At 40.6% G+C, this 72089-nt stretch overlaps 2 protein-coding genes across 7 annotated transcripts in view; one reads left to right on the plus strand and one right to left on the minus strand.

Annotated features, from left to right (window-relative positions):
* Positions 1 to 6632: 6632 nt before the first annotated feature.
* Positions 6633 to 55984, minus strand: eif4enif1 (eukaryotic translation initiation factor 4E nuclear import factor 1). 3 transcript variants are annotated; one of them, XM_063031810.1, is made up of 18 exons: positions 55924 to 55984; positions 55158 to 55246; positions 44500 to 44573; positions 42384 to 42517; positions 33827 to 34116; positions 32977 to 33178; positions 29847 to 30010; positions 26528 to 26666; positions 23748 to 23936; positions 22921 to 23156; positions 18195 to 18366; positions 16657 to 16736; positions 15494 to 15639; positions 14951 to 15038; positions 14376 to 14502; positions 12491 to 12835; positions 10131 to 10313; positions 6634 to 8978 (listed from the first exon to the last, which is right to left on the minus strand). In XM_063031810.1, exons 2-18 carry the CDS (start codon positions 55242 to 55244, stop codon positions 8773 to 8775), a joined length of 2862 nt encoding a protein of 953 aa, XP_062887880.1. In that variant the 5' UTR covers positions 55245 to 55246; positions 55924 to 55984; the 3' UTR covers positions 6634 to 8772. The 3 variants fall into 3 exon arrangements, with proteins under 3 accessions (XP_062887882.1, XP_062887880.1, XP_062887881.1); XM_063031811.1 differs by lacking the exon at positions 55924 to 55984 and adding an exon at positions 55594 to 55647; XM_063031812.1 differs by lacking the exons at positions 22921 to 23156; positions 23748 to 23936; positions 26528 to 26666; positions 55924 to 55984 and adding an exon at positions 55594 to 55730 and having other exon boundaries at positions 6633 to 8978.
* Positions 55985 to 68464: 12480 nt separating this feature from the next.
* sfi1 (SFI1 centrin binding protein) overlaps positions 68465 to 72089 on the plus strand; it is a 269555-nt gene continuing 265930 nt past the window's right edge. For all 4 annotated transcript variants that reach the window (XR_010015925.1, XM_063031824.1, XM_063031825.1 and 1 more), the window contains exon 1: positions 68465 to 68590. The gene's annotated coding sequence lies outside the window, so the exon portion shown is untranslated. The remainder of the gene's footprint in view (positions 68591 to 72089) is intronic.

Genomic DNA, 72089 nt, shown 5'->3' on the forward strand with positions numbered 1-72089 from the left:
ACCCAAACACCGCTGCTACAGGGAAACCATTACATCAGCAGTTAACACTACAGAGAAGCCATTACATTAGCCTTAGGAGTTAACATTACTGAGAACCCTACACCTGCACAGGAACACCAGTGAATTATTCATTCTTCAGGAGATAGCAGTGAGTATGCTGTACAGTTTTGGGCTCACAAGGAAAGATTTGTCTTACAACAGTGGTGTGCTGCAATGGATTACCAAGAATTACTTCTTGGCTGGTAGGAGTGATAGATAGAAAGACTGGAACAATTAGGATCATTATCATTTTGGAAAGAGTACTGGAGTCAGTCCAAAAGAAATTGGGGGTGTTGTGGATAGTGTGGAGGGCTATCGGGGTTACAGTGGGACACTGATAGGATGCAAAACTGGGCTGAGAAGTGACAGATGTAGTTCATTTTGGTAGGTCAAATATGATGGCACACCATTGTTGCAGAGTATAGTATCACTGGTAAGACTCTTAGTAGTATGTAGGATCAGAGGGATCTTGGGGTCTGAGTCCATAAGACAGTCAAAGCTGCTGCGCAGGTTGACTCTGTGATTAAAGCGGCATATGGTGCATTGGCTCTCATCAACTGTGGGATTGAGTTTAAGAGCTGAGAAGTAAGAGGTAATGTTACAGCTTTATATGACCGTGGTCAGACCCCACTTGCAGTACTGCACTCAATTCTGGTCACCTCACTACAAGAAGAATGTGGAAACCATAGAAAGGCTGCAGAAGAGATTTACAAAGATGTTGACTGGATTGTGGAGCATGCCTTATGAGAATGGGTTGAGTGAACTCTGCCTTTTCTCCTTGGAGTGATGGAGGATGAAAGGTGACCTGCTAGAAGTGTAGAAGATGATGAGAGGCATTGATCGTGTGGATACTCAGGCCTTTTCACAGGGCCGAAATGGCTAACACGAGAGGGCAGAGTTTTAAGGTGCTTGGAAGTAGGTACAGAGAAGATGGCAGGGTTAAGTTTTTCTTCCCCCCGCAGTGGGGTGAGTGCATGGAACGAGCTGCTAGCAACGATAGTGGAGGGAGATACGATACAGTCTTTTAAGAGACTCCTGGATAGGTACATGGAGCTATGGGTAACCAGAGGTAATTTCTAAAGTACATGTTGGGCACAGCATTGTGGGCTGAAGGGCCTGTATTGTGCTGTAGGTTTTCTATGTTTTATGAAATTTACTATCGTGGGATGAGAGGGCTAACCCATCACAGGCAGCTACAAAAATCAGATCTATATTTGGAATTAATAACAAAGGCGATCATACTGAAACAAACAATATCCTAAGGTGTACGACAGGGTAGGTTTCTCCATTAGTGGGATAATTTCAAATGAGGGTAATCATTTAGAATTGGCATGTACAACAACATATTACAGAGGGTTCTGGAAGTTAGATCATTGAGAAATGTAAAGAGGAGATGTATGTATTATTAAATTGCTTTGGAGAAGTGGCACAGAACAGCCATGATCAAATTGAATAGTATGGCAGACAGAGGGCCAAGTAGCCAACTCCTACCTCCATTTTCTTACATTCATTGAAGAATGAGCACATTATTACAAAGCTCTAGATGGAAGATATTCCCACTGCCAGGGGTCACAGAGGCAAGGCATTTTGTATTCTGAAGCATGTGAGAAGGTGCCAGATAAGAGACTGGTGCATAAATTGAGATCCTAAAGAAGTACAAGTGTAAGCAACACTTCATATATAAAAACAAATTGGACACATTGTTTCTAAGTTTTTGGTGTCTTTCAAGCTGGAGGAATAAAGGAGTGGAATGCTCCAGGGAATCAGTACTTGGTCCTCCATTCTTTACCACTGCTATCAAGCTTGGGAGTGGGAAGGATGCTACAAGGTGGCCAAGTTTGCTGTTGCTATGAAAATAGGTAGAGTGGCATGCTGTGAAGAAGAATATTTTACTAAGAATAGCGAGGGTGTGGAATGAAGTGCCAGATATAGGTTCAATTGTAACATTTAGGTTTGGAAGAGAGGGGTTTGGAGAGCTTGTGGTCTGGGTGCAAGTAGATGGGACTTAGTAGAAAATCAGCCTGGGCCAGACTGGGTGGTGTCAAGGGCCTGTTTCTGCACTGTAATGCTCTATGACTATATTGAGATTATACAACAGGATACAGATCAACAGATGGAAAATTCTGGCAAATGGAGTTTAATGTGGGGGAAATAAGATAATGTACTTATATGACCAAAAGACAAAGGCAAGAAATAGGCCATTTAGCCCATCAAGTCTGCTCTGCCATCCCAGCATGGCTGATTATTCTTCTCAACCCTATTTTCCAGCCTTCTTCCAATAACCTTTGACACCCTATTCAAGAGCCTATCAACCTCAGCTTTAAATATGCCCAATGACTTGGCCTCCACAACTGTCTAAATTCCAGATTCATCATCCCCTGGCCAAGGAAATTCTTCCTCATCTCTGCTGTAAAGGGATGTCCTTCTATACGGAAGCTGTGCCCTACGCTCCTAGACTCACCCACTATAGCAAACATCTTCTCCACATCCACTCAATCTAGGCTTTTCAATAGGTTTCAACACTATCTCCCCTCATTCTTCTAAACTTCCACACGTAGTCCCAGAAGCATCAAATGCTCCTCATACATTAACCTTTTCATTCCCAGGATCATTCTCATGAACCTCCTTTGAATCCTCTCCAATGTCAGCACATCCTTTCCTAGTTAAGGGGGACCCAAAATTGCTCACAATTCTCCAAGTGTGGTCCAACTAATGCCTCATACAGCCTCAACATTACATCCTTGCTTTTATATTCTAGCCCCTTCAAAATGAATGGCAACATTGCATTTGCCTTCCTTACCACCAAACATGAAAGTCAACCTTTTAGAGAATCCGACACGATGTTTCCAATCCCTTTGCACCTTGAATATGTTCCCCATTTAGGAAATAGTCTACACTATTCCTTCCACAGAAGTGCATGATCATAACTTCCCTACATTGTATTCCATCTGCCACCTGTCCAAGTCCTTTTGTGGACTTCCTGCTTCCGGAACACTATCTTCCCCTTCTCTGAAATACAAATTTAGCCACAAAGCCATCAGTTCTGTCACCCAAATGACTGGCTAACATGAAGTCCCAACAGTTCAGGTTGTAACTTGTGTACAATCTGATATTAAAATAGAACTATTAAATACCAACCAGGGGAAGACCACTAGTCACCAGCAGCCAACCAGAAGAGGCCCTCTTTATTCCCACACTTTAGAACATAGAACAGTACAGGCCCTTCAGCCCACAATGTTGTGGCGACCCTTAAACCCTGCCTCCCATATAACCCCCCACCTTAAATTCCTCCATATACTTGTCTAGTAGTCTCTTACATTTCATTAGTGTATCTGCCTCCACCACTGACTCAGGCAGTGTATTCCATGCACCAACCACTCAGTGGAAAAACCTTCCTCTAATACCCCCCTTGAACTTCCCACCCCTTACCTTAAAACCATGTCCTCCTGTATTGAGCAGTGGTGCCCTGGGGAAGAGGCACTGGCTATCCACCATCTACTCCTCTTATTATCTCTCATCCTCCTTCTCTCCAAAGAGTAAAGCCCTAGCTCCCTTAATCTCTGATCATAATGCATACTCTCTAAACCAGGCAGCATCCTGGTAAATCTCCTCTGTACCCTTTCCAATGCTTCCACATCCTTCCTAGAGTGAGGCAACCAGAACTGGACACAGTACTCCAAGTGTGGCCTAACCAGAGTTTTATAGAGCTGCATCATTACATTGCACCTCTTAAACTCTATCCCTCGACTTATGAAAGCTAACATCCCATAGCTTTCTTAACTACCCTACCTGTGAGGCAACTTTCAGGAATCTGTGGACATGTACCCCCAGATCCCTCTGCTCCTCCACACTACCAAGTATCCTGCCATTTACTTTGTACTCTGCCTTGGAGTTTGTCCTTCCAAAGTGTACTACCTCACATTTCTCTGGGTTGAACTCCATTTGCCACTTCTCAGCCCACGTCTGCATCCTATCAATGTCTCTCTGCAATCTTCGACAATCCTCTACACTATCCTCTAAACTTGCCAACCCACCCTTCTACGCCCACATCCAGGTCACTAATAAAAAAAATCAATCACAAAAAGTAGTGGTCCCAGAACCAATCCTTGTAGGATACCACTAGTCACAACCCTCCAATCCAAATGTATTCCCTCCTCCACGACCCTCTGCTTTCTGCAGGCAAGCCAATTCTGAATCCACCTGGCCAAACTTTCCTGGAACCCATGCCTTCTGACTTTCTGAATAAGCCTCCTGTGTGGAACCTTGTCAAATGTCTTACTAAAATCATGTAGATCACATCCCCTGCACTACCCTCATCTATATGCCTGGTCACCTCCTCAAAGAACTCTATCAGGCTTGTTAGACACGATCTGCCCTTCACAAAGCCCTGATCAGCTCTGACTGTCCCTGATCAAACCATGATTCGCTAAATGTCCATAGGTCCTATCTCTAAGAATCTTTTCCAACAGCTTTCCCACCACAGACGCAAGGCTCACTGGTCTATAATTACCCGAACTATCCCTACTACCTTTTTTTGAACAAGGGGACAACATTCACCTCCCTCCAATCCTCTGGTACCATTCCCGTGGACGAAGACATAAAGATCCTAGCCAGAGGCTCAGCAATCTCTTCCCTCGCCTCATGGAGCAGCCTGGGGAATATTATGTCAGGCCCCAGGGACTTATCCATCCTAATGTATTTTAACAACTCCAACACCTCCTCTCCATTAATATCAACATGGTCCAGAACATCAACCTCACTCATTGTCCTCATCGTCATCAAGTTCCCTCTCATTGGTGAATACCGAAGAGAAGCATTCATTGAGGACCTTGCTCACTTCCACAGCCTCCAGGCACATCTTCCCACCTTTATCTCTAATCAGTCCTACCTTCACTCCTGTCATCCTTCTGTTCACATAACTGAAGAATGCCTTGGGGTTTTCCTTTACCCTATCCACCAAGGCCTTCTCATGCCCCTTTAAGCTCCTTTCTTTCTACCCTATATTCAATAGACCCATCTGATCCTTGCTTCTTAAATGTCATGTATGCTGCCTTCTTTCACCTGACTAGATTTTCCACCTCACTTGTGACCCATGATTCCTTCACCCTACCATTCTTTATCTTCCTCACCCAGCCAAATTTATCCCTAACATCCTGCAAGAGATCCCTAAACATCGACATGTCCATAGTACATTTCCCTGCAAAAACACAATTTTTTTTTTGCCTTCTTCCAGTCAGTTAACTTTCAACCCATGCTAGTGTCTTTCCCATAATACTAGAGTGTAAAGAATCAAAAAGGCAGAAACTCAAAATGGATAGAGTCCCCCAAATGAGTAATGTTCAGAAGAACTGAAGAGCTGTAGTGCACAGATTAGCAAGCACGTTCATAGTTAAGGTAACAGTATGTTGGTCATGATTACAAAGGAGTTGAATAAGAATAGGAAGTTCAGTTACCGTTGTATAGGGTGTGGACAACACCTCATCTGAAATACCACGCAGCTTTGTTCCCTTTGTTTTAAAAAAAAGTAATTAAAAGGAGTATTACCAGGCTAACCCCTAGGATGGGAGAGTTGTCCTATTAAGAGTATCAATAGAATGAAATGATCTTCAAACATACAAGCAGCTCAGGGGGTTTTGACAGGATCAAACCAGATGTTTCTCATACAAGGTGGCATGGCTATAATGACAAGACAGCAATTTAAAAGAGTAAAATTTCTTCTGAGAGCAGTCAACCATTGAAAATCTGTCTTGAGGCTAGTGGAGTTGGATACAAATAGCTGAAAGATTAAAGAAATGAGGCATAGGGAATTACTACGAGGATGAACTGAGGCCAGTATTGATCATGCAACACACAAAAATGCTGGTGAACACAGCAGGCCAGGTAGCATCTGTAGGAAGAGGTACAGTCAACGTTTTCAGCTGAGACCCTTCGTCAGGACTAACTGAAAGAAGAGACTGTAAGAGATTTGAAAGTGGAGAGGGAGGGATGGAGCCAAGAGCTGGGAAGTTGATTGGCAAAAGTTATACGAGGCTGGAGAAGGGAGAGGGTCATGGGACAGGAGGCCTAGGGAGAAGGAAGGGGGGGGGGGGAGGGGAGCCCAGAGGATGGGCAAGGAGTGATAGTGAGAGGGACAGAGGGAGAAAAGAAATAATAAAAAAATATGGGATGGGGTACAAAGGGGAGGTGGGGCATTCCTCTGTTAATACCCCACCCCTTATTTATTATTCTATTTTTTTCCTCTTTTTTCTCCCTCTGTCCCCCTCTATCACTCCTTGCCCATCCTCTGGGCTCCCCTCCCCCTTTCTTTCTCCCTAGGCCTCCCATCCCATGACCCTCTCCCTTCTCCAGCCTTGTATCCCTTTTGCCAATCAACTTTCCAGCTCTTGGCTCCATCCCTCCCCCTCCTGTCTTCTCCTATCATTTCAGATCTCCCCTTCCCCCTCTCAAATCTCTTACTGTCTCTTCTTTCAGTTAGTCCTGACGAAGGGTCTCGGCCCAAAACGTCGACTGTACCTCTTCCTAGAGATGCTGCCTGGCCTGCTGTGTTCACCAGCCCTTTTTTTTTATTATATAAAACTGTGTTGCTTGAATTTCCAGCATCTGCAGATTTGATATTAGTATTGATCATATTGAACAACTGACTCAGGGGGCAAAATGGCCTCCTACTGTAAGAGGCAAAATGATGCAGCACTCATTTCAAGGCAGTGCCCTTAGCAGAATAAAAAGTTACTATGAACTGTAATTATCCACCATACCTTTGATTCCACTGGCTTGAGCTGTTTAGCACTTTAGATGTAAACATGAAATCTTGAACTCACCACAACTATAGAAAGGCAAATGATGTTAAATACAATTCAATGTTGGAACAAGTTAGTTTTCAGTCATGGATAAATGTGTTAGACCTTGGCAGCTCATATCAAATGAACTGATCACTGAATTTGGCAACTCCTAGTTCAGATTTATTACCCAGTAATCTGCAATGAGAGAATTGGGCAAGTACAGAAAATGACACCTGTAGTTGACCAATCTGTAAAGAATCTTGTGTAGTACTATTGGTAACATGTCTAATGAGTTTACTGCATTGTGCAAACACCACTGGGATTGGTTAGACAAAGCTGAGTTAGAGAAACAAGTCCATTCTGCAGATCTTTAGCCTGTATGTGGAGCTTACAATATCAGGCTATTGTACTACAAGTCTATGTTTGCATCCACCTAGGGTGGTTGGTGGCTCTGTTGAAGAGAATCAGTATCCTTTCCACAGTTGTAAGCAATTTTTGAATCATGAGCATCTTGTCACTACTGCAAGACTGCTGTATACTTGGTTGCTATTTGATATTAATAAATACTAATTTTAAAATACTAGAATAGAGGCAAGGTACATAATCAAAATGAAAATTTGTCATTTATCACAATTCATGTCCTATATCATATTCTTGTGCAGGGGATGTTCAAACAACTGTGTAAACACAGAAGTATTCATAGATCTGTAGTTCAGATGGATAGACAAACTTAAATGCTGATTTGTAATAGAACCAATATTTAACACTGCCTGCAATTCTACATACAAGATTGACATTTTGGGAGAAATTTTTTCATTAATTGGAAGCTTAACATTGAATTCATATTTTATTATCCTTTTGAAAATCTTTGTGCTTTCCCTTCCCTAAAACAATGAATTCCAGCAGTTATGGGTCACATTACTGAACAATGCAAAGCAGAGCTTTACTGTGTAGAGAAGGGTCAGTACATTAAATTGGTTTGGGAGAGGGAGGAGAAAATAGCCTTTTTAGCCACAGAGCAAAAAAAAAAGGCACAAGAAACCACACTACTTTCTGAACGCTAGAGGCAACATTGTATGGGTGCTGAGGGGCTTGTGCCCAACTGGTAAGCAAATTTACAACTCACTCAGCCATCTTTTTGCAAAATGAAAGTTAACAAATTCAAGCCTACATCCCCCCCCTGCCCCAATTCAACCCAAACAGTCTTTGTGGACATCAGAATCAACTAGATGACCAAGGATGACTTGATGCTGAAGACTTGGGTCCTAGCCCCATAACAATAAACTGGATCCAATCTCACCTAGATTTTTCAACAAAAAAAGTTTACAGTGTTTTCTGCCACTTGCTACTCCCAGCATTAAATCAAATCTAGTATATACACAATATTCCCAGTACAGGGTTGTCTGCTCAGTTACTACCTACTGGTCAATGTTCACAGGCCTGCTCAGGAACCATGTAGTGCATTGGAAATTAAAAATATTCATGCTGCAAAATTGCACAAAAAAGATACAAAATTTCAGCAAAACTGGTTTACAAGTCATTGCATTCATCCTTCCAGCAGTTTTATGTACAGTCTCCCACTGCATATGTACAGATGTTATTTTACACAAGTTTCTGTACACAAGGTCTATACAATTCCCATGGTGGCCTACATTTGTAAAGCCCCTTCAAAAAAAAACACACTTTTTTCTTCTACAAGAGTTTACTGGATTCTTAAAAGTATCCAGTGTTCCAGACAGGCATTTGTCACAGAGATCAACTGATCAAGCTTTCCTCCACTTATCTTACTGTTGGGTTTAGTTACTCCCAAGTAGCATTTTTTCCAGTCAAGAGGCTCAGGAAACACTGGGTAACAAACAAATCCACTTTCCGGACCACTCCCCTAGTACTTTGATGCCTGCAGCTCCCTTCTAAAAAACTCCCATCTTTTCATATATTTTACTTTGCCACATTTCTACTGATGGAGTTCAAGTTCATCCACACTGATCACTTTACTAGGCATAGATGGCAATGGTTGTTGAAGGACATCACTGCCAAACCACTTGGAGAGATTGACAGGGGATCCACTTCTCTGATGGAGAGGTTGCAGTGCAGAATTCGGCTGGTTCAAGTGTAGATGCGCTCCAGGTCCTTGGCCACTTGTACTTGGTGACTGCAACACTGTTAGAAGAAAAATAATTAGGTGTCAAATGTCTCAAACTGGTGTTAGAATGACACATCCAGGCCAATGGGGAGCATTTACTCCATGAATTTGTATCTTCCAGCTGGGGTAAAGTCCGTGGCATAGAAGACCCAACCTCTGGCCGACTATTGCAGCCATACATTAACTGATTCATTCTTTGCTACAAGGAACTAGAGAGTCTTCCCCTAGAAACCCACCCAGATTAGTAGTAGGGATCCAAAGGTAATTGATTGAATGTTAATGACAACAGGTGATGAGAATCTTGGAGACACTGTGGGAATTTGGGCCCTTCTGCATGCATCCACCAATAGCATTTAACAAGTTGCAAATGGAATTGAGTCACACAAGCAAACACTCATTTAAAACCATGATGTGGAGCAGCACTAAAGATTCCATTGGTCTGTGAGGAACTCTTGCATTGATGGCCTGGGTCTGCATAAACTACCTATAACAATCTAACCACCATTAGTGCATTTCCACTAGATGTCTATTGATCTCAGTGTTACCAATGCTCTAATCCAAACTCAAATACTGCCTTGATGCCAAGAACAGCACTCTCATCTAATTCAGTTTGAGCCCAGTTCAGACCAAGGCTGAAGAGACTGGGAACAGCAGCCCTGACAGAAAGCCTCTAACTGAATAGCACTCAGGTGCAAGTGCTTCATAATAATAGCAGTTATGTTCCATCAATTGGCCAATAAAGCAGAGTACAGACTGTCTTCAATGCAATTCAGTACTATCAAGTGTCTCACTTCAAAGGCAATTTGGTGAAGCCAGTTAGGTTTGGATTCAAATGCTAAACATGTTGAGCATGTGCACCAGATGGGCTGTAACAAGATGCTTCATTGTTACCATATCTTCAGTTCAAAAATCCGAATAGTCATAACACTCAAGTGCCCAGCTTCTCCAGATCAAGGATCCAAGAGCTAGGATCAGTGGCCAAGAGCAACCACCACATTCCCTGCCTTCCTTCTGAGGGTCAAAGGTCAAATGGATAACTTCATAACCAAATTCAAACAATCTAGCAGCCTTCCTCACCATTTCCATCCAGATAAAATTTACTACCAATGTGACTGATCTTTCAACAATGACAAAGATTTGAAGCTTCAAATACAAATTGAATTTATTACCTTGTCTTATCATGGCCAGATGCTGCAGGGATGTCCCAGATGCCTGAATCTGTGCTGCAGATATTGCAGCTCGAGGATTCAGGAGTGGGAGGCCACTTGCTGGAAGAGGGTAGAAAGTCTGTCCAAGGAGAGTTGGAGGAAGGCTTTGCAAATGTGATAGATCCACACCCGACTGAAACATACCTGACAAAAGATTTGGGAGACAAGTTGTAGGTTTCTGAGCTGCTTGCAATTCTTGTATATGCCATTATTTACTGGAGAATTCAGGCTCTTTTCAATGTTCAACAATAGCAGAATATTAAGCAGCATTCTGACATGGAGATTAGCTATCATTTGCTAATACTATTAAAACAGTTTAAAATGCAATTTCAGTTTAGTGCTCTAGCTGCCTCAACCCAGGAAGCTGACAATCCAATCCCTAACTAGCACAAACTTTCAATACCTAGGGTTACCATTGGAGCGACTCCCCTCCACCTGAGATGAACATTTCATGTGCTATAGCCTTCTGCTCACAAAGCTTCATTTCTCAATTCGGGTATGGTTCCCTACCCCGCCCCCCCACCCCACATGAATGAGATACTGAAAAGCTCATCTTGCATTACTGTTCATTCAGATCAAGTTATACAGTACATTGAGGGAGAACAAGGCAAAACAACAGCAGAATAAACAGCTACAGTATAGTACAAGCAACTAAGGGGCAAAGCTATAAACAAGGCAAATTGTGAAGTCAAATCTAATCTTATCACACTAGGGAACCATTTAATATTCTTGAGCCTGGTGACATTGTGCTTTAAGGTTTTTATATCTTCTGCCTGATAGATACAAAAAAAATCTGCATCGGGCAGGATTCTTTGATTATGCTGGCTGCTTTGCTGAGGTAGTGAGAAGTACAGCAGTCCAAGGAGGGAAGGCCGGTGTTTGTGATATGCTGAGCTGTGCCCATAACTTAAGTTTTGGTTATGTGCAGAGCCACGATGCATTGAGATAGAATGCCGTCTATAGTACATTGATTTAAAAGATGAAAGACATACGAAGCTTTAGTCTCTTGAAGAAACAGACACACAGGTGAATTTTCTTGGCCATGATGTCTGTGAGGTCAGACCAGGACAGGATATGGTTGTTCACTCCTAGGACTGTTCAGCTCCTAGCCTTAGCACCATTGATGTAAATAGAAGCTCATGCACTGCCCCCTTCCCTGAAGGGAATGAGCAGCTCTTATTTTGCTGACATCGAGGGAAGATTTGATATCATAACATCATGTCTCTATCTCCTTCCTGTACTGTGCTTTATTATTTGAGATACAGCCCATTGGATGAAAAAGAAAATGGGGAGAGGGAGAAATTACCAGAAGTCAGAGAAATTGATTTTAATGCCATTCGGCTGGAGGCTACCTATGAGGTCTTGCTCCTGCAACCCGAGTGTGGCAGACTAACTTACTTTTAGAGCAGTTTTCATATAGATGTGTAGTTCAAAGTGGTTTACAACTTTTCCTCAGTTGTAATGTGAAATTAGTGTGAAGTCAATTCCAATTGTATTCTATAGCAAATCATTTATGTACTACTGAAGAATCAGATAGAAAGAGATGCAAGCAAACCACTGACCAGTTTACAATTTTAAGGAACACCTAATCTATAGGCCATTTGACCCACTGAGTCTGCTCAGCTATGAGATATAAAGCTACAGTCTGACTGCAGCATTTTCCTGTGAGTTTCTTTCACCATCTCCAAAAGTGCTGGCAGCTTAACTGGCCACTGTAAACTGCCTTGTGCAGAAAGTTAGGGTGCAGTTGGGAAAATGAAAATGAGAATGGTTAGTTATACACTCAATGGGCTGAATAATCTGGAGTTATGAAAAATTTGAAGTTATGAATTCACCCAAATTACACTTGGGTCAATTTGATGGCTTACTTTCATAGGAAACATTCACACCATTTTAAACAGGTATAGTGTTTCCAGTAGACAATCAATATTTGTTATTTATTGACATACAACACGTAGGCCCTTCGAGCAATCCCCAATTTAATCCTAGCCTAATCACAGGATAATTTACAATGACCAACCAGCCTGCTAAACAGTAGGTCTTTGGATTTGGGAGGAAATCTGAGCACAGAGAGGAAGCCTACGTGGTGACAGGGAGAACATACAAACTCCTTACAGGCAGCAGTGGGAATTGAATGCAGGCCGCCTGCACTGTAAATGGTTGTACCAACCACTAGACTACCGTGCTGCCCTTCTCTCAAATTTCTCCAACTTAGACCAGGATAAACAGAAAAGCACCTCCATGTTCTCCTACCAAAAAATTACTTAATGAAATTCTATAGCCATGATTTAAGATTAAATAATGAATTGCTCTGCATTCACCTGCATGAAGTAATGCTGGTTGCAGCTGTTGTGGTGAATTGCTTTGTGCCAGCATCCTCTGAACTACCCCTGGAGGCAAGTGAGGAGTCTGACGCACAAGTGGTACATGTGACATGAGGGACAGAGGACAAATGAGTCGAGGAAATGAAGACCCAGGAACTGGAGAAGCCCCAGTTGGAGTTTTCCTTCCTGTAGATCTAGGTCTATAGTCTTGGTCTTTTGTGAAACGCATTTGGTTTAACTGAGGAGTTGTACATGCAGATCTGTGGTACGTTGTCCTTGCCCCTCCTATAGGAGATGCTCCTCGATTTGTGTTTTCCTGTTGAGAACCAGGTGACAAGTGGCCTGCAAAACGTGAAGCAACAAAAAGTTGAATTCAAACTTGTGCTTTAGGTTTTTTTATATACCATATATTACTTAATCAGAGCAGTTATAGTATAGAAGGTCCATCACGCATTATATAATCCTTTCTAGATGGCAGTCAATTGTACCTTCCACTATACATGCGAATAATTAAGATTGGCAATGCAAATATACAGAAAGTTCAATATCCCTTCTTGTTCTTTTGTCTTCAATGTCCTCTCATTCAATGGAAATAATTTGTAACTATGCTTTCCTGATTATTACCAACTTCAACCCCTTTCCACAAGCCACCCTACAAGTGTGAAATGGTGCAATGATTTAGGAGGGAATTTGCTGCTTTCAGGGAGCTATGGACTGATTTACACACCAATGTGTACCTATGTGTTACCTTTGACTAAGCTGCATTAAGTACTGTGTGCAGCTCTGCTCACCATTACTACAGAAAGTCTGTGCAGGCTTTAGAGGGGAAGCAGAAGAGGTTGACCAGTATGTTACCTGGATTGTATTGTATTAGAAGTGAGGTTGACAACCTTTGATTGTCCCTGGATCCAGAGACAAGGGACAACTCAAGTACATAAAAATGAGGCATACTGTAGATAGTCTTTTTCCTCCACGATAAAAATGTAAATACTGTAGGTTATGGAGTGTTAAGAGCCTCGATTACACCACCAGGGAAGGTGGCAGAAGCAGATACAGTAACACCTAAGAGGCATTTGGTCAGAAAGACGGGGAATAGATGGATATGGATTACATGCAGGCAGATGGGATTAGACTAGCATCATGAATGAGGAAGATATGGTGGGCCAAAAGGGCTGTTCTCCAGTACAAACAAATAACCATGTCCCTTATGTTTAGAATAAAAATGCTCAGGTCAAATTACTGAAAGATGGATTCAAATTGTTAATGCTTCCCCTCCCCGCATCTGCAGTCTATCTACCCTCCATTTTGGACATTTACTTCTGCAATCTAAAGCACTTTACACCATAGTATGATGATCGCAGTTATAGCTAAACCAAGCATTAATAGATTTGTGACTTCCTTGCTGGTGAACCCTGCCCTTGGGCATCCGATTTTGTTGTTGTGTTTTTTTTTAAATTAAAGTTTTAACCTCCAGTGACTTATTATGTGCCTCTCCCTCTCCACCCATTAACTCCATAAATCCTGCCCATCACACAAATTCTTGCACCTTTTGGAATTGTAACTCTGGGTCTACACTACTTAGAATATAGCAATTCTCAGCATTAAATTTCATCTGTGTCTTCCCCCCACCCCCAATTCAACCAGCATGTTTTTCCAAATGTGGTATTACTGCTTCACTTCTGTTGGCTTATTAGTTGGTATTTATTTGCCCTGTTAAGGTCAACAGGTTTAAAGAAAGCAGAGCTTACAAACTAACTGATGAGCTACAAGTACAGTAACTGAAGCTCCCACCACTCAATTTGCTTTCCATGTGCATTGTGGGTACAAGGATAAACATACAGTAAATGGCAATGACAAATAGTGCACTTCGAGCTTCCATTACCTTCCATCAGGCCGTGTCTATCCTCCACAAGGTCCTTCACTGGATGGGTTTCCTTCCCATCCTTGAATTTGTCTTTACTTTCAAACATCTTTCGGATTACTGAGGTAGGAGTGAATGATGGAGAAAGCTCCATGTGGGGGAAAAAGATAAAACAAGGAAGAATTACAACCTGGAAACATTTGGCTTGATCTACCTTCAATGTGTGGTTCCAATATCAAACCTTCCTTTCACCTCTATTCTCAACCCAAAACATTCATGCAGTCTCTGCTTGAAACAAGTTGAACTTTTGATCCAAGCTTCTCTAACTTGGAGCAAACTTTGCCCTAACGTTGCATCTACAGCTTTTCATTTGACAATACATGCTGTATGGAAAAAAAAATGTCAAGTGTGATTTGGTTTATAAAAGTCAGAAATAAACATTCTATATGCTAAGGTTTAGAATCTGTCAAGAGCAGCTGTGACAGTGTCACATGTCATACAAGATATCTGTTTCCTCAAACAAAAGTTCTAATTTTTCTGAGCTGTTTTATCTATCAATACAATCACATCCCCTCAAGTCCACTGATGATTCTTACCATGTTTGTGAATGAGGAGGCCTGTGATGGTGATGCTGCATTTAATCTATGCTGACTAGGTGGCCCAGGTGAACGAATTCGCTGCTGCCTAAAATCAGGAGAGGTTGTTAGAATAGAGAACACATTGTTGCTTGGTGCAGCAGTCTGCAGACTCAAGTCAGCAATACCTCAGACCACATGGATCACTCAGTTATACAACTTGAATATTAAAGGAAACACTCATGTTCAAATCACAATTACCCAGTTAGTCCCTCTAATTACTCCTTTCAAAGCTCTGCAAGTTTTCGCCTTCAATTTAGAGTCGGTGAAAATTTGCTATGCACTACTTCCTGATGTACAGTTTCTATAAAGAAAACAACCTCTTCAGCAAATTGAAAGTTAGAAAAGAATCCTAGCTTAAAGATATACTCAAAGTCTTTATATGAAACTAATTGACATATTCCAGTTCAATTACAAATTCTAACTTAGATTAGCAGATCAGTTATAAATTAGATCAGTAAATACATTTTATCTACAGCAAAGCTTCAATTTAAAGATCCATACCTGACACTGTAGCTATCCCTGTGTTCGTGGCGGATTTTCCCATATCCAGGTTGGTAAACTTCCCCACCAGGCACATGCAGATCTTGTGCAAAAGGAAGACGTTCCATGGCTCCCTGTCTCATATCCAGCTGGGATGGACTATCAGCCTATTAGATCAAGGACTGAATCAGGAGCTAGCTACTGGCTCACAATTTGGATGGCATCAGTTCCAATACATTGCATTCTGCTGTGTCTTTATCCATTCACTTGAACTGTTTCCCCTCAAATTCTCCTTGCATCTTTCTCAACCCATATTTCCTCCTAGCTTTCCATCAGCAAATTTAAATATTACTTTATCTAAATCGAACTAAACAGATGTGACCCTGGAAGCAATTCCTGTGCCAGCCCTGCAGTAGCCAGTGATACAGCCCCCAGAGCAGACAGAATCTAAACACAAACTCTGTTTAATCTTGTACCATTTCCACTTTATTCACCCCACATGTCTGGCAACTTCCTCCAGGCTCCATCACTCAATTTTGAACAGATAATTAACCTACCAATTTCAAGTGGATCCAGGAAAAAACTTACAAGTACAGGATTGAACCCAGATCACTGGAGCTGTGAGGAAGCATCTCCAGGTTTGCACCAACATGCCCCTCCAGCAGCAATTCCAGAAGTTAGGACTGAAATTCAAGTGCATTACTTTTGAAAATTGGTATGGAGAGAGTCTGATGCCTTTGACACAAAGGAGCACTACACAGGGAAACAAGTCCTTTAGCCCATTTAATGCACGCTAACTGTCAGAGGTAGATTTTGTCTTCTAAAAGAGTGATAGGTGCATAGAACATATTGCCAGGAGTGGTGCTAGAGGCAGATGCATTAAGGGCATTTAAGAAACACATATAGGCACACTGATGAAAGAGGAAAGAAACTTGAAGGGCTATGTGGGAGGGAAGGATTATATTGATCTTAAAGTAGACTAAAGGGCCAACCCAACGTCATGGGACAAAAGGCCTTACTGTGCTGCACTGTCCTATGTTCTAAATCCCCCCAAATTTTGTTCCAGGATTAACACAATGAAAAACTCAAATTTTACCATATCGTAAAAATATTTTAAGCCATTGAAAATAAGCAGACTGAATGCCACATTTGGTCAAAAATATAAAGTGACTGACACCACCTACCTGTGGAATAGGAGATACATTTTTTGACAATGGCAGTCCTTGGTAGTGATCTTGAATGTGGGTTGAATTTTGGGGATAACCTACAAAATAAAAATGGGGCAGGTTAACCTGGCCATTTTGATGGTAGTTGTAGTGGAAACAGTTTGACCATAACCGAACTGAATCCCAAAAGTTTTCTTTCCCCCAACACCTCAAAGTGTCTTCAGACAACCAAACCAAATTGCTGTAATCCTCCAATTTAAATCTGACTGGCAACCCAACTGATTTCATGAATGGCTCCAGTCACTCCACATTTATAGTTAGAGTATATGCTACTTAAATCGTGCAAGGGCAATTCCTACTTCTACAGTTACCTAGCCAATAATACTAGGCATGGTTATTACAGCAGCTGGAAAACAATTGTGGCAGCCCTAAGTTAGTGATCTTTTTATGCAGCAAATGGGAACTCAGGCTACGTCCACACTACACCGGATAATTTTGAAAACGCCGGTTTCGAGTAAAAAGGATAGGCGTCCACACTAAGCGTTTTTTAAAAATATTTCTGTCCACATTAGACGGATATTTGGGCAAATCTCCCCCTACTGGGCATGCGCAGGACACACAGAAAACAAGTGAAGAGGAAACGATATACTTGGTGCGTGTTTCTCCAGTTACAGAGTAGAAAAACTTCAAAGGAATTGCTCTTGGCTCTCGTGCAGGAGGACGTAAAACTAAAAAAAAACACAAATACTGAAGTGTATGAAGGCAACCAACAGGGAGTTCACGGACAGTAGTACCCGGCTGATGACAAACATTGAAAAACTGACCAACTCTGTTGCATTAATAAAGCACCTTGTTAAATGTATAAAACATGTCTGCAGTGTTATCTTGTAGTTCCATACAATGTTACATTAGGCTGTTACACATCTATTGCCAGAGAAGTACTTGCATAAATAGGTAAAGCACCTTCATACAAGCAAGGACAGAAAACAGGGCAAAGTGAGTATACTTATTTATTCAGAAAGCTATGGGTCAAAGTATCTGGTGAGTACATTTCTAACTCTTCTGGCTTCAGTCTCGTTGCCATCTGTTCTGAAATTGTTAGGTTCTGTGAAGCGCAGAATCAAATATGGTGAGGGGGGAGGGGGAGGGGGGAGGGGGGAGAATGAAATGCTGCACTGTCGCCATCTGTTCCGGCACGTCATGCCAGCAGTTTTAAAAAGCTCCGGTTACTCCGTACACACTGTAACAGATATTAGGTGTTTTCAGATTTATTCACCCTGGAGACAGTTTCTGAAAATCTCCGTTTTTGGGGGCTGAAAATGCCGTTTCAGTGTGGACGGAAGGTCAAAACGAAAAGGCTTTGTTTTCAAAATTATCCGGCATAGTGTGGACTGTCTCTGAGTGATAACTAATTTGAAGAATTTGCATACCTCAAGTGGATAACTGAAATTTAGAATAGTTTAAGCACAAATTGTCTATCAGATAGTCATTATGAAGCACAAGTGTGTACTGAGATTCATTACTATTATGTTACTAGATGCAGATATTATGCTCACCAATTGGAGACTTGACTCTGAAGAACTCCGAAGGGGATGGCTGCTGGAATGCTGGTATGGGGGACGAATGGCCTTGCTGATTAAGGACTGGTGTGTGATGATTCTGACTGCCAAGCAAGTCACCTAGAATATCTGGGGATGGAGGCCCCATTACAGGGGGGGGTAGAATTTCCTGTACAAAAATTCACAATTTGATCCAAACAGTTATATCACACAAAATATTTAAAATTAAAGCTTCCATCAGTGAAGAACTAACTCCACAAGTAAATTTTGAAATTAAACTTGGGTTTCTTTGTAGCCACCTTGCCACTTCAGAATTGTAATAACATTAGCAAAACATACATGCACAGGCTTACTAGATGTATAGCAAAGAGGGAAAAAAAAAGCACATTCTGGACAAAGCTAAAAACTTTCCAAAACTTGGTTTACAAGCTATGCAACAAATGTCAAAATGAAATGTCAGTTGCTTCATTTTAGAAGTTCCCACATCAGGAAAAACTTTGCAAGTTAATCAATGATGCCATGCATTACACTGGAGGTTGTGTGTAATACTGAGGTCTGCAAAAACAAGTGAGCAAATAATCAACATGTCACTCACATATCTTAGAAACAGAGAACACCTACAGCACAATACAGGACCTTCGGTCCACAAAGTTGTGCCGTACATGCCCCTACCTTAGAAATTACTAGACTTCCCCATAGCCCTCTATTTTTCTAAGCTCCACGTACCTATCCAGGAGTCTCTTAAAAGACCCTATCATATTCACCTCCACCACCATTGTGGGCAACCCATGCCACACACTCACCACTAAGTAAAAAAAAAACTTATCCCTGCCATCTCCTCTGTACCTACTCCCCAGCACCTTAAACCTGTCTTCCTGTGGCAAACATTTCAGCACTCGGAAAAAGCCTCTGACTATCCACACGATCAATGCCTCTCATCATCTTATATACCTCTATCAGGTCACCTCTCATCCTCCGTCGCTCCAAGGAGAAAAAGCCGAGTTCACTCTACCTATTCTCATAAGGCATGCTCCCCAATCCAGGCAACATCCTTCTAAATCTCCTCTGCACCCTTTCTATGGCTTCCAGATCCTTCCTGTAATGAGGCAACCAGAACTGAGCACAGTACTCCAAGTGGGGTCTGACCAGGGTCCTATATAGCTGCAACATTACCTCTCGGCTCCCAAATTCAATTCCATGATTCTAATATTCTTGTTATTCCAATTTCGTTTTCAGTTGCCATAAACAAGGAAGAAATGCAAGGACAGTCAGATCTCAATATACCACCCTTCCACTTTTACAAAACTACATTTAAGTTAAAGCAAGAAAGCTGGCCAACTACAAAGGGTCACGTGGGGGGAATCCAGGATGAAGCTTCCTGGATTTTCAGCCACTGCTTCTGAGGAGTTTGTACTTTCTCCCCATGGCTGTGTGGATTTCCTCCAGATGCTCTGGTTTCTCTCCACCCACCTCCCCCCCCCCACCCCCCACTGGTCAACTGGTTGTGGTAAATTGTCCCATGATTAGGATAGGATTAAATTAGGGATGGCTAGGTGCATGGCTCAAAGGGCCAGAAGGTCCTTTTCTGTGTTGTATGTCAATAAATTATTTATTTTTAAAAAATGGTTTTGTAAAAGACATGATGGAGCAAGGTGAAAAGATGGATAGGTTGCTGACGAGAATTAAGAGAAAGAGCCAAGGCTGAGATGATCTTCAGAGAAGGTGGTTGCATTAGCATTTGTTCATGAATAGGGGGGACAAAAACAGGGGGAAAAAAAACACCAGGAAAACACAACTGAGCTAATTTGGGGGGGCTTCAGTCACCAAAAGTTGGTTGTAACAAATTATACTGTGAAGACAAAATATTCTAAAGCAATGGAACACTGAATTCATCCTATTCAAGGACAGTACCAAAAAAAGGAAAGAGTTCAGTAATAACAGTGATCATAAAGTGATAATGATTCCTTTAGGTTGTCCAATCACAAACAAGAGAAAATCTGCAGATGTTGTCACACAGAACTGCAGAAATTAGATTCTGGAGCCATGAACTTCAGTTGCAGCCACTAAGGCCTTGCACAATAAATGCATTTATAGAAGAGTGGCAAGGAAGAAGCCCTAGCTTAAAAGAAAGATTTTGCAAAGCATCACTTAGATACTGTAAAGATGTGGAAAAGGTCTTTTGGCTGGAAGAGAATTTTCTGGCCTAAGTAGTGTGTCATACATCTTAAAATTGTGCATCAGCAGGTAATGCCATCCGTACTGCAGGGATGCTTTTCAGCACTAGGTGCTAGAAGTCTAGCCAGTATTGAAAGACAAGTACTGCTAAATACAAGAGATCCTAGATAAGAACGTGCCAGATTCTGCTAGAAACTTGAGGAAGTTAGTCTTTCAGCAGGACAACATCCTGAAGCACAAAGCCAGAGTAACCATGGAGTACCTTCAAATGAACAAAATTCAAGTCCTTTAGCAGCCCAGTCAGAGTTCTAACCCTAACTGCCGAATGTCTCTGGGAAGACCTCAAGACTGCTGTCCACCACTGCTCTTCAAATAATCTAGCACAGCTTGAGCAATTTAGCAAGGGGAATGGGCAGATCTTGCTCTATTATGTTGTGCAAAGCTAATAGAAACTTATAGCTCAAGTACTGAGCAAAGGGGGATGAATACTTTTCAACTGCTGACATTTCAGTTTTAGTTCTACAACTTTACTTTTTGGGCCATACTGTTTTTTTTTAAAAAAAAAGAGGGGGGCTAAAAGGGCAAGATGACAGAACACAAACCAGTCCTCATAGGGATCAGAAGAGGAGAGTGAGCAATTTGAAGTTTCTGGGTGTCAATATCAGAGGATCTAACCTGGTTCCAATAGATCAGTGCAGTTATAAAGGCAGCAAGGCAGTGGCTGCATTTCATGAGTTTGAGGAGGTTTTGTTTGTCACCAAAAACACTCAAAACTTCTACAGGTGCATCGCAGAGAGCATTCCGACTGGCTACATCACCGTCCAGTATGGGGTGGCTACTGTACAGAACTGAAGCTGCAGAGCGGTATAAAATTAGTTAGCTCCAACATGGGTACTAGCCTCCATAGTATCCAAGGCATCTTCAAGGATTAGTGCATCAGAAAAGCGGCTTCCATCATCAAGCACCCCTACCATCCAGGACATACCCTCTTCTCATTATTACTGTCAGGAAGGAGGTACAGAGCCTGAAGGCACACGCTCAGCGATTCAAGAACAGCTTCTTCCCCTCTGCCAGATTTCTAAATGGACATCAAGTCCATGAATACTACCTCACTACTTTCTTTTAAAACTGTTTTTGTATGACTTAACTATTGAGTATGCATATACCTCACTTACTGTAATTGTTTTCTATATCATGTATTGCATTGTACTGCTGCTGCAAAGTTAACAAATTTCACAACATATGCTGGTGATATTATTCTGATTCTGATGTGATTCATGAATAAAAATTCTCAGCTAAATTTATCGATATCCCTGATTGTAATACTCACTTCGGTGAACAAAGGGTTAGGGGCTGAATACTTTTACAAAGTCACTACATATTAAGCCATACGTGAAAGACTAGAATCTGGAGAGTAAATTGCACAGTGGCAAACAGCAAATAATGTAATAAGGGTCTTTAAGTCAGACAAAAGATATAGGCTAGAATCCAGAGAACAACCCAACCCACAAATTTGGGAATAAGTGTTATGGCCCAGTAGGTAACAGGGGAAGGATGGCTACTGTAGGCTGAACAAAGTTACTTACAACTGTCTTGCAAGGACTAATGGCTGAAGTCCTAGGTAATCCAAACAGTGCTTTGTGAAAATACCCCTACTTTGTCTGCTACACTGAAAGTGCGCCATGATGTCAAGATAATCTCAGGGTGAACAAATTCATTAAGCATTCTTCAAAAAAAAGTCTTTCTACAGATACATTGCTTATAGCAAGACAAGGACTATTAGTTAGACACACAAACATACTTCAGCCCACACAGTCCATGCCAACCATCAAACCTTTTTACATCAAACGTAGAATCCCATTTTATTCTTCCCACAATTATATCCACCTCAACAACACATGGAGCCAATTAATCTATCACTACATCTTTTTTGATACAAGCAAATCAATATCGGAAATATCAAAATTTCAAGGCCACCTATCCAAATTAGGTCAAATGCACTTTGTTTCAAATGCCCAGAGAACAAGCTTACATAGGCTTGAGATTCAGGAGAAATTCACATCTTCAATGGATACTTTTACATTAAGTCATCCATTTGAGAACAAATTACTTGGAAACCAGAGACTGCAGATGTTGGAATCTGGAGTCTAAATTTCTTGGAAGCAGTTTGTGTTATTTTCCCCAAATGAAATGAGATGAAATTTCCTGTTGTAATATTTGAACATTTTACCTCAGTACAAAGGACGTACTTAGTTAACCCAATTACACAATGTTGCTCAACTTACTTAACTCAATGAACTGTACAAAGCCAATGTTAATCAAACCCCATTAGAATGCCATGGTTATGAGACACGCAGGAACTTGGTTTAAAAGTGATAACCTCGTCCAATGTCAAAGGCTTCCACTTTTTTGGACAGTGAACTTCTGCTCCAAATTTGCAAGTGCTTTACTCATTATGCCCATCACCAAGCATGAACTATAAAATAATCAAATGATTACAAAAATATTCATGTTTATGACTTGAATCTGCAGTCAACTTTGTACTTACAGGGGGCTTTGATTGCAAAGGCAAAGTTCCACTTGCCTTCATACTATTAACTAGCTTATTGAAAGCAGTCATATCTGTGTCTTTTTTTTGTATTTGTTTGGGACCAGATGATGCAGTTAGAGTCTGTTCTAGATGTTCCACCATGAATGGTGTGGCAAGCTTCCTCTCGGATTCCACTTTGAGACCCTTCAGTTCTGCTTCCACCTCTTCAACAGACAAAACCACTCCAGTCTGTGCTGCAAAACAGAAGAGATCATACACTATATCGAAACAATCCATTAAACAGTCCAGTTACAAACTGAGCACTTCAGACACACATAGCACCTTCATGATCACTTGTGCATACTTGTCTACATTTCAAATCAACTACATAATTTTTTTAGTGACAAAAGTTTCTTGAAGCTTAGCACCAAGTTCACAGCGAAAACGGAGAAACAAATACACCTTTGCAGGGCTGTTAAATCCCTGTGGCAGTAATAAATGGTTCCACAATAACCAAAACTGCAGACAGACAAGTAATAATTAAGCTATGTTTTGTATTTTCACAAGTACAAAGGATATTCATATAATCAAAGCAGTGGTGAAGTGGCCAAGAGCAGTTACTTAGCACTACGGTTAGAATCAGCTGGCATGGAAACACTGCCTTTCAGTTCCATGAAAAAACAATTTACTCCAATTCTAATTTTATCTTGCACCCATCTTCACAACTCCACCACTTCCCTGCCTATATATACACACACACACACAGGGTAATTAACCTGGCAATCTTTTAAACCAATACAATTTAAACTTCAACTGTTAAATAATATGCAGAAATAGACACATACAACTCTCCTTTAGTTTCTCCTTGTTGGCAGTAAGACTGGACAGCAGTGGTTTCACATCCACATTTGCTTTTCGCAGTATTTCTAGAATATCAACCTTTTTATTAATCTCCTTGTTATCTTCTCGTGATGGAATGGGAGCAAAGTAGTTTCCAAGCTGTGAAACAGGAGTTGGGATCCTTTGCTCCAGACCTGTACCCACCAAAACAAAAACACTTGTTAGACTTCGTTAACACCAAAGTTCTAAATACTACAAGTTGTAGCTTCCCCAATACAACTTGGGACTGCTTTGTCAGATGGAGCCAGACAGCAGATGAGAGGATATGAGTATTGACAATTGCAAGGAAACACTGTCTATGAAGTTACTCATAAGCAATCTGAACTTTATAATTATATTTTCTAGATGAACCAGAGGCTGGCACTTGTGATAACTGCCTGACTTGCTGAGTGCACTGGCATTTTTTTTTTGGTTTTATTTCATGTCCAGCATCTGCGGATTTTGATTTTTACACACTAATTTATGTGATGTCTTGCATTAACCAATCCCAAAACTGGTGTTTTGAGTTGCTATTTTTCTATTACCTCATTAGAACTACAGAATTCAAGTACATTGTAGTACAGTATCTGTGCACCAGTCAGCAAACTGCATGACCAAAGGCGCATTAGAGGAGTTTCCTTATGGTGAGATGCAGCTCAGAAGAGCCCACTTCAAAAACAGTTGTCTTTCAGAAACAATAGATAAAATAGGTAGAGTTGATCACTTATGAGAAAGTGTCAAATAATGACCAAAATGGGATTGTTTTCCAAGCCCGTTCAAATGTCAGCAGAATTATTTCCACAAATCTAAAAGCAGATGTCAATATAACATTTACTATCATGTAACCTCAGATGATTAGTGTTACAAGTCCTAGGCAGCATTTGAAAACATCAACTTTGAACACTACAGAAATTTCCACAGAAAGTTGACTTCATGCACCTTGTTCACAGAACCATTATCAGCTACCTCAGATTCAACCAACCTTAGGTGTGGTGTCAATTATCTATTTTTTGCTTTAAGGTTCGCAATTCACAAGGAAAATTCAATAGGAAAAATGTGGACATCCTGCTTTTCAAAATTTGCAAAACTGTACATTCCCCATTTGTTACAATTATGGTTGCTTATTAGACAGCCAAGTCCCTGAACATTACAGAAACAAAATATTCAACCTGCTATTCTCTTAAAAACTTTGGGGGGAAAAATTCTTTATCCAGCCACAAACTAGTAAGGATTTCTCTGTGCACTGAACTCAAGTGAGGTTGCTTATGGTAGTTTGTGTGCGCTACTTTAGTTATTAGGCCACATCAGGGCCTGATGTAGCCCAAATGATTTAGATTGATTTTTACCTCTAATATTTCGAGAATACAGGTTTGGTCTCTGAAGCAAAAATTTCAAATAAAGTTTGAAAGTTCCCAAAGCAGCTTAGGAGAATAAAGTTGAATGAAACTAAAAGAAACTGGAAATTACTGATATGAATTGAAGAGATAAATGAGTAAACGCTGCTATCATGTCTAGCAATGTCTGGTGTGTTGTTTCAAACATGCCATACACAAAATGTCACAAATTCTTCCCATGAGCATAAAGCAACAATTCTTCAATTCAAATGCTAACATGCATCACACATAAAAGTTGCTGGTGAATTCAGCAGGCCAGGCAGCATCTCTAGGAAGAGGTACAGTTGACGTTTCAGGCCGAGACCCTTTATCAGGAGTCCTGGCCTAAAGATGCTGCCTGGCCTGCTGCGTTCACCAGCAACATTAATGTGTGTTGCTTGAAATTCTAGCATCTGCAGATTTCCTTGTGTTTGCTAACATGCATTTAATTTTTGTGCTTCACTTAAATTTTCCTTTTGAATTAATTGCCTTAAACTAGGGCACACTAGAAGGAATGCCAAATATGTTCAAGCTAGCTCATTTCTCTACCCCACCTCCAGCCCCAAGAGAAACAATAATGCAACCCATTACAAGGCATACTGAAAGTTCAGTGGAAAACCCATTTCGTATTCTTGAATTCAACCACTGTTATTACATTTCCACACGTAATTTGAGCACTAGGATTTGTTTTCTCATTGCAAATCTGCTCTGGCAAGATCTTTACACATTTTACTAAGCAGTGCTAAGAAATCAAGTTGCCTCAAAGCCATATCTTAATATACCACCATGTTCTGCTACTAGACAAATTTCAATTAATCCTGGAGTGTTTAATCAGAGGTGAAAGATTGGGCAGAGATTGCAATCTGACTACGATATTCAAACAAAACAAGCCACGAGATCATTTTATACAAATGGAGTTTTCATACTTGATCTGAACTTTTATTTCCTCCAAAACTTCAGCTACTGCCCAGTTGTTTTAATTGCCAATTCACTAGAGGTGTTTGTCATCTGAATTTGCCGGTAGATTGGTAACTTTCCAATGTCTTTAAACCATTGCATTAAATATACTTCAAGTAATGAGACAAGTTACTTTCACTACTCAGTGTAGGCTACCCAAAAGCTTTACTTAATTTCATTTTGCAATACTAAACATCACAGGCATCTCACCCCAACCCATGCTGAAAGTTGTACTACTTATTCCAACTTTAGATTTATCTTTACAAATCTAAATTACTCAAGAAGTGAGATTTTACCACACCTTATGACCCCCAAAGGGGGTGTTATTGGATAATCTGTTATTCAAGAACCAACAACTACATTTGTATTTGAAGATAATGGGAGAAGACTTCAACCATTAGACAAAAGCCATTTACCAGCAAGCTTCTCAAGTTCTTCATGTGGAGTAGACCGTAGGCTACTGGAGCGACTACCTGGTCTACTTAAGTTACTTGAGAACCACTGACTGAACCGGCTGGATGACACTGATCCTTCTCCAAGCACCTCTTCAATCATCTAGTTTAAAGAAAATCAGAATTATTGTCATAATCAAACCAAATGCAATGAGGAAGTGACATAGAAGAATGTTTGAACTTACATCATACAGCCCTTTGGTGCTAAATTTGGAACTTGATTTCCCAACGATAAATAGGACTGCTGAATGTATCGCCACCTTGCAGCTTTACAGTATTAATGCAAGAACAATCACCTCTCCCAATAATTGTATTACCATTTAAGTTTAATTACATTCATTAGTGATGGGCATAACAAATGCATTCAATCTTCATTGACATTCCTAATTGTTACTTTTTCAAGAATTCAAAGTAAAATATTTGGAGCTTATATATGCAAAAAGATTGGACTGTTCCTGCTTGTCCTATAACACTGGCATAACCATATTCATGACTTTAATTCTATAGTCCTATGGGTTTAGTCAGCCCAAAGAAACAAATTAGGATTGAGACCAAGCAACTATCCCAAATCAACAACCATAGATCAATTCAAACTTGGAACATTTACACACTTGTAATTTTAATATGCCAAAGAGCCAAAACCAAAGTTAACCCTTCTTAAAACCAAGCTTTGATTAATTCATTCAAGATTTTCACATTTGAACAGCAACAAAAAAATTTCAACTATTGCATGCAAGTTGAGAAATTGTTCAACTTGCACTTGCAAAATTTGCAGAAGTTTGAAGAAACTTAACATTAAGTGCATCACACATCGAATGTTATCGTCAAGCTCCACAAAGCGATTGTAAAAAAAAAAAAATCCCAGCTCAAAATATGAAAACGCTGACCAGTATACAATCTAGATTAGTAATGGTTTTACATTGAGTGAATGCAGTCCTCAGCTACACCAATTCAATTCAAGATTCTCCTAAATGAGACCAACCACCAAAGACCAATCGAAGATTCTGTTCAGAGAGTTCTTTGCAGACGTTCCAGAAGTTAAAAATTCACTGAAAAAGTTGAGTCTCATGAAGAAATTACTTTAATGTACATGCATTTTCCGGAAGGTTATTTATGGCTGCTAATCAATTTCTCTTCTTTAGAACACCATGTCCCAAACATTTACTATTCAAGGCTAACCACTCACTCTGGTTCTGTCATAATTTGAATTCTGACTATTATTTGTGCAACCTTAAGTCTTCCATCTGCCCACACTATCAAGTTTATACAGCCATTTATCCTTTTCACTACTACCACCCCTACGCAAGTTCTACATTATTTATCAACCCTAAATCAACCTGCTAAGTCCCTTCAAGACCTTAATTCATTATGCATGAGAAAGCTTAAGTGTACCTTCCCCACACCCCCAAAAAAAGTTAACACTGGGGGCCCATTCGCCACCCCTCCCCCCCAATATAATGAATGCACTTGATCCTTGGTCCCAATATTTTCACTACCTAATGCCTGGATGACTACCAATGTCATGCAAAATATCTTGGAACCGAGCAGGTTTTATTCCCATCTCCATTTACACGCTCTGCTTATTAATTGTGAACCTTTCCCAATCCAAGAATGTTGTGCTGTCAATTGACAATTACTTACTGTAGATGAGATAGAAATAAATTACAGATACTAAGCAACTAGATTAATTCAGGAAAAATATGGAACTGAAATTATTAGACAAGCAGGTTTCAGGACAGAATATACATTTTAAATGGTGGAAAGTTAAAGATGAGAAATCCAAACAGAATCTGCAGATGCTAGAAATCCAAGGGGAGACTTGCAGCATGGGCAACTGCCAGTCTTCTATACAACCTTGCCCAGGCCTGCGCCCTGGAGAGCGAAGACTTTCCAGGTGCAGATCCATGGTCTCGCAAGATGCCTTTATTAACTGTTATGTGCAAATACTGAAACAAGATGATGTGAGAATGGTTAATCCAAAATCTAGGACCTCGCTTTGACATGTGGCCATTTCTTTGCTAGTGTTAGTTTAAGTAGGCAATGAGTTTCTGATTTCATCTGTGCTGCAGACTGCCGATTGATTTCAATAGTTCCAAGATCCATTGGGTGACTCATGAAACCTATGGGGCAGTAGTAGAGGCTTCATTAGTTGGAAAACCAGCCTCTAAGCTGAGAACTCCCAGAAAACTAATGCTAATTATAAATTATGATTTTAGTATAAAGTATAAAATATGATTAATGCTACACTTTAAGCTCCAAATATTAGAAAGTAAATATCCCTTCCATGTCCTGAGTGCTAATGCCAGCAAAAATCCAAAATTTCCACACAAACATGAAAGGCTACAATCATATTTTTAAACAGTATGTGTAGAAGTCCAGCTTCATTAGGTAGCTAGAGGTTCTGAAGGTGCAGCTAGCTGCCCCATGCTGAGGCAGCAATGTAGTCGTCTTTCAAGTGTTAGAAACTTGGCCTCCCAAGTAAAAACCTCATTCAATTAAATGGCAGGCAGCATAGCAGCAAGTTCAGCCCATATATTCCTTCATAAGTGGTTTAAATTGATGTCTGTCTCAGCAACAGGATTAAGAACATTTTACAGACTGCAGTTTTAGATTTTAAGTGTAGGACTTGTTAGTCGCAGGTATTAAAATACATAGATCGTGGTTATACAGCATTAAGTCACTGTCTCAGCCATTTTATCAAGAGCAGAGTAGGAACCACAGGCAAATATCCTCCTGCATCTTTTATGCAAGGGCGTCAAGACAACCCTTTGAAATAATTTCAGTAATCAGAGGACTTTACATTTCCCTTAATACCTCAGTTCTTAAACAAAGAGTCTACTTTTAATGCTGCAAACAATTTTTGTAAGGGCTGGAGCACGGCAACAAAAAACAGCCCATGAAAAAGAAAGTGCACTCAAACACCAGTTTGAGATCAATTCAAGAATGCCCAAAAGCAAACCAAATACCAGAAATACTTCAGTCAAACAGTATTTGGAAAGAAAAAATTTAAGTTTAGTACTTTTATCAGAACTGCTCCATTCCCACAGAAGCTGTCTGACCCAAAGCTTCTGGCATTTGCTGTATGCTTACATGCAGGTGTTTTGTTTAAAGTTTTTTGCTATGAATGCCTGAAGGATTTAGATTAGTGAAAGATTTTTATGATGTGCACCACCACAAACCGATGGATCGTTATCTTCCCTTTGGTTCTATAATAATCCAACTAGAGCAATTAGCTATTGGTGGATCATTACATCTTTTCCCAACACCAAATGTGCCAACTAACCGATGCTAGTCCAGGTACACTTTTCTCCATGTTGAAGAACTCATTGAAATCAAAGTCCCCCAGTGAGGGTTCAGGCAGGACTGCTTCCTGGGGAACTTCTTGGTCAGCTTCTGATGCAGAAACAATAGGTATCTCTGCTTGGGCAGCACCATTGCATTCTACACCTAGAAAACAATCAACAAGCTTTCAAAAATATTAAGCAATCCATATATTGGCAGAAACCAAATTAAATTCAGCTATTGCAGTGCTCATATTCAACAATGTGGAATAAAGTTATAGATTTCTTATACCTTCATATTTTTGCCATAACGTGTTTAACCTTGAATATTATAGCTGCTGCCTCAATAAATTGCAACATGTAGCAAATCAGTGGAATGGTAGAGAATGGGCCTAAATATTACTGCAGCAAGTCAAATGTTCAAATAAGCTAAATAAATTTAGGTTTAATGATCCATGTCTAGTCTTAGTCACCATCTTATTTACAAATTTAATCTTTTATCCCCAACCCATAATGGAGCCCAAAATAATCTGCTTTCTTAAAGTGGAAATAGCTTCTAATATGGATGCAGAGTGCAGCCATTTGTCCCATTATTCCTGCTTTTGTAAAGCCACCTAAAATTTGTCCTACTCATTACCAAGGTGCTTTGAGCCTTTTCATCATGTACATAGATATCAATTTGCTTTTTGAGTCACAGAAAACTATAGAACAGAAACAGGTCCTTCAAGCCCATCTAGTCCTTGCCAAGCCACTTAAACTGCCTGGTCCCATCAACCCGCACCAGGACCATAGACCTTCATACCCCTCCCATCCACATACCGACCCAAGTGCTGAAATCAAAATTGCCGTCCACCACTAGCGCTGGCAGCTTGTTCCACACTCACCACTGAATGAAGATACCCCTCATGTTCCCCTTAAACATTTCACTTTTCACCTTATTTTAAATGATACCCCTCAATTTTGTATACCTCTCAAATCTCCCCTCAATCTTCTACATTAAGGAATACAGTCCCAACCTACTCAATCTGCCCTTATAACTCCAGTCCCAGCAACATCTTTGAAAAAGTACAGAGAAAATTTGCAATCTCATTTATATCTTTCTGTCGGCAAGTGATCAAAACTGCACACAGTACTCCAAATTAGGCCTCACCAATGTCTTAAACTTCAACATGACATCCCAACTCCTGTACTCAATACTTAGGGTCATAAAACTTCATAGCCCAATCTACATGTGACACTACTTTCAATGAATTCTGGACCTGTATTCACAGATCCCTTTGTTCTACTGCACTCCTCAGTGCCCTGTCATTCACTGTGCAAGACCTACCCTGGTTTGTCCTCTCAAAGTCCAACCTCTCACTTTTCTGCAATAAACTCAATGTCATTTTCCAGTCAGAGAGGTAACCCATCTGCTACCTCTCTCTTCTCTCACAAAGCCAATGTCTGATCCAATTTACTACCACGTCTGGAATGCCAAGTAACTGCATGTTCTTGAACAACTCCCCTTGTGGGACCTTATCAAATGCCTTGCTGAAGTTCATGTAAACAACATCCACTGCCTTGCCTTCAGTTTTCCCACTAACATCCTCAGAAAACTAAGATTGGTCAGACACGACCTACCATGCACAAAGCCATGCTAACCATCTCTAATCAATCCTTGTCTATCTAGCATCTTAGGAGCACTCACAACACGCTGGAGGAACTCAGCAGGTCGGGCAGCATCCGTAGAAACGGACAGTCAACGTTTCAGGCCGGAACCCTTCGCCAGAACTGAAGAGGGAAGGGGCAGAGGCCCTATAAAGAAGGTGGGGGGAGGGTGGGAAGGAGAAGGCTGGTAGGTTCCAGGTGAAAAACCAGTAAGGGGAAAGATAAAGGGGTGGGGGAGGGGAAGCAGGAAGGTGATAAGCAGGAAAGGTGAAGAAGGAATAGGGGAAAGCACAATGGGTAGTAGAAGGAGGTGGAACCAGGAGGGAGGTAGTAGGCAGCTGGGGGAGGGGGTAGAGTGAAATATGTATGGGGAAGGGAGGGGGAGGGAATTAATGGAAGTAGGAGAATTCAATGTTCATACCAAGGGGCTAGAGACTACCCAGACAGTATATGAGGTGTTGCTCCTCCAATCTGAGTTTGACCTCATCATGGCAGTAGAGGAGGGCCATGTATGGACATATCCGAATGGGAATGTGAAGCAGAGTTGAAGTGGGTGGCTACTGGGAGATCCTGTCTGTTGTGGTGGACAGAGCGGAGGTGCTCGACGAAGCGGTCCCCCAATCTGCACCAGGTTTCACCAATGTAGAGGAGGCCGCACCGGGAGCACCGGATGCAATAGATGATGGGGTCATCTACTGCATCTGGTGCTACCTCTGCCCCGTCCACCACAACAGACAGGATCTCCCGGTTGCCACCCACAAAACTACAGTATTCCATATGTAGTCTTAACAATGGCACACAAACTGAAATCTAACTTTCATGCATCACCCTTCCACTAATTCCCTCTCCAAAAATAAAAGCTCAGAAATAAACAGTCTTTAATAACTTGAAGCTGGTATATTGTGCCCTAGGACACCCAGCACTTCATTTCCACACACTTAAATGACCAATTTCACATTTTCATCACATTCTACAACTTTGATCACTCAGTTCCATTAGAATCTTAACACAACCCCATGTTCTTGAAGTGTTCCTAGCTCCGTGGTGTGAACAAATTTAAACAATTAGTCCTTCAGTTCCTTTACTCCAGCTTCTCTCTCACTGTTGGAAGATTATTGAATAGTTCCCTGGCACAATAACATGGCTTCTACTACTGTATCAGCACTGCACTCCAACACTATTCTGCATTTATAATTTTACCTTTTATTACCTCAATGCAATGCTATAATGAATTGATCTACATGAACAGTATGCAAGTTTTTCACTTTACCTCAGTGAATGAAGCAATGTCAATTTACCAAGAACTGTAAATTGAGAAAAAAGCCAATGAAATCTCTTAAACTTTAGGCCATCAAATCAGTCTACATACTTGAAAAATTTGAGCAGGGACATTTCTAACGCTACAAAAATCAAAATAGGGAATTAAGTGTTTAACATGTGCTGTTTGTTATACAACTATTTTCACTGGAAGGATGAAAATATTACCTTCTTTAAGGGTTTCTGATCGCTTTCTCCACCTCTTTGCCCGTCTTGGATCCTCCAATAGCACTTTATCATCAAAGCCCGTCAGCTCTATTGTTTCTGACTGACTAGTAGGGCCAGCAGAAAACCATTCAGGCTCCTCTTCCGTATAGGAATCACATCGTCTCCGCTCACCAAAAACACGTTTGCCATCACCAAACTCTCTCTGCAAAAATGAAAAGCACTACGTCTAAGATTCAGCCAGTTTGCCAGCCATATCATGCACTTGGCAGATGAAGCCTCACATGTTTAGATCACATTTCAAGATTTAAGACTTCATACATTGGAAAAGTTGCTTCCAATTTAGGGCACAATTAATTCTCTTCCTTATTAAGGGGGGTATTAAGATCTTAATTGCTTGACAAGTCATTATTAGTCATAAAATGCTATCATATGGTCACTAATAGAATACCATGCAATGTCATCAAGCCTATTAGTTTCACAAGTACCCCAAAACACTGATGTTGTCAAGTACTGTTATCAACTACCGATAAGGGCAAAGACCAATGCAAGTACCTTTCCAGATAATAAACACTAATCAAGTTAACTCCTAGTGACTTCATAAGTTAGTTCCTCCATAGTTTTTACAACTCTAAACAAGAACTGCCACTGCCCCCCGCCCCCCCACACACACACTAACTAGTGGATCACACCCTCAATTCTAAACCAGTGGCCACCTGTCCCTCCAAACTACACTGTGGGACTGGATTTTGGGATAATGGGTCCCAATGGCCAAGTCATACATCTCTGGTGGTTAATTTTCCCTCAATCATGTAGTCACAATTACAAATAAAGAGTCTGGAGCAAATCTGACCCTAAAGCGCTTTTCCTTGTAGTCTCGCTCCCTTCCTTCTCTAGCATCTCTGTCACGCAAGTCTTTGTCTCTGCCATCCCGATCAAAGGTTCTTGATGTTATTATACGTCCACTTCCAATTCTCCGCTGGCAACTCAACCCGCGGATATTTTCATTCTCTTTATTTTCCAATGGGCTTCCAGATCGTCGACTATTGGAGGTATTGGTCACATGACAGCCACCACCAAAGCTTCGGCGCTGAGGACTGAGTACAACATCAAGATCTTCTTCCTTTATTCTCTCTCGTGGATCTAGAGCAAGTATAGACATTTGATCAATGTACTTTCACGGTCAAAAATAGATATTAAAGTGCACCTTCTGACTCAAATTCAATACCAGATTCTGCTTTCCCAGATCACCCACATTGCATGTCATAAAGAACAGATATGAGTCTACTTAGTTAAAAGCTGAAGGCCATTTAATGCCCCACCTTCCACTCAGTGAGAAACAAAATCAGAACTAATATCTCTAACTTAATACTACCACATCTATTAAGAACAAATTTGTATTTTTATATGCCACTTATATGTCAGCCATTTGGCCCTTAGAGCCTGTCCTGGCATTTAATACATGCTGGCTGATAGACTTTCTTTTGATGCTCGTGTCTAGAAATCCACCATCTCCAAATATATTCAATGCCTTAGCTGCCAGAACCTTGGTAGTAGTTGAGCCAGGGAATTCTGAGTGAACAGCAATCTCAGCCTAAACCACTCTGAAATGACAATCCCTTAATAGAGATCCTCTCCCATTCAGAAGGTAACCTGCTCCTTGCATCTAACTTGCCAAGTTTCGCAGGAATTTACTAAGTTTTAATGAGATCACCTCATCCTTTAAAGAATTCATGCCTTGGTGGATCCCCAATACAATCCTGTCATCAAGAATGAGCATAAGATATAATATGATTTGATTACCCAGGTAGAGACCAAAGTTGCCTAATCTTGTATACAATTACATTAGATTAGATTCAACTTCATTGTCATTGTGCCGAGTACAGATACAAAGCCGATGAAATGCATTTACCATATGACCAGAAATACAAAGAATAGTGTTATTTACAAAATAACTGCAAATAAAAAAGTGCTACAGCACACAAATATAAAAGTACTGAGACAGTACCATACGGATGCAATACTGCTTAGCGCTGTGATGAAAGGTTCAGCAGGGTCACAGCCTCAGGGAAGAAGCTCTTCCTGTGCCTGCTGGTGTGGAAGCGGAGGCTCCTGTAGCGCCTACCGGATGGGAGGAGAGTAAAAAGTCCATGGTTAAGGTGAGATGCATCCCTAATAATGCTTTCTTTCCTGCCTAGGCAGCGTTTATGGCAGACGTTCTCAATGGTGGGCAATTGGATGCCGATAATCTGCTGGGCATCCTTGGTTCTGCACTGAAAACCTCAAAATAAAAGAGTTAATGAAAGATTCTAGTCAACTGCTTGCAGACTTCCACATTTGCTTTCAGTAACTCATGTAAAGGACAATGAGATCCATTTTTAATTAGTCCCCTACTCAATAATATTCAGCCTTGGCTTTTCCCTAACAAAGTTAACAACTTCACTTATCCATTGTAAAGCACGTATCATCTATCTGTCCACTCATTCAAACTCTTCAACAGTGCATCCTCACAAGCCCACCCTAATTCATGCCACTTTAAGTGTATGGTTCACTCCTAAATGATGTCAAAGTTGGGGCTGCAGCACTATCTGCCACCCTGACATTCCTCATCTTGCCTATCAATTTTCCATCAATGCCAGTATAACCCAAACTCCAAATCTAATACACCAACTCATTACATGAAAAACAAGAAACAAATGGTTTGATCAAAGAGTGGATGAAGTGGGATATGTTTATCTTTAACAAGCACAAAATGATATAGAAAATGGGATGTAACACACATAAAAGTTGCTGGTGAACGCAGCAGGCCAGGCAGCATCTCTAGGAAGAAGTACAGTCGACGTTTCAGGCCGAGACCCTTCGTCAGTCCAGCATCTGCAGAATTCCTCATGTTTACGTTAGAAAATGGGCTGGATAGCCATGGTTCATCATTAACCCCTCAACTAAATTTGGTTTACTGGCCCTTTTCACAGGATCAAGTACATTAGCCTGGACTGGGGGAAAAAACATTTCTTTCCATGAAGATGAAAAAAAACAGAAGGTTGTATTCCAGTGTCAGTAATTTAATTAACAGAAAATGCCCCAAATAACAGATTAAGCAGCATTGGCAAGAGGGAAACTTAAATGTTTCACGCTAACAATCATTCAGATGAGAACTGAATCATGCAGAAAGATTAACTGTTACCTCCTGCTATATCTGAAGAGCAGTTGGGTATAGAAAAGGCTGAGCAACTGGCTGACAGCCAATCACAAGTTCAAACACTTGAAAGCCCCATCCTAGAGTTGTGAACAGTCAGCATCACAAAACAGGTAGTCAACAACCACTGGGTGAAGTCTAGACCTCCAACTATCACTGCCAATGACAGATTACTCAACACTAGCCTACAGAAAGTTAGGTCTAGCTTTGCCACAAGTGATTGACAAGGTCATATTTTAACTAAAAATTAACGTTCAAAGGTTGGCTGGAGTGATTGGAGGCAGAGGGTAGTTTTGATGTCTGGAAGTCTTTAACCAATGGTAGGGATCAGTATAGAGATGATTTGACAAAAAAGGTACAGTGTTTGATTTGCAAGTCTGTCAGTGATATGAAAATTGAGAGCAAGGTTAAGAAAAACACAGATGAACTGGAAAATTGGGCACAGAAGTGGCAAAAATAAAGTTTAATATGTCCTTTGTCTGGACTTATGTCCCAACAAAATTTGGCTTCAGAGTTATGATGGGCACCTTGGAAGTGTTGGTGTACAGAGATCAAGTGGTACTAGCCCAAAGTTCCCTGAAAGTGGATAAGGTAATGACAATGCCATTCACTATGCCTGCCTTCACTAGCAGAGACCTTGAGAATAGGAGTTGGAACGTCATATTGCAGCTGTAAAATATATAGATTTGACTGTTTCTACAGAGTTGTGCAGTTCTGGTTGCCACACTACAGGAAGGAAGTAGTGCCAATGCACTACAGAAGTTCACCAAGATGTTGCCTGGAAATGGAGTAATTACAGGGAGACTGGACAAGGTGGGCTTAAGATTCACTTAAAAATAGGAGCGGTTATGGGATGACTTTACAGCAATAAAATATGGGATATTGAAAGCGTAAAAGCTCTGGAGGTGAAAAGTCTGACTTGAAGGCTAAAGACAGAAGAGAGAAACCCAGAGGGAATTCAGGTGGAGGTGGTATGGAACAAGCTGCAAGAGGTGGCAGTAGAGACATGCAATTACTATTTTTTAAAAAAGGGTGTTTGGATAGGAAACAGCAAGATATAATGGTCTGAAGCAAGCAAATGAAATTTGCATTATCACAACGGATGAGGCAAGTTGAAGAGCTCAAAACACCTTGTCAACAGGACAATAATTAAACCTTCCCTTATACACTTAGACCTAAATGACTTGCGGCATCCCATACCACTAAAAGCAACTCCACTGAATCCCTGAGACCCACCCGCTGGAAAAATAATCTAATCTGTTCTTATTCTTTAAAATCTAGCTGAGGGCCAAATATTACTCAAATTAAAGAGTCCACTTGACTCCTAATCATCATTCTGTGCTTTGTCAGATACCTAATACAGTTACTATTAGAAAATGGACAAAAGACTACAAGAACCTCAAAAATCCAAACTGGATCAGACATAAAGTCTTCCATCGATCTGAAGGTCCACCAAAGATAACATTTTATGAAATTAAAACAATTAAAACAAGGCGTAAACTTACTGAAGATGCAAGTATGCTTTAAAGACTAAAGTTCTTTCCAAGTAGCTAAAAAAGGAAGAATTAAGCAATTTTGGAAACCCAAGGAGGCAAATTAATTCTAGCAAACTTAACATTTCTTTCAGAACCAAATCAAGGTTTAAGCATCCCATTGTTAGCAGGATGGAGAAAACACTCAAAAGAAAACGCTGTCCTTGGGTCAGAGAGAATCTACCAGAGTGTAAACCAAGGTTAACACTCAAGTCAGGTTTATTTCAGTGGTTCAGAAACTGACCTTACTACAAGCAAAAAGAAGAAACCTCTTTTTTTAAAAAACAAAATATTAATTACAATGTATTACCCACATGAACATTTAAGAACCTAGTGGCATGGTGCGAAGACAGTAAACTATCCCTTAACATCAGCAAGACGAAGGAATTGGTTGTTGACTTCAGAAGGGGTAGCGGACTGCACGACCCAATTTACATCAGTGGTGCGCAAGTGGAACAGGTCAAAAGCTTCAAGTTCCTTGGGGTCAATATCATAAATGACCTGACTTGGTCCAACCAAGCAGAGTCCACTGCCAAGAAGGCCCACCAGCGCCTTTACTTCCTGAGAAAACTAAAGAAATTTGGCCTGTCCCCTAAAACCCTCACTAATTTTTATAGATGCACCGTAGAAAGCATTCTTCTAGGGTACATCACAACCTGGTATGGAAGTTGTCCTGTCCAAGACTAGAAGAAGCTGCAGAAGATCGTGAACATGGCGAAGCACATCATACAAACCAATCTTCCGTCCTTGGACTCACTTTACACCGCACGCTGTCGGAGCAGTGCTGCCAGGATAATCAAGGACACGACCCACTCAGCCAACACACTTTTTGTTCCTCTTCCCTCCAGGATAAGGCTCAGGAGCTTGAAGACTCGTACAGCCAGATTTAGGAACAGCTTCTTTCCAAATGTGATAAGACGGCTGAATGGATCCTGACCCAGATCTGGGCCGTACCCTCCAAATATCTGGACCTGCATCTCGGTTTTTTTGCACTACCTTACTTTCCATTTTTCTATTTTCTATTTATGATTTATAATTTAAATTTTTAATATTTACTATCGATTTGTAATCCAGGGAGCGGGAAGTGCAGAATCAAATATCGCTATGATGATTTACGTTCTAGTATCAATTGTTTGGCAACAATAAAGTATAAAGTATTTCCAATAACCTTTGCTTTTCTTACAAAGGACTGAGGTTTAATCTGTGTAATACTCTGGTTCCGTCGGCTGCATTAGTCTGGGGAAGACACCCTCCGGCCCCGCCAAACATGGGAGATTGAAGTGCAAGTCCCCCCAATTCTCCCTGTATGTGCAGATGCTACGTGCTTTATTACCATTACAAGTCCCATTGAGTAACAGACAGCACACTGCATACAATTAAAAGATTTAGCTATAATTCTTAATTTGACTGAAGGATTAGTAAAGCAGAAAAAGGGCCCATTTTGAATAAAACAGTCCAACAAGCACGTTGAATTCTTTCTCTCTCGCACGCACTCTCTCTCCTTTTTCTCCCTCTATCCCTCTGACTATACCCCTTGCCCATCCTCTGGGTCCCCCCCTCTTTTCTTTCTCCCTGGGCTTCCTGTCCCTTGATCCTCTCGTATCCCTTTTGCCAATCACCTGTCCAGCTCTTGGCTCCATCCCTCCCCCTCCTGTCTTCTCCTATCATTTTGGATCTCCCCCTCCCCCTTTCAAATCTCTTACTAGCTCTTCCTTCAGTTAGTCCTGATGAAGGGTCTCGGCCCGAAACGTCGACTGTACCTCTTCCCAGAGATGCTGCCTGGCCTGCTGTGTTCACCAGCAACTTTGAAGTGTGTTGCACAAGTTGAAGCTTGGTTTCCCCTTTGAATCCCGGCCCCACTCCGGGTTGACTTAAGGCAGAGATAGATAGGTTCTTGATTAGCCAGGGCATCAAAGAGTATAGGGTGAAGACAGGGGAGTGGGGATGACTGGAAGAATTGGATCAGCCCATGATTGAATAACAGAGCAGACTTGATCGGCCAAATGGCCTACTTCTGATCCTATATCTTATGGACTCCTCCAACCTCTTCTCCCCTCTCAAAAGCCCAAGCCCAACCCTAGTCCCTCACCAGAGAAACCTCCCCTAAATCCACTCATCCTGATTGGGTGGCACACATTTCTCCTATCTCTCCTCTTCAACAGTAACCCAAACAAGCAGATTACATAGAACAGGAAAGCATAACATCTGTACAAGCAGTCTAATGTGCCTGAAGATGTGTTCCATCTTAAATACCCTTAATAGCTCAGAGGTGGTGAATTAATCTGCCTTTACTGAAGACACTCCCAAGTCTAGGAAAAAAAGTCCACATTTTCAAGAGTCTTCTGCAAATCTACTGTCAGAAGTGAAATATTGTGCAGCAAAGCAAGGTTGGTAGAGGCTCTTTTGCTTTGTGAATTATGAACGCAAAACCCATCCAGACATGCTTCAGTCAAAGCAACACATAAATGCTGGAAGAACTCAGCAGGCTAGGCAGCACCTATGGACACTAGTCTTCACAAGCAAAAACAGTTGTTGTTGGCACACTACGGCTTTATATGGCTTGCAATGAACAAGATGGAGACATTTCTGTGGACAATAGATGGAATTAAAGGTTGGTGCTGCTCCCTTTCGTTTGAGTTATTTTGTGAAGATTACGTGCCTCCAAGTTCCTTCCACACAGGATTCAGGAAGGAACAGCCCAGGTAAAACTCTAGCAATGGTTTTCCCTATGGCAGTAAGCAGGGAGATCCACTCAGAGTTGGACTGGTCTCCTTTCTTGATAAGTATTATATATGCAGAACAAGGTCCTCTGCAATATGCTTTTCTTCATTGAGATGGAGTTAAGTTAGCTCTTCTGCTGACAAACAATATTTTATCAATTCCCAGCCTGCAGGAGCCAGAGTCCACAGCTTAGGAGCTACCCCAAGGTCTGTCAAAATTCGATCCAGGAATTAAGTCCTGGTTTCTTTCAGAAAAACAAAGTTTATCAAGTCTGACTAAAATAAAAGGAACTAACTGCAAACACAAAGCATTCCTAAAATGAAAAGGAAGAACTTTCAAGTTGAAAAGACACAGTAACCTGAAGACAGAGAACCAGCTTAAAACAGGGCCCAGAGAAAAATGGAGAATGGAGTGTACAGGTCAGTAACTTTTCCATAGCCATATGTACAGGTACTTCACAATAAAACCTGATGATCACAACACCCAAAGACCCACGCCACTGAGAATCAAAAACAGAGGTAATCAACACCTACTCGATGTAACACTTCAACTGTGAGCACCTTCGATGAGGCAGCCCTTCATTTTATTCCCTATCTGAGCCAGCCTTGCTGTCGCTCTTGTTAAGAGCACAAAATGCCTGCTAAAAAGTTACAAGGAAGATTGGCTGCTGAGTTCTAAAGGATATTTTAATAGTTACATTTGAAAAATAATGTTATACATTCATCTTAATTAAAAACTAAAGTTTCAATGCCAATATACTTGTGATGAATCTATGAAAGAAATTTATAACCTCAGATTGAGTTACCTGTCAAAATTACTGTAGATTTTAAAATCAAAGATGAATCCACCTAGGAAAAGGAGCTCATGGCTAGAACCAGCAGATTAATTAGGCCCTTCAAATATTTCCCATGTGTTTGACATCAATGTTCCCTCCAATTTGTAATGACCAGCGTAATTTATTGCCCAGTGACAAGTGCATACTGATTTTTATATTTCGGTATTCGTTTTAACAGCTGGAAAACCCCCACAACTTTGATCTCCTCTTGATTGTTTTTACTCTCACTCATCTGCAGGCCTGTCAAGGATTTTCTTGCCGGATTGCACAGCATGTGATTTGTGTGCCAAATATTGCTTTAAAAAGTTTCTAAATATCACTCCAGTTCTTCCCACATGAATTCTCCAGCAATTTTTGCATCGTGACAATACACTCATAATACCAATTTCTGTGTTGTACATAAATATTTCTCGTAGCTGCACGTTCCTAACCTCATGAGCTTTTGATGTTGCAGTTTCTGTTTTATTAATCCATTCTACTTTAAATGAATTAGCAGTTCTTTTGTGCTTCATGCCCTTGGCCTCTTTGGAATTCAACTTAGTGCATCAACAATTTATTCAATAAAATTCAGTATAAAAGACAAGCCAATTTTAAAATCTGCAGACAAATCATTGCAAGCTCCACACTATCAACACTATCCGCATCAGAAACCGGAAAAGGAAATGTGATTGTGAAATATACCAACGAGGTAGAGAGTGACCAGCTTTTGTGCACAGTTTAAATTCCTTTGTGCATTAGTAGCAAAAGACGTGTGTGCGTGTACACACCTCAGAGGGAGCATTGCCCGCCATACCATTTTTATTAAATCAATCACCTTCCTAAAAACTTGCATGCCAAGATCTGTGCTTTCCAGGTTCACTCAACTCAGTCTGATATGTGAAGTGGGACATTAGCTACAATATTACCATCTGATTTGGGAACCAGAGTCTGATCACAAGATAAAAATAATCACCAAAAAAAATACAACTTTGCACTGTACATCCCATGTAATCTTGATCCTTAATTGATTCTCAATTCATTATTTAGCCAGCCAAACACTATACTCAAGATGGAGTTGATTCAATAGAAACAAGCTGGAAAATAAACTGACAAATAAAATTGACTTATTGTTTTCCACAAGAATCACCTGCAATTCTTCGCTTGAGAACTGCTCTCTCCAAATCTGAAGCACAGTCCTTCTTAGTTCCATCTAGTGGCGAATTCCTGCCAGAATTGGGATACAAGGATGCATGCCACTTTTCAGGATCCCAGATGCCTTCACTAGAGAAATACCAATTAAAAAGTTACTCAGTACATTGAAAAAAAGACTGAAGATAGCTTGATTATGTAATATGCTGAATTAAAACAAATGCTTTTTCATTTTAATTCATTGGTAACCTGAAACTGCAAGACACTCAAAAAAAAATTAAATACTTGTGTTTTGAACAGTAACAGTTCCAGATCATTGCACAAAATGAGAAGCCCTCACCATATCCACCCAGTCAATATCCCTCAAGATCTTATCTCAATCAAATATGCACTTAGTCTGAACTCCAAAAAAATGAGGAATAGTTGCAAGGTAATAAGCAATACACATCAAAGTTGCTGGTGAATGCAGCAGGCCAGGCAGCATCTCTAGGAAGAGGTACAGTCGACATTTCAGGCCAAGACCCTTCGTTCCTGTTGTTTGCAAGGTAATAATCTCATTTCAAGAAGTGTTGCAGAAGATCTTCTCCAAACTACTAAAATATTAACTTTCCTACTTAAGACACAGTCCACTGGACTTGGTCTCAGTAATTCCCAAAAGTGAACCACAATTACTACCCTATAGAGCTCCCCTCTTAATAAAAGTGCTGTTATTAATGTCCCTTCTACCTTCATGCTAACTTTTTTTTGCACTAGGACAGAGATCCCTCTGCATCTCCAGTTACATAAATTAATGCCATTTAGATACTGTCTTTTTTGTCAAAATGGACAATTTTTACATTTCCCACATTAGTTTCTCACTAATCCAAGTTTATAAATTGGTTATTTGAGACAATAAGACAAAGGAGCTGAAGTCAGCCATTCAGCCCATCGAGTCTACTCCGCCATTTTATCATGAGCTGATCCATTCTCCCATTTAGTCCCACTCCCCCGCCTTCTCACCACAACCTTTGATGCCCTGGCTACTCAGATACCTATCAACCTCTGCCTTAAATACACCCAATGACTTGGCCTCCACTGCCACCCGTGGCAACAAATTCCATAGATTCACCACCCTCTGACTAAGAAAATTTCTTTGCATTTCTGTTCTGAATGGGCGCCCTTCAATCTTTAAGTCATGCCCTCTCGTATTAGACTCCCCCATCATGGGAAACAACTTTGCCACATCCACTCTGTCCATGCCTTTCAACATTTTGCCCACACATTGTTTTCATTGCTGGTTTGCTATCATCTTTCTATAGTTTGTCTGTGAACCTGATGTGTTCCCTGGTTTTTCAAAAGTGTTCAGTTTAGATTTCATTTTAACAATGCAACATCTTCATTTGGAGGCTTTGAAAAAAGTTATAATCAACTATTGCTTTGGGGATAGGTACATTTATGTACCTCTTGCTGCCAAGCTTCAAATGTTTGCTCTAGTTTTGACATCCCAACATCCATGCTTAGAATGTAGAACAGTTCAGCCCACCTTGTCTGCAACTATCGTAACCAACTAATCCCATCTACCTGATAATCTTTTATTCCCTGCCTGTTTATGTTTGTCTAAATGCCTCAAACATTGCAACCTAGCAGTAGCTTGCAGGTACATATCAGTGTCTTTTAAACACTAAATCAGGTGCAATTAAATCTTCCTCTGGCAGCTTATTTCAAATACTGATTACCTTCTAAGACTAGTAAACCCCTCAAGCCCTCTTAATTTCCTCCCCACCACCCCCCCCAACTTCTCAACTTAACTTATGCCTTCTAGCTTTAGACTTCCTACTCCAGGAAAAACACTGATCAGCTACCTACTTGGCTTAATTTTTATATACTATGATGTTTCCCTGCAATCTCCTATGCTGTTGGGAAAGAAAAACCATGTCTCACTAATCTCTTGAAAGCTTTTCCCTCATTCAACTTGTGCTCACCTTAAGCATTTCCACCTCGGAAAATACTATTTAAGCCACTTATGCTTCCATTTTATATCAGTACGCTTCTGCAGAAAGTGAACTTCTTTTCACTGCAAAGTTTAAACAAAGTTAAAATAATCTCATTGCAATCAAAAAGTACACACTCTTTACCTGTCATATTTTTCCAAAAGACATGCTGGTCTTTGTTTTGCATATGGGTACTCTTTGATTTCAAGTAGCTTTTCCTGAACAAAAATGGAAAACAATTAAAATCTTATGTTTTAGACACAATGGCAAACAGATCTGTTAAATCTCTTTAATGTACCTCTACAGAAGTGATATCAAACTAGCTCCACATTACTCAGCATTACAAAAAGCCATATACTGCTTGGTTATCAAGCTGCCTGTCTTTTTTGGGGAAGAGAAGTCTATGACAATAATATCTTTGTAATAACCCTGACCTCACTGGCAAGGTCTAAATTTATTACCATTTCTCCATGTTGACACATAATTACTTGCTACCTTCAGGTAAAGGATACTTGTGCAGTTGGGTTGGGAGTTCCAGGATTTAAAGGGTAATGACAGACATTGCCCAGAATAATGGAGTAATAAGATGCTGGGATTTCTATGCATCTGCTGCTCATACATTTTCTAGCACTGTAGGGAGCAAGGCAAATGACTTAGTAAACTGTGTACATCAGTCTCCTGGCTAAATGCAGCATTAACATTGATGACCAGTACCAACCAGGGTAAAGCATCCTTCCAAAATGTTTATTTGCCAGTGCTCAGAGCAATCCATGCTGGAAGATTTAAGGTGATATTCACCTGCAGCAATACTCCAGCAGAGTGATAGACCACATCTCTAACAAACATGCATCTCCTTTTATGCACAGTAAAATTTCAGCTAGGTGTTTCCCACTTAAAAGTCTAATAATATTTCAAAGACAAAGTAAAATTTGTTATCAAAGTACATATTACCTTATACTACTTGAGAATCATTTTCTTGCAGGCATTTACAGTTAAAATACAGCTTATCAATGGCTACAGCAAAGATAAAGACCAACCAAAAGACTAATTGTGCAAAAAACAAAAAAAACACACAAGTTGTGAAAATTGTAGAACCAGTTCAGAGTTGCAGAGAGTGAAGTTACTCATGTCACGTCCTGAGCCTGACTGTTGTAGGGCAATAACTGTACACAAAGCTGGTGTATGGGAACTATAGCTTCTGTACCTCCTTCCCAATGACAATAGCGAGAAGACAGCATGTTCCTGGATGGTGGGGGTCTTTGATGATAAATGTTACTTTCTTGCAGCAGCACTCCAAGTAAATGCACTCAATGGTGAGGAGGATTGGGTCTGTGATGGACTGGGCTGTATCCATCACTTTCTGTAGACTTTTCCATTCATGGACATTGGTGTTTCTATTACAGGCTGTGATGCAACCAGTTAGGATACTCTCATGCATCTACTGAAGTTTCTCATAATTTCTGGTGACATGCCAAGTATACATGAACATCTAAGATAGTAGGGGTACTGTTGTGCCTTCTTTGTGATGGCATTTATGTTGGTCTCAGGACAGATCCTCTGATATGATAATGGCAAGGAATTTAAACTTTCTGACCCTTTCCAATCTCCTGATGACGATTGGCTTGTGAACCTCTAGCTTATTCTTCCTGCAGTTGACATTCAGCTGTTTCTGCTGAAATGAGTGAGTCTGTAGTGTCCAGTGCTATCATGTTTGCTGTTGTGTGCTGGGGCAGCAGACTGAGGGAAGCAGACACCAAAAAAAATCAACAAACTCATTCGTAAGGCCAGTGATGTTGTGGGGATGAAACTGGACTCTGACGGTGGTGTCTGAAAAGAGGATGCTGTCCAAGTTGCACGCCATCTTGGACAATGTCTCCCATCCACTACATAATGTACTGGGTGGGCACAGGAGTACATTCAGCCAGAGACTCATTCCACCGAGATGCAACAGAGAGTGTCATAGGAAGTCATTCCTGCCTGTGGCCATCAAACTTTACAACTTCTTCCTTGGAGGGTCAGACACCCTGAGCCGATCGGCTGGTCCTGGACTTATTTCCTGGCATAATTTACATATTACTATTTAACTATTTATGGTGTTATTACTATTATTCATGGTGCAACTGCAACAAAAACCAATTTCCCCCGGGATCAATAAAGAATGACTATTGAAAATCTGGTTGAATGGTGCCACAACAATCTCCCTCCTATATGCTGATTCCTCAGCACCTTTGATTCAGCCAAAGGGGTTTTCCAGTCCTGAACACGCCACTGATCTAGCCCTCAGCAGATTGAATCTCTTAGATAATCCAGGGCTTCTGTTTGAGGACTGGACTTGTTTTGGAAAGTCTTTGAGGTAGTATATGACAAGAGTAGCCACTTTTACCTCACTAATTCAGTTTTATCCAGATTTTAACCAAAATTAGAATGAGAAAGCCAAAGATCCAAACAAAAAGCAAATTAAGCATCAGTGAACAGGCATTTCAAAACACCACTAGTTAGCACTATCAATAACACTTTCCAGTCTGACTGGTTGCAAGACTGCCTGGTACGGCGGTGCGAATGCACACACTGTATAGCATGGTTGACACAGCATTCTTGATGGGCACACCCCTCCCTACCATCAAGGACATCTTCAAAAGGCAGCACAATCATCAGGGACTGCCATCATTCAGTACATGCCATGTTCTCATTACTACCACTGGAGAGATATACAAGAACCTAAAAAAAAAAAACACCATACTCACCATTAGAGGAACAGCTTCTTCCCCTCCCTCTTTTGCACTTAGTCATTTTTGTTTTGCACTGCAGCCACAAAACATACTCCAGTGACACATTGGTGAAAATAAACCTGATTGAGTCTATTTGCTAGTAGATTGCAATACACTGACAATTTGTCGCATTACAATTCTTGTTTTTTGGGGAAGGGACACTTTCACACCATTTAACCTTGTTCAGCTGAAGTGCACTGAACAGCACAAGTTTTCAGCAACAGTCAGAAAGTTATCTAGTCCAAAAACCCTGCCCTATTTCCATTGTACATAGACAATAAATGGCTGAGAGCAATGTGTTACTGTGATTTGATCTCATATGGGAGAAGCAAAACAATTTTTAAAAAAATGTACTTATTGAGTGACAACACAGCATAGACCCTTTCAGCTGTATCGACTAGCAACCCCCAATTTAACCCTAGCCTAATCACAGGATAATTTACAATGACCAATGCACAATAGAAAATCCAATGTACAGGGAAAATGTACAAACTCCTAACAGACAGCAGTGGGAATTGAACCTGGGTCACTGATGCTATAAAGTGTTGTGCTAACCACTATGCTACTACATTCACAAAGTACTTATGCCTGGTCTGACTCCTGATGACCAAGCTGATCTTTGACATCCCTTCAGCCTAACTTAGTTCCTATTTACCGTTAATACTTAAGTCTCCTATAATGTGAAGGTATCATTGACAGGCCCCAAAAATCCTGTGTAGTTTTGTCTTGAATGCACAAGTGAAGCACAGAAAAACGAGATGAGGCTTCAGCAAGAGGAGGCTGGGAGGACACAAGTTCATTGTAGCATTTAAATCAGCTGGTAAAATGCAAATATGTCATGTCAATTCAAATCCATTTGGCATACTTAAGGTGGTAACTTTGGATGGACTTCAAGTACTACAAGCATAGCACAGTACTGAGCAATGGCCCTCCAAAGGGTGGTGAGGGAGGTGTTTAAAAAGATACAGCATTTTCAAGGGTCTTCTTCATGTGCCTTGCGCGTTACACACTTAGGCAATCATGGCTCTCCACATCGAACAATCCTTCAGTGTCAATGATATCTCACACCCTTAGATCTGTTGGTTCTTTCACAGTGTCCATATATTTTCTTCGCCTTCCTCTACCACGTTTCCCAGGCATACAGCTTTGTAATGTCAGGCATTCTATTTCTTCCTTTCTGATGACATGGCCCAGGAATTTAAGTTTCCTCTCATTTAATGTTCTCATTAAAGATCTTTTTGTATGAGCACATTGGAGTACTGTCTCATTAGTTACCCTATCTCTCTGTGATATTTTCAGCATTCTTCCAAGAAACCACATTTCTGTTGCTTCTAAGTTTCTTTGGAGTTCTGGTGTTATAGTCCATGTTTCGGAAGCATACAGCAAGATTGACCAGATGTAACATTTTAGTAGCCTAAGCCTTGTTGTCATAGAAATGTGTCTTGGTAAAAATGGGTTTCATTTTTTGGAAGTTGGTTCTGGCAATGGCAATTCTTCTTTTTTTTCTACTTTACTTCTAGCATCTTGTGATATAAAGCTACCAAGGTAGCTGAAGCTGGTCTTTTGTTCAATCTCTTGGTTACCAATGTACAATTGGCAGTTGGGAGTATCCTGCTGTTTTCAAAGGTAGCCAGATCAAAAAAAAATGTATAGTCCATAGTATTTAATATACAAGATTTCAAATTTCATCTTGAATTTAACCAAAGTTGCATTTGAATTTCTTAATCTCTGATAGACCAAAAAACTTAACCACCTGGAAGAAGAGACATGTATAGGGAGCAAATAAGGTGCTTGAGTATAAAAAGTGCAAAAAAAAACTTAAGAAAGAAATCAGGAGGGCTAAAAGACGACATGAGGTTGCTTTGGCAGTCAAGGTGAAGGATAATCCAAAGAGCTTCTACAGGTATATTAACAGCAAAAGGATAGAAAGGAATAAAATTGGTCCTCTTGAAGATCAGAGTGGTTGGCTATGTATGGAACCAAAAGAAATGGGGGAGATCTTAAATGGGTGTTTTGCGTCTGTATTTACTAAGGAAACTGGCATGGAGTCAATGGAAATAAGGCAAACAAGTAGTGAGGTCATGGAACCTATACAGATTGAAGAAGCGGCGGCAAATCCGAGCAGATAAATCCCCAGGACCTGACACAGTATTCCCTCGGACCTCAAAGGAGACTAGTGTTGAAATTGCAGGGACCCTGGCAGATATATTTAAAATGTCAGTATCTACGGGTGAGTATGGAGGATAGCTCATGTAGTTCCATCATTTAAAAAAAGGCTCTAAAAGTAATCCAGGAAATTATAGGCTGGTAAATTGGACGTCAGTAGTAGGTAAATTATTGGAAGGAGTACTAAGAGATAGGCTCTACAAGTATTTGGATAGACAGGGACGTATTAGGGAGAGTCAACATGGCTTTGTTCGTGGTAGGTCATGTTTAGCAAATCTATTAAGAGTTTTTCGAGGAGGTTACCAGGAAAGTGGATGAAGGGAAGGCAGTTGATGTTGTCTGCATGGACTTCAGTAAGGCCTTTGACAAGGTCCCACATGGGACATTGGTTAGGAAGATTCAGTCACTAGGTATACATGGAAAGTAAATTGGATTAGACATTGGTTCAATGGAAAAAGCCAGAAGAGTGGTAGTGGAGGATTGCTTCTCTGAGTGGAGGCCTGTGACTAGTGGTGTGCCACAGGGATCAGTGCTGGGTCCATTGTTATTTGTCATCTATATCAATGATCTGGATAATAATGTGGTAAATTGGATCAGCAAATTTGCTGATGATACAAAGATCGGTGGTGTAGTAGACAGTGAGGAAGGTTTTCAAAGCTTGCAGAGGGACTTGGACCAGCAGGAAAAATGGGCTGAAAAATGGCAGGTGGAGTTTAATACAGACAAGTGTGAGGTATTGCACTTTGGAAGGACAAACCAAGGTAGAACATACAAGGTAAATGGTAGGTCACTGAAGAGTGCAGTAGAACAGAGGGATCTGGGAATACAGATACAAAATTCCCTAAAAGTGTCGTCACAGGTAGATAGGGTCGTAAAGAGAGCTTTTGGTACATTGGCCTTTATAAATCAAAGTACTGAGTATAAGAGTTGGAATGTTATGGTGAGGTTGTACAAGGCTAAATTTGGAGTATTGTGTACAGTTTTGGTCACCAAATTACAGGAAGGATATTAATAAGGTTGAAAGAGTGCAGAGAAGGTTTACAAGGATGTTGCCAGGACTTGAGAAACTCAGTTACAGAGGAAGGTTGAATAGGTTAGGACTTTATTCCCTGGAGCGTAGAAGAATAAGGGGAGATTTGATAGAGGTATACAAAATTATGATGGGTATAAATAGAGTGAATGCAAGCAGGCTTTTTCCACTGAGGCTAGGGGAGAAAAAAAAGAGAACATGGGTTAAGGGTGAAGGGGGGAAAGTTTAAAGGGAACTGGGGGGGCTTCTTCACACAGAGTAAGAGTGTGGAATGAACTGTCAGATGAAGTGGTAAATGTGGGCTCACTTTTAACATTTAAGAAAAACTTGGACAGGTACATGGATGAGAGGTGTATGGAGGGATATGGTTCAGGTGCAGGTCAGCGGGACTAGGCGGAAAAATGGTTCGGCACAGCCAAGGGCCAAAAGGCCTGTTTCTGTTCTGTAATGTTCTATGGTTCTCTGGTACAAGCAGAACAGATGAGTAGTTTTCTTGATGACTGCACAGTAAAAACAATTCATAATCCTTTGATCTTTCAAACCAACTTCATAATTTAGAGGATGCAGCACTTCAAAAGCAACCATGAAACACACTGAAGTCTACACAGGTGGCTTTACTTTGCAAAAACTGATGGGGGGGGGGAAGAAGAGAATCTATATAACAAACCAGTGATTGTGGGTGCCTTAGGATTTACTTCTTTGTCTTCTGAAGGTCACAGATCAGAAGGAAAAAAAATTGATCTGGCTAGGAAATCACTAATAGCAAGGGAAGGTTAGAGGGAAAAAAGATAGGTAGCTAAATTGCAGAAATAGGATTCAGTACCTCTAGGCTACATTATCCCACGAGTATAGTTGATACTTGTATACCTAAAATCTATCTTTGGTTAAAAGCCAGTTACATTTTAAGCAGTAGGTGTAGAAGGGGAAAATGGATTCATTAAACCAGGAAGCTTGATGTGTAGATCGCTGCTTTCAAAATTAACATGAAACTGTAGAGCTTCAGAAATCTTGGCAGTCAATATGATTACTGTGTCAGGTGGGTACAAAAAATGGTAACAGATTTTTAACTTTCATATCTAGAGAGTAATACACAGGGTGACTAAAGTTAGACTACAAAACCAATAAACAGCTGGTGGTACTACATCTAGAACATTAAAGAGCAGTGCTATGTATATTGTGCATGTCCTCAGCTTACAACAAATCAGACTCAGGGTTAAAGACAACAGAAATCCAGGTTATAAACCTACTGTCTAGAGACAATTTAATTAAACTCTTGAAAATACAAGATGGGAAGAATATAGCATTTCTAAAGCCAGGAAATTTTTACATTTAAGGGTAAAGTCTAAAATTAGACTACTTGATGGCAGGTGTGACAGAAATTTTGAAACAAAGTTTCTGTGCCCAATATTTTACAAGTTACTTAAGTTACAATCTTAAATCACTAATGAGTAGTTACAAGTAGTATATCAGTGACACATTTTGATCTCAGCTCTTAACGATTATCCATGCATGCCAGAGGTTCAGCCTCACCTTGAGTCCAGATTGTCAATCTGAGGTATACAGTGGCATAAAGATGACAGATTTAGAAAGCTCAATGCAGACTTGGTTCCAGAATTTATACTTACACATGTTCAATCTAATAAATGCTCTGCAAGATCAAGGGGTGGGAAATATACATCTTGTATCCACAGTTACCTTTCTCCCACAAGTTTGATAAACATATCACCTATACTGAATTCAGGAAATATGCATTGTCAAAGTGGGGCTGTTGTTCATAAACAGATCAATAACTCAATTCATGTTTTCAATCTGCATTTTATGGTCAACTATTATGAACAAATGGATAAGAAAATATTCTTTAGGACAAAATTGTCATTTGGAAAGTATGGGCGAATAAGATAGGTAACAATGTTATGATTAAAAGTTGATTCTATCTAATAAACTCAAGACCAATTGTTAAACAATCATTTTACTTTGGCTAATTAAGTTCCTATTGTGCTTACAGACTGAATGTTTGATCAAAGATTGTCAAATTCAATGTAGGAGCACCACTAACATCAAATTACTGAGAAATAAAAGTATTGAGCAGATCCCACATTTCAAGTATAAAATTGCTATTAAGCCTGAAATGTGATGAACATGGTAATAGTAACCCAACTTCAAAAGACAATAGCAAAACTAAGTTTATTCTTTCTGAAAGACACTACTTTAAAAAGGGTTTTAAAAAAAGATGTTTCTCTCTCCCCAACCCCCATAAAATAGTTTCAGCTGATAGGACAAATTAATAAAAAGCATATAAGCTGACGTTTAGAAGGTTTTGGCCAATCTTGAGCAGATAACAAGGATTTCAATATTGAGAGAATGTAGAGACTTTAGGCTGGTAATCAGTGACAAGGAAAAAGGGTCAAATTGTTTAAAATCCACAGAAGGATAAACTTGATCAGTTTCAAAAAAAATACTGCTTCAGAATTTTAAGTGTTGTTGAAATTGTCAAATCAGGATCAGATCAAGTAACTGGAAAGCAATTTGCAGAGAGAGCTAGTACCTGTGGTGCAGAAAGAGAAGAATGAGTTGATAGAGTAAAGGCAAGATGCAGATGAGTGAATCAATGGATAATTATTTAAAGGTCTGTGGTCACTTGATAACTTCTATGGTATACCGTCCAAAAAAAAAAGCAGGGTTGTCAGCCTTTGACTGAAAGCTTTAAAATTAACAGATATAAATTTTAACTAACTTTAAATGAACCATATACTGTTAGCAAGTATTACATCAAGGGTGTGATTTAGTTAAAATATCCGCAGCTTCTCTCATCTCGAAGAATACTGTAAGCTTCCAACTGCTGTTCATGGTGTTTTACATCTTCCAACACAAAGCTAATAGCTATCAATAAACCAAACTACAGAGTATGCCACAACTGAAAATTTGTCTTTAGTCCATACAGTTGGGCACTCATTACTAAATAGCACTCTGGTACAAATAGTTTAGCTTGGGTGTCATTGCCCTCGCATCTCTTCCTCACGGCCCCACCCACAACACATTCCTCACAGGTGCACTGACAATTTAGTATTTGTTTCCAAAAATATTATGCTAATTTCCAGAGATGTATACACCAAGGGTGCTCATCAACTCATAATTGGAACTTGATTCTGTAATTCTGTAAAGTTCATTTGACTTAATTAGTTTCACTATTAGCTTTTCATTACATGCAAAACAGGTTTATTTCTATCTTAGATATCTCCTTTTTTCCCTTTTTCAAGTTCCTTTGAAGACCCTGGCCTGGAATTACAGTCTGACTTTGGTTCTTTGCGGGAACGGTACCCACACTCAGGACCTCAATACCAGCTGCTTTTTGATATCCCAAGACAACCAGCACGCCTTCAGGATGCCGGATTTTCGTGGCTCTGGAGATGGGCTGATTCAAGGCTGGTGCCCCTGACTGAGGCAGAGCATCAGGAGCAGCGGGTTAGCTGTCGGCTGTGTGTCCAGAGACCCGAGCCTTTCCCGGGCAGAGCTCAGAAAAAGCAATGCAGCAGACTTTTATCATCTTGAATCAGCAAGTTGTTTGTTATGCCTTCCCTCTTGCTGTGAAATGGGGACACCTCTTTTTCCTTTATTAGTGAGAGACACTGTGGTATGTCAAATTACTGGGTAAATAAGTAGTCTTTAGGGTACTGCATCTTTATTGATGCTTTGCTGTAAGCTTGAGTGCTCAGTGGGGGGGGCGCCAATGTTTTTTTTTGTTAGTTGGGGGTTGGGTTGTTGCCTTCCTGCTGTTTGTGCATGGAGGGGCTTTGGGGTTCTAGCACTTAATTGTCATTCATTCTTTGGGGCACTGCTGTTTTTGTGGATGTTTGCGAAGAAAAAGAATTTCATGTTGTATGTATTTCTCTGACATTAACTCCACCTACCACCATCATCTAGGTTCCCCCCACCCCCAAAAAAAATGCAAATTTATAGGTATTCACAAGATCACAGCTAGCGCACAACTTTGTTATCTTTAGCAGAAAAATTTGGACACTAGCATCTACTGGGGGGGGGGGGAAGAACCTCAAAAGGCAATCAGATTATAACATACAAGATAGTCGGGGGAGGGGGAAGGAGGAGAGGAGGAGAAAGTGAGACAGCATCTTGATGGTGACTATCAAAATGATTATTTGATAAAGTCTGGAAGAAGGGAATTATTGTTCAAAAGAATAATTTGCAAAAAAGGCAGATTTGTCTACAGTCATGACCATTTGGAATTTTTCCCTCACAGGGTGGGAAAGTGTCTGAAAATGTTAAGGCACAGGTTGTTAAATTCTTGAAAAGCAATAAAAGGTTACAAGGGAGTAAATAGGTACTGGGTGAAAAGTGCAGATTAACATTTTAGTGATTGTCAGAAAAATGCCAAAAGGTTAACACCTAATTTGTATGCTCATATAATAGAGCACTGAATCCAAATGCAAGATCCTGTCATGTGGATTCCCAACCTGAACAGGTACTGAGATGACAAGGTTGTTCCAAATTAATTTAAGCAGTTATCAGGTCCTGAAGAAATCTTAAACCGCTAGGATATGATGCAACACACACTTCTGGGATGTTGATTTTTGACAATACAGCATTTTTATTTTATTTATCTTGCTCTTTGACAGGTCAAAACCAACAGCCATCCCCGAATTACTGAGATTTTACACTTGGATTCTAAATTATAAACAAAAAATGAAATCAAAACTAGAAATTTGAAATTACAAAAATACAATTCTGAATTAACAGATTAGCTCAACTACTTCACTACAAACAGCTAAAGCTCCTAGAAATTACAACCACTAAATTTAAAAACTCCAAATATTTCAACTTACCTTTGAATATCTATATGGTTTCTTCTTGCCACACATGTTTCCTATATCATTTACTTGCTCTTTTTCTTCAATCCATTTTTTGTCCATGCCTGACATCAAGTTTAAAGACATCAAAACAGAATTTACTAACTGTTGCACCATAGTTCAGACATAGTGTATCCGAAACTTTACCAACAAAGAGAGGCCCGTTAATATCTATTCCGAGCTAATAAACCATTATACAACATTCCATTTAACTTGAAAACCAAGGGCAACACAAATATGTATTACCCACTACGAAAGAGACAAGGTAAACTGGAAGATATCTCTGGCCGTTTAGTTCAGAACTAAGGAGAATGTGCAAAATAAAAAGTGACTTCCCAATTACAAGAAACAAAAATCGATCCCTTCTTCCACAGCACTAAAGAGAGACCACTTCCTACATGCAAATACATACCTGAAAAGGCAACAAGGCACCTAATCTTCCTTGTTAGGCGTCTGGCGGAGTAGGTAGGGAAATTAAAGGGAAAAGTTTGTGTTGGGAAATGGAAAGAGGACACTCAACCGCTCCCCGGGTTACCCGGCAGCTTGTGCAGCGGCCCCAGGCACCGGGACAACCCGAGCCTGCCAGATACCGAGCTCCACCAAGCACACAACAAACGCGGAACACAACCAGTCGAGAAAGCAGCAGCAGCAGAGCCGGGGACGGGGACAACGACAACAACAACGGCCTCAGCCTGCAGGGTCCAAGCGCCAAAACGAGCAGCAACCCTGAAACCAAGCTCACCACCACCAGGACTCAGCAGCCGCCTCCGCCGCTCGGCTAAGAACCCCCGCAGCCGCGTCACGCGCCCGGATGTACGGACCGCCCGCCGGGCGCCTGACTGTCCTCAAGCACGGAAAACCAATATATTCGAACTAAAAGTATTTTGCATTAAATGATACATAGAATATTATAATTTTAATTATTAATTACTTAATTTATACTGTTTCTATTTCATGCACTCCATATATTAGTTGAAAAATGTGAAGGACCTTTAGGCTAATGAAATCAACGGCAAAACTGAGCCTTGCTCAGCCAATCAGAAGGGGCGCGTCTGTCTGTGGCATCAGCCGGGCAGCCTGAGCCTGATCCCGATCCCGCCATCGTTGCTGTGGGGCTCAGCACTCTGCGGTGCTCTGTGTGCAGTGACGGCCGGGCATTTGCGCGGATGGTTCCTCTCAATACACTTTGGATGTTTATGGACCCCCGCCGTCTACATATCCATGCAGCTGAGATGTTGGTTTCCCATTATCTTTGATGCTTGCCTATAAATGTTAGGAATCCCGCAATCCTCCTGGCCAAAAGTATAGTGCGACTATCTTCACTGCAGGGACTCTGGAAGGTAGTTCATCATTGTCTTCAAAAGAACAATAAATAATGTTGGCTTTGCCGGCAAAATCGGCATCCTCAAATATTTTGGCTGCAAATATGTTCTATTTTCCTTATCACTGGCCAATCAATGAGGACAACACAGGTGGATTTTAAAAAAAACTGCAACTCTTGGACCTGGTCAAAGTGTTGAAAACGAGTCATTAGATACAAAGGAACAAGGAGTAGAGAGCGCCCCTAATCTGGATCCCTCTTTGTGCTTTGGTGAGGATACACGCTCCCTCAAATTCTTCGACAACTGAAGCGGAACATGGACTACAGGAATATTATTTTAACGTGGTTTATTTACTGTGTAATTTAAAAATTATTTTGTTAGAAACACAAGATTCTGGAAATCTTGATATTTTCTCCAGTATTTTGTGTGTTGCTCATTTGCTTGTTGACAATTACTGTGTATTCCAGATAATCGGGACCAGTACTTTTTGGCCTAATTAAACGGCTACCCCAGTTAGCCGAAGTTTCGTGGAAATAGTTAAAAAGGAATTTTTAAAAAAGGCGAAATGGGTAACAGATTATGTATTTAAATGAAATACAGAACAAATTGGGGCGCTACCAATATTACTATAAAACTCAATTCATCTAGTCTACGCAATTAACAAAATCAGCACAGACATATAGTGGACTGCCTTCATACAATGCTATAAAAAAGACAACTACCATTTAACTGAGTAACAAATTATGTATTTAAATGAAATACAGAACAAATTAGAACACTACCAAATCTACTACAGTACATCTTCAGTTTACGCTGACACGTTCTTTTGATTGTAATGAATAGAATCAGCGCAGCTACCTAGTGCAGATAATGTTCTGCCATCATGCAATGCTTTCGATGATGGCATCCTTCAAATCTTCACTTTTATTTTACATTCAAAGTGATTGTTGATCTCTTCAAATTTTTCACGGTAGTTTCATTTTAACTGCTGGCCATTTCTGGTATCTCCAAGCCTAAATGCTTAAAACTGCAGTGAGGAAAACTGTTCTGACTTGTTTTACTGTTTATTATTCACCAACTATCATGACGGAAATCACTGCTTTTTGAACACAAACACATGCAATTGACACTATTTAAAAACTTAGCTTTAATCACAGTGTACTGTCCTAACAGCCACACAAGCATGCATGCAATACTAGTTAAAACCTGTTCGACAGTAGTCTCCTGCTTCAATTAAGTAGCATAGTGTCCTAAATAAACGATGGGAATCCCAGAAATTTTCTTGATTAATTTCTGTTGTTTAAGAGTTGTCTCAAATAAGCGGCTGCCCTGGTTAACTGATGGCCCAATTAACCAGAATCCACTATATTACCCAATTGGTAATATGCATTTTTGTAACTTAAATAAATGTTTCCTGAATTGAACTCCTTAAATAACAGGAATCATTTATAAAAGAGAAGGTTAATAATACCTCTTCCACTATTTCTATCCAATGAGAAAATAAATAGATTTATTGCCAGACAGACCTATTTTAATTGCATCAATATGACAGCAATGAGCAGCATTTTCTTTCATCTCGATCAATTGATTTTTTGAGTCCGTGAATGGGCCCACTTCAGCTACTTCTGTTAATGGTTGCCCCTCATCAGGTGCTGACCCTACTCTAGATACTGCCAACATTGACCTGCCCAAAACATACTTGATTCCAATAGCTTTACAAGCTCAGGCTCCATTTTGAACTCCATTAATGCCTATGAATGTGTTTCTTGAATCTACATTTGTCTTTCTCAGAACTCTGTCTTAATCTACCCTATCAGGTATGTATTTTTGTCATTGTGTTGGCACACATTGATCAAGAAGGACCATCAGGAAAGTTGCAACCTTTTCCTAGTCATTAACATGCTTGATTACATCATTCTCCTCCTCTTCTATTCCACACCCAGATTTTTTTTCTGGCCACAGGAGGCAGCTGATGCATATGCAGTCCATGACATCAGGAGTGCAAATATCATTTTGTGCAAGCTACCTATGGTGTGAGTACTTTGCTAAGCTAGAAATTAAGTGTGGATGTAATCTGAGATTGCATGGTAGAGCATTTACCAAATGCTCTGGAAATCCATGAATTGCTATAAAATCTGCATCAAATTCAGAGTGTTTGCAGGTGTCCACTCTTCCAGATGTTATTACTTATTTTTATTTTTCTTATTTATCCAGCTGCAGTTAGAAAATTAAGTGTCCGATTTCTCTTTTCCCTTTAGCTCCATTGTGTTCTAACTCTCTCTGATTCTTCCCATTCTTAAATACCTATCCCTCCCCCCATAACAGGATTTTAAAACACACCTTCAGTTTCCATGTGTAGGTTGTGAAATGTAACTCAAATCTCTTCCCCACTTTATCCTTGCATACTTCTAAATTATCAGATTACTTGTTTGTTGTACTATATTAGACAAGTTTTCAGCATAATTCTTAGCCATCGTTTCCATCCTTCCCTTCAAGGCTGGTTTAATCTTGTTTTTGCCTTGGTTGTATGACTTGCACATATCAAGTTTGATGATGATGCTACAGTGGTGGGGTTCATCACCAACAATGATGAGATGGCATCGAGAGAGGTGATGGAAAACTCAAGGCCTGGTCCTCAATGTCAACAAGATAAAGGAGATGGTTATCAACTTCTGGACAACTCATACCACACACCCCTATTTACATTGGCGGCACAGCAGTGGAAACAATCTTCTACTTATATGCAGTGGAGAGCATCCTAGCATGTTGAATCACCGCATGGTACAGAAACTGTACTGTAGTGGATAAGAAGGCTCTACAACAGGTAGTCAAAACTGCCCAACACACCACCAGCACCAGCCTACTTACCATCAAGGACATATACAAAAAGGTGCCAGAAAAAGGCCAGCAATGTCTTGGAGGATCTTACCTACCTTGCTCATGGACTGCATCCACTAAATTTTGTAGGATTCTTTATCCAGGGGCATTGGTGTTTCCATACCAGGCTGTGATGCAGTCATTACACTCTCCACTACACATCTATAAAAGTTTATCAAAGTTTTAGATGTTATTCTGAATCTCCACAAACTCCTAAGTAAAGGCACTACTATGCTTTTTTTGTGTTTCCACTTGTGTGCTGGGCCCAGGACAAGTCCTCCAAAATAATAACACTGAAGAATTTAAAGTTGTTGACCCTCTACCGGATAAGGACTGGCTCATACACTTCTGGTTTCCTTCTGCAATCTAAAATCAGTTCTTTGTTCTTGCTGATATTGAGTAAGAGGTCGCTGTTGTGGTATCACTCAGCCAGATTTTCAAACTCCCTCATATGTTGATTTACCACCACCTTTGATTCAGCCCACAACAGTGGTGTTATCAGCAAACTTGAATATGGCATTGGAGCAGCGTTTAGCCACATGGTCATAAGTGTAAAGCAAGTAGAGTAGGGGATTAAGCACACAGCCTGATGGTACACTTACACTGATGGAGATTGTGTTGGAGATGTTGCCAATCTGAACTGACTGGGGTCTGCAAGTGAGAGCGTCCTGATGTATGCATCTTTGCTGTCAGATATTCCAGGGTTGAGTGAAAAGCCAATAAGATGGCATCCGCTGTGGTCCTGTTGCTCTGGTAGGCAAATTGGAGCGGACCTAAGTTGCTTCTCAGGCAGGAGCTGATGTTTCATCACCAACTTGTCAAAACATTTCATCACTGTAGATGTAGGTGCTACTGGGCGATAGTCATTGAGGCAGGTCATCACGTTATTCTTGGAGACCAGTATAATTGAAAACTAGTTGAAGCACGTGGGTACCACACACTGCTGAAGAGGGAAGTTAAAGATCTCGGTGAACACTCTTGCCAGTTGATCATGAGACTACTGAAGTCTCTGGACTTGGAACCAAACCAACAAGCTTCTAATCTGGATGAATGCACTCCGATGCAGCCAGGACTAATAATGGTCACCTGGTTCAGATAATGCACCACCAAAGCCCTCATGATTGTAGTTACTTTCTTAAATATTTGCAAACATTCAAATCTCACTTGACTTTGGTGACAAGGAGGAGATGGTCAGCAAGAAAACATAATCTTGGTACATGATGGCAATATGCATTACTATGACAACCTAAAATGATAATAGTAATTTGATCTACTTTTGACCACTTTTTAATATTTCTATTTATTAGATAGAATTAAATTCATTGCATACTTGGTCAAAACAATAAGATGCTTTGTCCTCAATAGCACATGTAATAAAGATTGTACCCGTCTAAATAATTTGGAATCAACTAAGTTAAGTTTTGGCACATAGGTAAAATTGAAAATGGAAACTGAAAGTGAGATTATTCCTGTTTTTCACTAATTCTGTAACAGTTCCCAGGGTTTCCATTTAGGTTTGTGCACATATGGATAGTTGAAACCTTAAATTTCTGTTAGTTTAAAATCACAATTAGATATGCTCAATACATTTGTACACCTGCTCGTTAATGCAGGTATCTAATCAGTCAATCATGTGCCAGCAACTCAATGCATGCAGACATGGTCAGACCAAACAGCAGAACGGAGAAGAAATGTGACTTTGACCATGGAATGATTGTTGCTGCCAGACATGGGAGTTTGAGTATCTCAGAAACTGCTGATCTTTTGGGATTTTCACCCACAACAGTCTCCCAACCCATTTTATGCCATGAACCCCTACTATTAACCAAGGGGTATGTGGACCCCAGGTTGGGAACCCCTGCTCTAGAGTTCACAGAAAAGAATGTGATTAATAAAAAGCATCCAATGAGAGGCAGTTCAGTGGGAGGATGCTCCCTGTTAATCAGAAAGGGCAGAGGAGAATGGCCAGATTGGTTCAAGCCAAAAGGAAAGCTTCAGCAGCTCAAATTACCACACATTACAACAGTGGTGTACAGAAGAGAAATTCTGAATTACCACACTAGGTTCCTCTGCTGTACCTAGCTAAATGAAGTGGCCACTGAGCATATGTTGATGCAAAATTTCATTGCACATGCATTGTAGGACATTCTGAGAGATCAGCAATGGAGCATTTAAAGTGGAGACATACATTCTGGAAGATTGGGGAATTGAGAGCTATGGGGATCAGATAAAGAGTTGAGCCTGGGTTAAATCAGATGTTACCATATTCGATGGTGAGGTAAGTTTGAGAGGATTGTTACTGTTGTTTTGTTCTTATGATTGTGATTCCAGAACACGGGATTTGTGTGCTATGAAGAAAGAAAACATTTTTATAGTTGAAATGTGAGGCAGTTATTTTTAAGTACTGAGAGAGTAATATGCTAGAAAATAGAGGCTATTTAACTCAGATTGTGCAGAAATTGGACAAATAATTGGAAAAGTAAAAAATGAAGATTGATCACAAGAATCTAGAATATTACCTAAAAATGTATTACTGAATAAGAATTGCTTAAAAAGTGCTCATTAACATTCATCTGAGAATGGCATTGAATTATTAAAATATACTGAAAAATATTAAAATTATAAACCGTGGAGCAAGAGTCAGCAATCCCAAAATTTCTCTGAGGAAACTAATATGAAATATGATTTAAAGAGTGCAAAAACAAAATAAATACAATATTAGAACATTGAAGTAAAAACAAAATGCTGGAAATGGTAAGCATTGGGCAGTTAGGTCAAACATTCTGTTACATCTATTGAAAGAGCATTAACTGAAATGTCAACTGTCCACTTCTACGGCTCCCTGAAATGCTTAGCATTTTCTGTTTTTATTATGGATATTAAACAAGATCCGCAAAAAGCAAGTTGAAACATTTGACCCTAATGTTTCATTGTTTTGGTTAAGGAACATTCTTTTGACTTCTTCCATCAGGTAAATTAATAGAATTAATGGTTGGGCACAGTAAAAAAAAAGGTTTTAAAGATGGAAAATCAAAATGCCAATCTTAATAAAAGTACTTGAGTATTGAACTTCTTAATAACTGCAAGGTGTTCCAAAGTACATTACAGCCAGTGAAATCCTTTCAGAATGTAATCATTGCTTAATTTAGGTGCCAGCAATTTGATCAGCAAGCATGAGAAAGTAGCCAGATAACTGCCTAAAAATTTGATTTAATCTCTTTTTTAATGCATAACACCAAATCATCTCTTCCAAGAAGATTGTAAAATTGGCTTCAACAACATGGTTTCCACCTCAGTGCATGCATTGGCCAACGCAACAGGAGTGGTCCCAACTTAGAACAAAGGTTATTGAAAGGCAAAACCACTTAAAGCTATGTTACCTATGGCATCCAGTCTGTAGTAGCATGTTATGGCTACAATTATGGAAAGAGCACCATGGTTATCTTACAAAATTGTTCAAAGAACTAACGAATGGGGTACATGGCAGAAGAAAATGAACGATGCACGAACATGGTAAACTTTATAGGACTAAGTACTGCTTCTGAATGGTGAAATTTCCTCTCTCTTGCACACAGAAACATGCTTTCACCTTCTCTAACTCCCAGTAAGGTGACTAGGTCATTCATGTTATCTATCAATTTATAACATGATCTCCATTTTCCCCCTCTTTGATCCAGAGCACAAGACCTCTTACCCAAGTTATTGATCACACAATTAAAATGTTTAATTGCTCTCCTAACATCCTCCAACTATAAAACAGAGAGCTCAATATTTTCATTTGACTTCATATTAAAAATTTCTTCTAGATTTCACTCTAATGGCCAAGTTCAGATTTAAAGATTACATCTCCTTGTTCTGAATTCCATCTCAGAGAAAATAATTGTTGTATATTTATGTATCAAAACCTTATATAAATCTGATTATCCCTTATCCCTCTGAATGTAAGGTATAAAAGTTAATGAACATAATTTAATCCCTGATTTTTTCTGGTTATTCTACATTATGCTCTCACAATCATATAAACGAACAATATATAAGTCTTGACATGTAATATCCAAAACTGAACTGTTGTCAAGCACTACCTCCGTCTGATGGGAAAAAAGGTGGGGGAAGGGATAGGAAAGGGAGAAAGAAAACTCAGGTGGATATGTATATGGGTGATGGCAAATGGAAGATTAATGCACAGTGTGGGTTAGTGGGGTGAGGGTGGTCATGGGAGGAGGCAAGATTGGAAAAGGTGAACAGAGAACCCAGGTGGACTGCTGGGGCTTCTTCTTTCTTTGTTCATCATTCCTATCCAATCTTTCAACCCAACCCAGTTCCATCCATCCAACATCTTTCCCTTATGTGGTTCCACATATATACCGGTCTCTGCCTCATTGCTTTCCCACACCCCACACAGTTCTATATGCCTAGAGTCCCCTCCCCCAACACCTTTTGACAGCTTTCACCTATCAGCCTCCCTTTATCTCATCACTCCCCTGGCTCCATGTGTCCATCAACCTCACCTCATCTGATTTCATCCATCATTTACAACCTGTCTCACTCCTCTCTCCCTTCTATATCCTTTACTATCCTCCTCTGTACTTTCACTCCTGATGCAGGGTCTTCACCCAGTATTTTGATCATCTCCAGCTTCCAGCTTCAACATTAATTTGTGTTGAACTGACAAATATTTATTTCACCAACTCAAGCATATACACTTCTTTTCCTTTTCCTAGCCTGACATCCAACTACGACAAATAGCTTTATGTTTACCATATTGTTTGGAATATAACACTGCATTTGGATCTTTACGCCTTCTCTGTAATTCAACAAATTCATCTTTGATCTTTGACCTTGGAGCAGCTTTCTGCACTAAGACCTTGTCCACCAAATACCTTAATACCCAGATATTGGTGTACTCAATGACTCTGTGGTTCTGAGGTAGGAAATTCCAAATCTCTCTTTTGGGTGAAGAAATTTATTCTCAACTCAGTCCTGAATGGCTGAACTTCATTTGGAACCTATGACCTTTCATTCTAAGTACCTCAACCAGGCAAGATATAATGGAGAGATAAGGCACCGCGGGTGCCGGACATCTGGACAACGCATAAAGGCACTTGAGGAACTTGGCAGGTCAGGCCAAATTTATCGAGGAAAGTGGACAGTCAACATTTTAGCTAAGACTGTTCATCAGGACTGGAAAGAAAGAGGGGACATAGGAGGTGTAAAAAGATGGAGGGAAAGGGTAGAGCAAAAGCTGGAACCAGGTAGAATGTGGAGAAGGGAGTGATAAGTTATGAGAGTAGGAATGATGTTGGAAATTGAGAGCTGATGGGTGGAAGTGACAAAGGACTGACGATGATGGAGTCTGATAGGAGAGAACAATAGGGTATGTACTAAAGGCTAGGGAAGTGAGGAAAGAACCCCAAGGGAAGAGTGTGTGGGTGAAGGGCAGATAGAGAGGGTGGGGAAGGGGAAAGAGAGGGTGATGGGAGCCAGTTGAATTAGGAGGAGAGAAATGGAAAAAGGGGAAATGAACAGTGGGGGGGGGGGCGGGGAAACAGTTATTGGAAATTTGAGAATTTGATATTCCTGCTGTCAGATTGCCTAGACAGAATGTGAAGCCTGTTCCTCTAATTTGCATTTAGTCTTGAACTGGCAGTGGAGAAGTCTTTGGACAGACATGTCATTGTGGAACGGGAAGTGGAATTAAAATGGCTGGCCACCAGGAGATCCCAGCTATCTTTTCCAATCCCTGACTATCTGTACGTCACCAATGCAATCCTTCCACAGGTTCCCTTCCTTGCCTTTTTTGCTTTATTCCATGGCTACCTGCTTCTCCTATCAGATTTCATCATTTTCAGCCCTTTGTCACTTTCAACCATCACCACCTAGTTTCCAATATTTTCACACTTTCCTCCTTCGCTTTTCTGCCTAACAACTCCCCTCACCAAGACCAACCTATCACCTGCCAGCTGTCGCTCCATTTCTTTCCCCACAGCTTTTCATAGTGGCCATCTCCCCGCTTTCTTTCATAGTCATAGTCATACTTTACTGATCCTGGGGGAAGTTGGTTTTCGTTACAGTTGCACCATAAATAATTAAATAGTAATAAAACCATAAATAATTAAATAGTAATATGTAAATTATACCAGGAAATAAGTCCAGGACCAGCCTATTGGCTCAGGGTGTCTGACCCTCCAAGGGAGGAGTTGTAAAGTTTGATGGCCACAGGTAGGAATGACTTCCTATGACGCTCTCTATTGCATCTCGGTGGAATGAGTCTCTGGCTGAATGTACTCCTGTGCCTACCCAGTACATTACGTAGTGGATAGGAGACATTGTCCAAGATGGCATGCAACTTGGACAGCATCCTCTTTTCAGACACCACCGTCAGAGAGTCCAGTTCCATCCCCACAACATCACTGGCCTTACGAATGAGTTTGTTGATTCTGTTGGTGTCTGCTACCCTCAGCCTGCTGCCCCAGCACACAACAGCAAACATGATCGGTCCAAGATAAAGGGTCTTTATGGAAAACATTGGCTGATCCATTTCCATCCATAGATGCTGGCTGACCTACAACACTTTTGTGTGTTGCTTCAGGCGAAATATCATTCCTGCATCCTGATCAGCCCTGTAGGAATATTATTTGTTGATTGAGATGATATTTTGTTTTTTGTCTAATCTCAAGCATAGTCTCAGTTAGGTTCATTTCTCCTCACAAGACAATAACCCCCCACTCAACCCAGAGGTAAGCCTGATGCAAAAATTCTGCACTTCCTCTCTTGCAAGTATATCCTTCCTCAGATGGAAAGGTCAGAACTGTAAACAATATTTCAAGTGCTGCCTTATCACAGGATAAATGGAGGATATTACATTTTCACTTGTGCAGAAATAATCTTGCTATAAAGGCCATATGCCTTCCCAATTGCTTGCTGTAACTCTGCAACAGTGATTGGTCAGCAAGGGTATAATTTCTTGCTGAACACCAACACTTTACAATCTGTTACCATTTAAAAATAACTTTTAAACAAACTAGCTGACCTCTCAATTTTCCAAAATGTTCCTTCCACTATGTCCTTGCATATTTACTTAAGCTGTCTATATCCCTACGAAACATTTCTCACTTTGTGCACAGTCCTCTTTGCCACATATTTGTATCATCACTAAATCTGGATATATTATACTTATTCCAAAACATTGATAAAGATTGGAAACAGCAGTGACCCGAACACCTATTCACAGCTGTCCTTTTGTCACAACCTTTTAATTTTAAAATGATTTATCTATTCTTATTCTTTATGTTCTTTCTATAAATTAGACCCAAAACAACACAAATATATCTCATCACCACCCCCTGGCCTATATTCAAATTCTGGACAATAATTCCTTGTGTGATACCCATAGAAAGTTCTATGAATGTCCACACATACCACATCACCTGGTTTGCTTTAATCTGTTCTGCTAGAAACAGCCTCAAAAAATTTGAGAAGATTTTTCAAACACGATTTTCCTTTTTAAAATTGTCATTGACTTTACCAAGTCTTTAAAAAATTATTTTCCAGGCATTCTGTTAATTTTTCTTATTGACAGATACCAGCGGTTTCATCTATTATGGATGTTAGGCAAAAGGAGATAGTTTGGCCCATCTGGTCCACATTAAATTGAGATGAGCAATCCATTTATAGTTAAACTCGATAATCTGGTGCACTCGAGGCTTTGCTGGTGCTGGCTGGCAGATATTTCGGACCAGAAGCGAGGAGATGCTGGTGAATTGCACCAAACATTGAACAGTGAACCAGATGGCGAATCATAGTGTTTTCCTTATCCAGAAAATTGTCGGTATTTTGCTCTAGTTATTTTCAACCCCTCTGTTTCTCTGCACCTTGCCATTTATTCAGTAAAATGAGCAATTTACAATAACCAATTAACCCACGGCGCGTCTGAGTTTTGGAAAGAAGCGGATCAGCTGGTGGCACCTGAGGTCAGGGCTGAACATAGTTACATTATTAATCTTTTTCTTTCTACGTGTCTATATAAACTATTAGTTTGTTACGTTTCCAACAACCCTTTTTTTTTGGTTCTTGGCTTTGCTTCAACTTTATTTCCAGCTGACTTTTTTTCCCCCTTCGGGGAAACATGAGATGCCCTTTTCTTTGGTCACGTTCCCGTTGGCTGAAATTTCCCGTTTGTTAAAACTCCTCGTCTGGAGTCTGTTACCTGTTACGGCAAAAGCATAAATGCTTTTTTTTGCTCTTGTCTTTTCATTCGCTCTAAAATCTTATTTACTAAATCGTCTTGTTTGTTTAAACCCCAAAACAGAAAACGTTGGATATAATCAGCTTATTAGGCTGCATCTTTGTGAAAAGAAACAATTTCAGATCCCAGAACTTTCCTCAGAACTCACTAGGAGACAAAATAAAGGTTCCCAGCAATTTTTGCCAATCAACTTCCCAGCTCTTACCTTCATCCCGCCCCTTCCTGTCTTCTCCTGTCATTTCGGGTCTCCCCCTCCCAAATCTCTTACTATCTCTTTTTTCCGTTAGTCCTGACGAAGGGTCTTGATCTCTTCCTATAGATGCTGCCTGGCCTGCTGCGTTCCACCAGCATTTTGTGAGTGTTGCCTGAATTTCCAGCATCTGCAGATTTTCTCGTGTTTGCGTTCCCAGCACTTTCTTGATTTATTTTATATTTCTAGCATCTAAATGTTTTTGTGGTTTTTTTTTAGTTTAACTTACTGATTCGGTGTCGATAGGCCAAATGGCCTAATTCTGCTCCTATGTCTTATGGTATGGTCTATTGTATCATTGAAAGTAACGTTGGGATATACCTTCCACCTAGTTCGTTTCTTTTTTTGTTCCATACTCTTCTCGCCTCTCTGTATTTGTCTACAACTTGTTACATCTGATGAAAGTGCGGAGACCTAAACGGTTTCCCCGCGGAGGCCCATACTAAATGTTTATTTTGTTTCAAGACTTCCACTGTACACCATGTCCAATGTGATATTTGCAGTCGGGAAGCAACATCAAAGGCCCGCCCCTGCCGCAGGGCGCCGCGGTTGCCACGGCGACGCGAGTGGGTGATGCAGGATGGGTAGTTGAACCCCAGGGCGGGAAAAATGGCGGCGTTTGCTGACGGCTGTCTCTTCGTTTGATTTGCTCGGTCACTCACTCCCAGTCGGTGCTTTTTGTTTGATGGTTTGCCTCGGACAGCGGATTCTGAGGGTGAGAGTTTTTTTTTGTTGTCCTCGGTTATCATGGACTTTCTCACACCAACATGCTCGGCTCTTCTTGGGATCTGAGTGGCCTTTCCAGGTAGCGACAGGAGCAGGCCACTCAGATGGCAGCTCTGTTCATCTCATCCTTTCTTGACCGAAACTTTGAAATCTGGAGGGAATTACTGAATGCCCCTTAGGTGCAGCTGTTCAAGTCGGGGTGTGGCTTGAATGTATGCAGTTGAAAAGGATTCACTGCGTCCGATTCACTGAGGTTTTAATCGTGGCATGTCAAACCAATAGCAGAATCGGATTTTATAAAAGCAAAAAGCCGCTTACGTTACGGGCCAAATTCAAATATATATGGTTCTTTTTTGCTTAAACGTCTGTGTGATCAGAGCTAGAAGATTCTTGTAGCCATAGTAATGTACTTCCTTGAGAATAAGTGACAGCATAATAAAATATTCTTTATAAAAGAATGCCACCATTCTCAGCGCAAATATAATTCATTTTACTTGCATGACATAATTCATTCCTTGAGTAAATAGCCTTCTGATTTTTAACTGAGTTCCAGTGTGCAGTGGCACTGGAGTTTTAAACTATGTCTTTAGCCTTGATGTCTTTTTGCAGTTGCTTCAATGGTCCTGCAGCTCAGAGACCCAGGCCTTGGAATGTACCAGTATACAGCGTTCACTGTCGCCTCCTTTTGGCTTAGGACATTGAAGTGTTAAGGGAGACCAAAGGGTCTTTTTCACTTGGTTTGGAATCTTAACATCCTTTTCCAGGCTAGAGCACAGTGCAGTAGGTGTTCACTGCATCCCTTTCTAGAATTTGTCAAATCTTCAAGCATATTGAGAACTCTGCCACAAATACAAATGCTGTTCATCTTGAATACCGAAGTGTAGGGCAAACATGATGTTCTGGAAAATGAATCTGGCAGTCTTCTCTAAAAGCTGCAATCTTCCATACCCCAAAGCTATTATGTGGAGATCACTGATTGATTGTCTTGTGGTCAAAGATGTTGTTCTGCACCAATATTACTATGATGAACAGATGTTAATAATGCATAGTCAACTGAATGAAGAGTGCCATGGTCAGATCACCCTCCCCCAGCATGGGTGACAGAGTGAGCCTCAACATTTTGCATTTGCATACTCACAGCTGGATGCAGCCATGAATAAATGTAGCCCATCAAGATAAGAAGACTATTTTTCCAGTCTTTCATTTTGAAGTCCAGATGAAGTGGCCCGCACCACCAGGCTCGGGAACAATGGTTACCCCTAATGATGACACACACACAAAATGCAGGAGGATCTGAGTAGGTCAGGCAGCATCTATGGAAAGGAATAAGCAGTGGACTTTTTGTGCTGAGACCCTTCATCAGAGCTGGAAAAAAAGTCAGTAAGAAGGTAGGGGGAGGGGAGGAAGAAGTAGAAGGTGATAGGTGAAACCCGGGGAGGGGGTGAAGTCAAGAGCTGGGAAGTTGGTGAAAGGGAGAGGAGGAATCTGATAGGAGAGGGTAGAAGACCATGGAAAAAAGGAAAGGAGGAGGAGCACCAGAAGGGGGTGATGGGTAGGGAAGGAAAAAAGTGAGGAACAAAACAAATGGGGAATGGTGGGGGTGGGGGCAATTACTGGAAATTCAAGAAATCAAGGTTCATGCTATCAGGTTGGAGGATACCCAGAGGGAATATAAGTTATTGCTGCTTTAACCTACTGTGGCATCATTGCAATAGAGGAGGCCATGAACTGACATGTTTAAATAGGAACATTCCTTTTTTTACTGGCAGACAGAGCTTAGGTGCTCAGCAAAGTGTCTCCCAATCTATGTCAGGTCTCACAGGAGGCCACACCGAGAGCATTGGATGCAGGGGATGACCCCAATAGACGTACAGTGAAGTGTTGCCTCACTTGGAAGCACTGTTTGGGGCACTAAATGATAGTGAGAGAGAGGTGTAGGGGCAGGTGTGGCACTTGCTCTGCTTGCAACGATTAGTACCAGGAGGGAGATCGGGGGGAAGGAGGCTTAAAGGGTGGTAGATGAGACAAGAGAAACCCAATTCCTGGTATTGGAGGATGAGGTGAGGGCTGATGTGGGTGAAATGGAAGAGATGCAAATGGGGGCACCGTTGATGGTGGAGGAAGGAAAGCCCCTTTCTTTGAAGGAGGATGTCTCATTGGTTCTGGAATGGAAAGTCTCATCCTGAGAGCAGATACTTCAGAGACAGAGGAACTGAGAGAAGGGGATGGCATTTTTACAAGTGGCAGGATGGGAAGAGGTATAGTTCAGGTAGCTGTGAGAATCAACACACATCAAAATTGCTGGTGAACGCAGCAGGCCAGGCAGCATCTCCAGGAAGAGGTACAGTCGACGTTTTGGGCCGAGACCCTTCGTTCCATATGAGTGCCTATGGCTATACCTTTGGTTTGAAGGAAGTGGGAGGAACTGAAGGAGAAATTATTGAGAGTGAGGACCACTTCTGCTACACAGAGGAGAGTGGTGGTGGAGTGGAACTAATTGGGTCTGTTGTCAAGAAAGAAATGGGAGCTGTAAGGCCCTCCTAATGAGGGATGGATGTGTCAAGAAAGAAGCGAAGAGCTACTCAACTGCCAGGCTTTTGAACCAGAGGAGGTTACTTCGCTCTCCCCAGCAATGAACTGATCTCATAATCTATGGACTCAATTGCAAGTTCACTTCATCTCATAAACAAGAGAAAATCTGCAGATGTTGGAAATCTGAGCAACACACACAAAATGCTGGAGGAACTCAACAGGCTGGGCAGCATCTATGGAAAAAAGTACAGTCGATGTTTTGGGCTGAAACCCTTCGGCAGTACCGCAGAAAAAAAGCTGAGGAATAGATTTAAAAGGCGGGGAGAGGGGAGCGAGAACCACCAGGTGATAGGTGAAACCTGGAGGGGAGGGATGAAGTAAAGAGCTGAGAAATTGATTGGTGAAAGAGACTGAATGCCATGAAAGAAAGAAAAAAGGGGAAGGAGCACCAGATGGAGATGATGGGCGGGCAAGGAGATAAGGTGAGAGAGGGAAAAGGGGATGGGAAACGGGGGGAGCGTTGGGGAGGCATTACTGTAAGTTTGAGAAATCGATGTTCATGTCATCAGGTTGGAGCCTACCCAAATGGAATATAAGGAGTTCCTCCTCCAACCTAAGTGGCCTCATCACCACATGGAGGACGCCATGGATGGACATACTGGAATGGGAAGTGGAATTAAAATGGGTGATCACTGGGAGATCCTACTTGTTCTGGCGGACGGAGTGTAGATGTTCGGTAGAAATGGGGGGTGCAGGGACTATTAGGTTGGTGGTGGATGGGAGATTCTCAGAGTCAATAAGTTTGGTGATGGTATGGGAGACAATGGCCCAGTTGTTCTTCAGTGGAGTCCTGTTCGATGGATAAGTAAGATAAGGTGTCTAAAGTTGGCTCTGGGCCTCAGCAAGGCAGAGTTCAGTACGCCAGACTACTACTGCACCTCCCTTGTCTGCGGGTT

Source organism: Mobula hypostoma, chromosome 23 (assembly GCF_963921235.1).
Source record: "Mobula hypostoma chromosome 23, sMobHyp1.1, whole genome shotgun sequence".
In the NCBI taxonomy this organism is placed as follows: Eukaryota; Metazoa; Chordata; class Chondrichthyes; order Myliobatiformes; family Myliobatidae; genus Mobula; species Mobula hypostoma.

What these genes read in the sequence shown, in the direction of transcription:
- eif4enif1 (XM_063031810.1), bottom strand. Translation starts at nt 55,244, where the DNA reads ATGGACAAAAAATGGATTGAAGAAAAAGAGCAAGTAAATGATATAGGA. An exon ending in TCTCAAGCGAAGAATTGCAG is followed by an intron (nt 34,117 to 42,383) that starts GTGATTCTTGTG and finishes TACTTGCTCTAG; the next exon opens with ATCCACGAGAGAGAATAAAG. An exon ending in ACAAGGAAAAGCGCTTTAGG is followed by an intron (nt 33,179 to 33,826) that starts GTCAGATTTGCT and finishes TCATTTTTGCAG; the next exon opens with AGAGAGTTTGGTGATGGCAA.